The following is a 67,293-nucleotide window of genomic DNA, read 5'->3' on the forward strand; positions in this document are numbered from 1 at the left end:
TTTTAATGCTTTCCTCGTCGGACCAACTGGATTGATTTATGACTGACAATTAGGATTGACCTCCATTGTTAGGGTTTTTATACCATTATATTATAGTAGATATCACCTAGGACTAGGGATACCCTATAGTAACCGTATTGTTCTTGATTATAATAATACTTGATTTGATCACTAATTTCGAAGGACTTTGGATTTAGGATTTCAATGTTCAAAGGTTTGCCCACTAAGGACTTAGGAGCAAATACCCTTAAGAACCGGTAATTGATAAGTTGAACTTTGTTAATGAAATAAGGGTTCAGAATTGTTACATGTTAATGCACACACCTACCCTGGCATGTTACTCATATTTGGCCAAATCAACCTTTTTAAGTTTATTTGCAATTTAATTCGTAATCATAAAAACCAAAACCCCAAGGCTTTTTGTTTAATTGAAGTGCTACTAACTCTATAATATCACGCAGTCCTTGAGATCGATATTCGGGGAATTTTCCCTTTATTACTACAGAGGCAAAATAGTACACTTGCTATTTTACCGATCAAGTTTTTGGCGCCGTTGCCAGGGACTGCCGAAAATTATAGAGTTTTTAGATTTATTTCAATTAGAATTTTGTTGCTCGGCGACTAAAATTTTATTTTCTGAAAAAAAAAATTATTTTATTTTATTTTTGTTTTTGTTCCTCATTCTAATAATTGTCTAATCTGTTTATGCGAGGTAAGGCCTCAGCAGAATTTCTTTTTGACGCAGAAATTGAAAGGACTTTTCACGCAAGGCGCAGACAAGCTCGTCAAGCTAGACTGGAATCTGAGGAAGAAGTAATTACAGTTCATTCTGGTTCAGACACCGAAAGTGAAGAAGAGATAATGGGTGAGGTAACACCACCAGAAAGACTTCTCGGAGACTATGGTGCTAGAAACACACCAGGAGGAAGACTAACTATTCTCAACCAACCGGTGAATGTTCCTAATTTTCAATTGCATCCAAGCACCATCACTCAGCTCGAAAGAAAGCCTTTCACCGGAAAGGTTAATGAAGATGCAGACAAGCACCTACAGAGGTTTCTGACCATGAGTACAACTTTAAAAATCGAAGGTCATACAGAAGAGGCCAAGAAGCTGAGAATGTTCCTATTCACCTTGGCAGAAGAAGCAGAAGAGTGGTTTTATTCCCTTCCAGCTGGCAGCATTACATCATGGGAAGAGATGGAAAAAGCTTTCTTAAATGAGTATTTTCCCGCCTCGGTATTTATAAGGAAGAGGTATGACATTCTGAATTTCAAGCAGAAGGAGGGCGAGCCCTTAGGAGATGCCTACAAAAGATTCAAAAGAATTTTAGTGGCATGTCCCACTCACAATATGGACAAGACTGAACAGATGCAAGTATTTGTCAATGGGCTCAGAATGAAAACAAAGCAGTTAATTGATACAGCAGCTGGAGGCTCGACAAATTTCACAACAGCCTCAGGCATCATCAAAATCATTGAAGCAATAGCTGCAAATGAGCATTTGGAATTGTATGACAGGTGTGCTAGCAAACCGGAAGGAATCATTGATCTCAAGCTGGAGACTTCTAAAACTCGGGTTGAAGATGCGATAGCCGCAGAAGTTGAAAAGAAATTGAAGTCTATGAATATAGGTAAACAACAGGTGGCTCAAGTTCAACAAGCTCAACCTGTCAGCTGTGAAATATGTAATGGCCCACACCAAACGGTGTACTGTTTTGCTACTCCCAAGCAGATTGAAGAAATCAAATTCCTAAGGCAAAACAACCCGTATTCTAACACCTATAATCCAGGGTGGAAGAATCATCCAAATTTTTCTTGGAAAGATCAACAACATCAAGGTAGCCAGAAGGCAGAGTGGGAAGTGGCAATTGAAAGATTAGCTGGGCAGTGTTCTCAGTTCCAAGAAGAAACAAGAAACAACCACAGAAACACTTCGGCCTCAATTAAAAATCTGGAAGTTCAAGTGGGGCAGATGGCACAACATCTCACTCTACAGGCACAAGGTACCCTTCCGAGCTCAACTGTGAAAAATCCGAAAGACCAAGAGAAGATTAATGTTGTTACTACAAGAAGTAGGAGAGTAGCAGAGTCTGAAAAAGAAAAGGAGGAAATAGATGACCCCATGGTAATAGAGGTGGATCTGGAAATAAGAGAGAATCCAAAAGAGCCAGAAGTTGTGGTGCCACCGGTTAAACCAATTGAAGAAAAAATTAAGAAAGACGCGGAACCGGTGATAAAACTACCCTTCCCCTCCAGAGTGACAAAGAAGGATTCAAGAGAGAAAGACTTTGAGAAGTTTACTAAGTTGTTCAAAAAGTTAGAGGTAAATCTACCATTCTTTGAAGCCCTTGAGCACATGCCTTTGTATAAGAAATTTATGAAGGAGGTGTTGGCGAAAAAGAGATCACTAGGAGGAGAACCAAAAATTGCAACGGAGAAGTGTGGTATAGTCTCAACAGCAAGAAAGATCCCAATAAAGAGGAAAGACCCTGGGGCAGTGGCGATACCATGCACTATCAAGAATATAGCATTTAAAAAGGTACTCCTCGATTCCGGGTCTAGTGTGAGTTTAATGCCTTTGCCATTTTCAAAAAGCTTGAATTAGAAAAGATTAGTGAAAGTAAGACACAGTTAAGGTTCGCTGATCACACCGTCAAGAAATCCTATGTAGTAGCTGAAGATGTACTAGTGGAAGTTGATAAGTTTGTATTCCCTGTTGACTTCCACATCATGGATATTCCGGAAGACGAAGAAACTCCTATCCTTCTTGGGAGACCATTTTTGTCGACAGACCGCTGCAACCTCGACATTGAAAAAGGAACACTAACGCTAAAATCATTTGATGAAGAAGTAACCTTGAAGATGTTAGGAGTTAAGAAAAATAGGGCAGGCGTGAATGAGAAAACTTCAGCTGGTATGACAGAAGGTGAAAAAGAAGACAAAAATCCTAAAAATCTCCAAGAGAAAGTTTCAAGCATAGCCTCTCGGTTGGAACCAACTTATGCAGCTGTCAAAAGTCCTAAGGAAGCTAAGGAAGTCAAGAAGAATGGGGGAAGTAAACTGAAGAGGATGGTTATCCATGCTTTTCATCTTCATGAGTTCTCGGTTGCGGAAGTGACAAGCAACAAGGTGTGGAAAAGGAAATACCCTCCATAATAAAGGGTGATGGACCGTCGAGCCATGCGACGTTAAACGAAGCGCTTTGTGGGAGGCAACCCACGGTTTTAATAATTAATTTCTCTGTTTGTTTATTTTATTTTCAGGAAATAAAAGAGGACGTCTCTGGTGAAAGCTTGGAAGTGATCATTAGAGTGCATTACCCTCTGTGAGTCACCTCTCTCAGGCTCGTTCTGAAACATTGAGGCCAATATTTAGTTCAAGTTTGGGGGAGGCTCTTCTCTTTGCATTTTATTTTTATGTTATTGGTATGATGTGAAACCATAAAGTGAATTCTGCCCAAATTTTGACCGAAATTTTAATTTTTGTTGAAGAAGTTTTGATCCTAAAGAGCGATCGGGAATAGTATATAGAGATGAAGCGAGGATTGTTTGAGGACAGGAAGTGCGGAATAATGTGACAAGAGGTTTGTTTAAGCACCCTTGGGTCCCTGAAAGAGATACGAGTCTAACGTGTAGATTTGCACCATAGTACTTGTCTCCTGAGAAGTACTTATCGAGTAGTTTATTGATACAGTCTGGCATAATTCAGATTCACTTGCATGAAGACTGGTTGAGAAAAAAAAGAGAGATATAAAGTAGGCACCAAATGATGAAAAGGCGGTAAAAGGCAATCGGCTCGCTAAGTTGGGTAACCCTCACCCGGTTATTCAGCCCAAAGGAGATTGAACCCCAAACGTCGTCCAAAAGGACAATATATAACTGCAAAGTTTGAAAATTTCATCGGTAATAAAAAGTAGCCAATGCTGCTAGTTTGGTGCCAGGAAAAGAAAATAAGAAGCCTCGACTCGTCTCATGCAGGTGATGATTATTATAAGAAATGCAATGCCTTAATATGATTGTCCGAATGAAAGAGGAGGAAAATCGGAAAGAGACTTAAGTGCAAAGCATAGTTGGAGAGGTATCCGAAACGGGAGCTTGAGGTTTAATGTGGTAACAAAACTCGTCGCGTCATGTGAATGCCGAACCAACTGTTTCTTGATCAATACAGACGGGTATCTCACGTATGAACACCGTGTGCTTTGAGGGTCATTAACTTTTGTAGTTGTCGCTTGAGGTCAAGCAACAGTTTATGTTTGGGGGAGTTTGATCAGTGGTTTTCACACATATATTTACCGTTGTTTTTAAGTATGTTTAAGTTATGTTATTGAGTGTTTTATTTCTTTATTCGTCATTTTATGCTTTGGTTGTATGTTTTAATGTTTTCAGGTTCATATGGAGAAATCGGAGCAAAACAGTGCAAAACTCGGAGTTTCGAAGGAATTTCAAAAACATGCTACAGGAGGCCTGACACGGGTGGCCGTGTTGCTCAACACGGGCCGTGTCAGAAAGAGAGCTGGGAGCGAAGTTTGAGAGAAAGGAAAAACAGGGGTGCAACACGGGTGCCCGTGTTGCTCAACACGGCCCGTGTTGCTAAGTCTGGGACCAACCAAGAAAAATAAATATGACAGGGGACCAACACGGGTGCCCGTGTTGCACAACACGGCCCGTGTTGGGTGATGACGCTGATTTCAGTGATTTTTATTATTTAGTTCAGTGGTTGTCCTGCAGGGGTGTTTTTGGGATTTCCAACCAACTTAAGTGAGTCTGCACTATTTAGGAGGGTTTTGAAGATGAATTAGGGATCTTTTTGCCACACGAAGAATTGGAGGATAGAGAAAAGGAAGCCTATGCAATTGGAGAAGAAGAGAGAACTCTCATGAGCGGAAGCCATTGAAGATCAAAGTTCATCATCTCTATTGTAATGTCTTTATTTGATATCTTTGTAATTTCTTTGGATGATATGAGTAGCTAAACCCCCCAATGCTAGGGGGTGTCCCTGATTAACATTTGTGATGATTTTGAATTCCGAATTTCAATAACATATTTCTCTTTTACAGTCAATTTAATGGTATAAGGTTTTTAATGCTTTCCTCGTCGGACCAACTGGATTGATTTATGACTGACAATTAGGATTGACCTCCATTGTTAGGGTTTTTATACCATTATATTATAGTAGATATCACCTAGGACTAGGGATACCCTATAGTAACCGTATTGTTCTTGATTATAATAATACTTGATTTGATCACTAATTTCGAAGGACTTTGGATTTAGGATTTCAATGTTCAAAGGTTTGCCCACTAAGGACTTAGGAGCAAATACCCTTAAGAACCGGTAATTGATAAGTTGAACTTTGTTAATGAAATAAGGGTTCAGAATTGTTACATGTTAATGCACACACCTACCCTGGCATGTTACTCATATTTGGCCAAATCAACCTTTTTAAGTTTATTTGCAATTTAATTCGTAATCATAAAAACCAAAACCCCAAGGCTTTTTGTTTAATTGAAGTGCTACTAACTCTATAATATCACGCAGTCCTTGAGATCGATATTCGGGGAATTTTCCCTTTATTACTACAGAGGCAAAATAGTACACTTGCTATTTTACCGATCAATAAACAACAATTGCATCATTTGCATACATACATCCAGGTTACCCATGAAACTTATCCTTGTCTGTCTCCATCCTCAGAGTTATCTGTCTACCATCGAGCTGATTCTTCCACCTCGGAATCCTCTTCCAGAAGGTTTTAGGTCTGATTTTCATTGTCCTTTCCATCAAGGGGCAACGGGCCATGATTTAGAAAGATGTTTCCCTACTGTTTGCATTTCCTCAATTATATTGTTTGCTTTTAAACTTTGTTTATTCCTGAATGTTAATTTTAATGAAATGAACATCGTATGTTTGAATTCATTTTCATCTACTATGTCTATGTTCATGCTTCTTTTACAAAACTTTTCTCCTATTTTGCTTTCTCTATCAAACTTGTGTTTTATGCAAAGATTAGAGGGAGGATGATGACAACGAAATACCCAGGTTGTTGAACTGTATGCTTTCAAATAAAACTTTGCTGACGATGTACATGCATTGTTTCAATTCCCAAACACTAGAGAAATAAGGAAGTTAATCCCTCGTCAACCCCTTTGAGCCTAGAAGTTGGTGTTTCTTTCTGTACGAAATAACCCACATTTTAACCCGAGGCAGGGTAGTTCCCAGTTAATTTGGTTGTGCATTCTATTTTAAGAGAATCATTCAATGCACCTTTTAACAAGTATTTTATTCACAAGCTTTCCTCCGCTTACATCAAAGAAATGTTGGAGACGCCAAGAAAAAGTCGATGATGGTTCATTATAATCATTAAGCAAGGTAGTCACTATCTTTCAAAAAAAAAGTATAAAAAAAAAAAGAAAATCAAAGAAAAGCCTGCTAAGTCAAACTCAAAAAATGACTTAGGCAAAAATTAAGGCATCCCGCTGACTGTAAGTTCAAAATAAAAGTTCAGGCAAAAGTTAGGGATATCAAAAGAAGAAAAAAGAAGAGATAAGTCAATAAATTCTTGAACCACAAAATGTTGTGACTATCAAAAGGAAGAGGTGACTGGCATCACTAAGTTTTCTTGGCTTGTGAACTATCATCATTACAACAGATAAAATTGCAGAAGTCTCTTAGAACCTGAATGCATATTTTGAATTAACTGAGTTTAGGACTGAAGATCATCATGAAGATGGGGTGGGTTACAAAAATTTGAGCCTTATACCTTTTGTTTTTTTAAACCGTGAACCTGACCACGTTACAACCTTCAAAAGCCCTAATTGAAGCAAGGTTTATTTTGAAAGCATACTACAACAAGGTTGCGTAAGCTGACTCCCAAGAGATTTACCAATCATTTATGTTGATACCATATCTTTGCTTTATCTTTCACGTTGATTGTCTTAACCTTTATGTTTTGAACAGTGATTCCATTTTCTTTGCAAAGTGACTTTGATTTCAAAAATATGTTTTGAGCATTGCATTAAAATTACTATTCTTGAATGAACATTTTATTTGCAAGTAAGCACTCATCTTCTAGGAAGTTCAAACAGTCGAGAAACTTGGTCAGTGATCCTATCAGGGGCACGTTACTTCAAGATCCTGTTGTTCATATGTTTAATCAAGATTTGTTGATCAGAATATCCTCTTCAAGATGTATACTATGGCAAGTCTTCCCAACATTCATTTCAAGAGTTGAATCTGTGATCAGTTCATCCCCAACATAGTTCAACTGAAGCCATGATCAGTTAGCTTGCAACAATTATTCAATCAGGGGCAATCTTCTTCAGCAATCCCCAAGCATAGTTTATCATTCCTTCTCAAAGGATCATTTGTTTAATACAGTTATCAGTGTGACAAGAAGTTTGTTCAAGCATCTTCCGAAGCAGAGTTGGTAGAATTTCCGTGTTGAGGAATCAAAGCTCCAATCTTGCCTCACAAAAGAGTCAATCCCAGTTGTCATAAATAACTACATTTCATTGAGCATTCATCATGCATAGAAAAATTTAACATCATGCATAAAAACAAATTCATGCTCATTTATATTTTTCCAAGTCTTGTTGTTATCAACATCTTACCTTGAGATCGAAGTCCAACTCACTTGGCATTGACCTTTAATATTATTCAATCACGCTTTACTCTTGATTGATCTTTATTTATATTCAATCATGTTTTACTCTTGATGTTGTTTGATCGTGCTTTACTCTCGGTTGGTGTCTCAATCATGTTTTACTCTTGATTGTCTTTGATGTTGTTCAATCATGTTTTACTCTTGATGGCCTTTGATATTGTCCAATCATGTTTTACTCTTGATTGTCTTTGATGATGTTCAATCATGTTTTAGTCTTGATTGCCTATGATGTTATCCAATCATGGTTTACTCTTGATTGCTTTTGATACTATTCAATCATGTTTTAGTCTTGATTGCCTATGATGTTATCCAATCATGGTTTACTCTTGATTGTTTTTGATACTATTCAATCATGGTTTAGTCTTGATTTCCTATGATGATGTTCAATCATGTTTTACTCTTGAATGCCTCTGTCAATTTATATTCCTTTCCAAATTCATTCATGTTTTACTCTTGAATTATTTCTGATGTGGGTTCCAGAGATTTTTCTTTCGGAACGTCTCTATTGATTTCCTGTCCAGAGTTCCTTTCACGTTTTATTCCTGAAAGCTTCTGTCGACTGTTTCTTTCTTTTGTGAAGTCCGATTCTATTCCTGGATGACTTATACCTTTTCCCCAACGGAGTCTGTTTACTTCTCCCCTGTGGTGTCCTGTTTCCATCTCGTGGAAATCATATGCATTCATAATCATAAGCATTACATTGCATCTCAGGTTCAAAAATTGTGTTTTTATATATATTTAAGTCTCTTCAATCACGTCGAAACAAAGATTTACAATCATCGTGTCTCCGGATAGAAGAAACTTAAATAGGGGCATCTGTTGCACCCCAATTTTTGACCTCTGAGATCCCATCATTTTCTAAGTGTTATGATCATTATTGTTATACCCCAAAATTCGCCCGTGTTCTTTTTTTTCAAAAAAAAAAAGAAGTCAACAAACTTCTGTCTAAAAATTTGGAGTTTTATACAATCTTGGATTTTTATTTCATAAATATCCTGATTTTATGAATACTCAATTTTTAGAATTTTTTATACAGTATTTTGGTTCGCTGTTAAATTTATTCTTACATAAACGCCAAATACTGTTTATCACTCCATACACTGTTTATTTCAGATTTATTTTCAGATAAATAATGCTGACGCAGTTGGTACAGAATTAAAATATGCAGGCGCGGAGTCCGGGTTTCAGATTATACTGCTAGTTACCAGTCAAACCCGCTATCAACGCAATTTTTCGTGTTTGTACCATCAGTCAAATCAATTTTTCGCACTTCAAATTTCCAAGATTTTGTTCTAGAAGTCTTCTGATAATCACGTGATCAACAGAGACTCAACACTGCATAAAAATCAGGTACGCCTAACTGTCTCCTACACAAACAGTCCCTAACTAGGGTTTTTGTTTTTTTCAGGAGAACGAGTTTTTGAGACCTCAAATGGATTTCATGGATCTCCATATATCTCAAAGTACCACCAGGAAAATTTTCAAACTTCGATTCGCTCGGACGCACAATCAACAGCTCAAACAGTCAACAGACGACCAGTTTGACCAAAAAGTCAACGGACAGTCAAAAATGCAATTTTTTGTCAACATCCATATTTTGTCAAAAGATTCATCATGTGATCAATGGTTGATCATAATTCATCAAGAAAAGTTCAGAAATCGACAAAACTCAAAATTGCAAAATTAGAGTTTTTTACCTAAAAGTCAACTGAACTTTGACCGACCATAACTCTCTCATAATTTATCAGAAAAATTCCAACCAAAGCTCATTCTCAAGGAAATTCAATTCTCTACAACTTTGATGTTGGGACCAAGGTCAAGAAATGCTTCCGCCTAAGAGATATAAGCCAAAACATTACAGGTCATTTTCAAAGTCAACAAAAAGCAGTTTTTTGTCAAAGCCCATATCATCAAGTTAACTTCTCCAAATGCAAAAACACTTCCAAAGTGGCTTGTATAGGACATCTTGGGCTTTCCAAAAAGTACAAGAACACTTTCATAGGATCAAAATTGAGGGATATATGCCTTGATGAAGTTGACCTTTTTTGGGAAAATGCATAAAACAAGTAATGACCAAAACTTGATTCTTTTTCAAAATGGCCAATTCTTTTGTGATTCAATCTTGATTCCCATATGTCTAAAGGGCATCCACGACCTATCCATGATTCATGACACTTTTATTTCATTTTAATTAAATTTTATTCATTTAAAGTTTAATTAAAGTGAGATAATTCAAAGATATTATCCAAGATGCTCATGTGGTGCAAGCAATGACCATTCAAGATGCTTAAATATATTATTGCAAGATTGAAGAGAATAATACTTGAGTGTTTTAACCATGGTTAAGAAATGCACTCATTGAAAATATTCCATTATCATATTTTTTCCACAAAATCAATCATGAAAATTCCAACTTGCAAGGGTTCAAGATCAAGTCATTTGCCTATAAATAGAGCTTCATTTTCTTCATTCAAGAGGAGGAAAAAAAGGGAGAGGAAAAAAAGGGGGAGGAACACAAAGAACAACAAAAATCACCACAAAGTCATAGCTTAAGTTTATATTTTTTGCAAAAGTTTCAAGAAACTTGTAAAAATCAAGGCTCATTCAAATAGCCACTTTCAATCAATTTCAATCACTCTATTCCACTCTTGGGACATCATAGAGTAAGTACAATGTAATTTTTAATATGTAGTAGTGTTAGGAGTTCATGAATTAAAAACTCCATATTTATGCATATTTTCAATTTCTCAAAAAAAAAAATGTTTTAATTTTAGTTTTAAGTTGATAAAATGTTTATTTAATTTTTAACATAAAAATATTTTATTTCTTTTCATAATTAATTTATTTCGCTTAATTAATTAGTAATTATGTAAATATTGCTTTTTTAAATTATTTTCAACCAATCAAAAAACTCCAAAAATATTTTCCTTTTAGATTTAGGTTTATATTTTTTATAATCTAATTTTTGACATATAAAATAATATTTTTCTTGTTAAGTTTAATTATTTGTATAATTATTTGTTTAATTAGCTTGTTAATTAACTTAAAATCAATTCCAAAAAAATCACAAAAAAGAATGAATTAAGTTTAATTTGTTTTATATTTATTTTTGTATATCATTTGATATTATTTCTTATCTTTTTCCTTTGTCCCGAATCAGAATAAAAGATCAAATATGGCAGAGATTGTATGCAGTTGATTTAAGACTTTTGAAATTTATCGTGTAGTCGCTATGATTCTATCAAGCTTCTGATAAATTTTCATTAACTTTAAATCCGAGATCATCGTTCACTCACCATCGATCTTCACTAACATCGTGAATATACTTGACTAGCTTCAAGATGATTCGCGTGCTAACATACTAACAATTGATTTTAATTTCCGCATTTTATTATATTGTTCTTTATATTTCTTGCTTTATGCTTTATTTTATTATTTATTATTTATGTTTCTGTTATTTTTTCTTTGTCCATTTGGACATATTATTTATATTTCTGTTATTTTTTCTTTGTCCACTTGGACATATTATTTACATTTCTGTTATTTTTTCTTTGTCCATTTGGACATATTATTTATATTTCTGTTATTTTTTCTTTGTCCATTTGGACATATTATTTATGTTTCTGTTATTTTTTCTTTGTCCACTTGGACATATTATTTATATTTCTGTTATTTTTTCTTTGTCCATTTGGACATATTATTTATATTTCTGCTATTTTTTCTCTGTCCATGTGGACATATTATTTATATTTCTGCTATTTTTTCTTTGTCCATTTGGACATATTATTTATATTTCCGCTATTTTCTCTTTGTCCATTTGGACATATTATTTATGTTTCCGCTATTTTTCTTTGTCCATTTGGACATATTATTTATGTTTCCGCTATTTTCTCTTTGTTCATTTGGACATATTATTTATGCTTCCGCTATTTTTTCTTTGTCCATTTGGACGCATTGTTTATGTTTCCGTCATCTTCCTTTTGTCCACTTGGACCATATTTTTACCTTTGAGCTAAAACATTAATAATCAAGATAAAACTTAAAAAAAAAGCACTTTGCACACTTGCACCTCTATGGTTTTCCCTCTTATTACTTTTTTTTAATCATACCATCATTTAAGAAAAGTATTAAATGCATAGGAAAGATCTTATAAATTGAGAGTAGATAATTCCTAATTGCTTGCTCAAACACTTTCATTTTCAAACAACGTATTTTCAAAACTTCTCATCTATTTTCAAAACTTTCATCTGGTATTTGAAGGGCATTATTCCCAGTGAAACTCTTCAGAGACCTATGTGACCTATTGTCCATCTTCACTTCTTCTATTTTCAAATCAACAAAGCATTTAAAAAAGTGAGCTAAGCAATTAAGAGCCCGTGGATAACCATGGATACAAAGGGTGCTTAAAACCTTCCCTTTGTATAACCAACCCCCCGAACCCAAAATCTGTCAAAAGGTCTTTCCTGTTCTTTTATGCCTTTCCTAAATGTTGGATAAAATAAAAGTCGGTGGCGACTCTTGCAAAAAATAAAAAAAAATATCAAAGAAAAAAGAGCAAGGAGTCAGTCCTCAAAAAACCGAGTTACAAATAGATTTCTCTCATCTTTTTCTCTCTTTTGAATCTTTATTTTCTCTCTATCTCTCTTAATCTAAATTGACACTCTCCACTTAAATAAGTGAAATAAATGACCTATTCATATTTTGGTCTTTCTCCATATAGGAAGAGATCTCAAACCCAACACATCTTTAATGAAATATGTCTTAATTTTTTCCCTCTTCATAGGATTCTAGAGAGATTTCCTATGGGGAAGTAGGGATGGCAAGCAGATCCAAACCCGCGGGGACCGCCCGTACCTGAACCCGAGTCAACGGGTGAAAATCTGAGTTGGCTGAGTTCGGGTGCCACCCGATATTTCCGGTGCGGGTTTAGGAGTGTGAAACCCGCACTCGAAACCCGAAATCACACCCACTTATATATATATATATATATATATATATATATATATATATATATATATATATATATATATATATATATTGTGGAAAGTTATAGAAAAATTGTAGAAAAAATGTATTTTAAGTATTTTGTTACGGATTTGGGTTTGGGTGAAAAAATCCGAAACCAACGGGTGTGGGTGGGTGTGTTATTTTGTCACCCGAACAACTTTTTTATTTGAGTTTGGGTGGCGATTTTGGATGCAGTTAATGTGAAACCCACGCCCGACCCGATCTGTTGTCATCCTTATCGGGAAGGGTCATTTCAGGACAAACAGATCATTACCATCATTTGACATAATATATAAAATTTGTTACATAAACTCATCAAATCAAATAACCATACATTATCATAAAAAATTACAAAATAAATTACATGTGTTACTTTAAGGGTGCGTTTGATTTGTTAAAAAATAGAGACTGGACAGAACAAAATTATTTGTCCACCGTTTGATTTAAAAAATAAATAAAGGACAGCACAAATAAAGGAATGAGGGACTGGACAACTATCTATTTTTTGTCACTCACTTAAGTGCCGGACAAAATGTTGTTCCACGTACAAATAAATAAAAATACTAAATTAACCTTCAGATCCTTATATTCGGCAAAACAATGTTGCTCTTAAAACCTAACGCCTCTTCTCATAAACTGCAGAAGACGACGTCACAAACTCCATAAGCAAGTGGTCACCTCTTTAATTTATTGTCCAGGTACTTTACTTTGTTAATTAATAGCTCTAGTTTCCCTTATTATCTATTAACTTTTCTCTAAATATTGTTGGTATAACATAACAAATAGTGGCTGTGATTTGTATTTATTATACAATCTTTCCGTTCCATGAGTTTTCTAATTTTTTTGTCCTTTTCCATGATGTGTTCATTCACTCATATCTATCATATAAGAAAATAAGATGTTCTTTAAAAGCCTAAAACACCCTTCTTGCTCAATATTGTGCCACGTGGATGCCTTAAGAATCAAGCTCTATGTTTTCTACCAATCAAACAAATCTTTCTATTTATTTCCCAAATATTTTATTTTTCTAATTTTTTTATTTCTTTTTTCTCACGAACAAAAATGGTTTCCACGATGATTCATCCTCCGTATTCCACAATTGAAAACGGTTTCAACCTCCATTAATATTTGAACCTCTTCTTCCTTCTACCTCTAATCTTCTTTCTTCTTCTTTTTCTTCTTCGCTCTACCTCTTCTTCTTCTTCCTCTTTTTCTTCTTCGCTCTACCTCTTTTTCTTCTTCCATCTTCCTCTGTTTCTTATTAAAACCAAATCGAAACAAGCGATAATATGCTACATCGATTTATGATTTCAAAAACAAATCCATCTTTAAAAATCATATAGACTTTGTTCCGTTGTATGATAATTTGTTAACATTATCTAAATAGGGTTTCTTTTTTTTTGCATTAGGGTTTATGGTTTTCATTTCATTACTAATAATTTTTCTATTTCTGTAGATTTTGTCATGAAGATCGGAGAAATAGTTGATGCAGACAACATGACGTTGGAAGCCGAGAAATCTAGCGGCAGTGGACTCTTCATTCCCGCAAAGCGCGGAGGGTCTCAAAGTGATGCTACTGCTACTGAACCATCAATTGCAGGTTAGTTTCCTTTTGCTTTTATGCTTGCATATCCTGAATTTTAAATTCAAACCCTAGAGATAGGTATAATTTTTTCCAAATTTTTTATTTCGGCGGTATTTCTTCGTTGTGTGTTCATTGTTATACTTACCTTTATAGGGTGGTTCATGGTGGAGGTTTAAAACTATATGTTCATGATACTGAGGGTGTGTTTGTTTCATGGATTAATATTATATTCCTTGGAATACTATTCCTAGGATTATTATTCCCGGGAATATTATTCCAACCTATGTGTTTGGTAGAAATTTAGATTCCTAGGCATAATAATAAAATTTGTTTAATTTTAAATTATAAAAAAATAAAAATAAAAATAATTATGAGTAATAGTTGGAAGTTAGAGTTAGTTTAACTTATTCCCATGGGAATATTTTATTCCCACCCTTTATGCCTTGGAATAAGAATTCAAAAACTATGTGTAAATAATATTCCTTGGAATAAAAAATTCCTTGGAACAACTTTTTAAAACTTGAATCAAACATGGGAATATTGCATTTCCATGCTCATATTCCCAGGAATAATTTTGGTAACCTTGAAACAAACACACCCTGAGAAATAAATAAAACAATGATGTATAAGATGCTTGATTGTATTAAATTTAAATTTAAATATATTAAATTACATGTAATTTTCAATTATTTCATTTGGGGTAACTTTCATTTTAATATAATTGTCATTTATTGTGTTAATATGCTCTGCTGGTTTATCATTTTGAGCAGGCGGTGTTAGAGACGCTGAAGATCAATTCGAGATATGGTGACATATGAATAAAGCGCGTGAGCTGTTTGAAGAAATGCCACAGAGAGATAGTGTTTCATTATCTTCTGTGATTTCGGGTTATCTTTTGTGTTTCATTATGTAATTATGTGTTTTTACTTTCTATGAATCTTGTATTTTAGACACATATCCCTGGTTTGCGGCGGGACTAAGAGCATTGGAACTGCTACTTAAGTGGATGGCTTCTAATCTAGCCTTGCAAGTATTTATTTACTATGGAGATTTTTCAAAGGAAGATATGTACAAGGTTGGTACTAGATATTTATTTATTTCAGTGTTGTCAAATAGAAACTATAGCGTATAGCATAATTTGAACAAATCACAATTATTCCGCGATACGTTATTTGATATAAAGTACTGTCAAATAGTAGCTATAGTGATACTATAGCACTTTATCATAGCAGAATTCGACGAGACTTTTATGTTTTGCGATCCACAATTGGTCATTGATTTATTTATGCATTGTTCATTTTCCCCCTTCTCCCATTGGAACTTGATAATTTAATCGTCTTTCTATATCTTTGCAGATATGTCAAGGTGGTACTGAAGAGTGGGTGGAAGATCCAACAAATCAAAACATGTTGTTCACCCGCAATAGAATACGAATGGCACTGAATCATTTGTCATCTTGTAAGTTGTGTTGATGAGTATTATGATTCCGTTAATAGTATTTTAAATAATCGTTTAGTTCTTCCGGCCAACATTGTTTTCCGAGTTGTTCAAATGATGGTTTCTTACATTTTCAGTAGCATTCAAGCATAACTCCAAAGAGTGATTTCTGCATGTCAAAAAACACGTGCATGTGTCGATCAAGTTTCCCGGAGCTTGATACATCATGTTGTGATTATCAATGATGTGAGTATCACTTAACTACTTATTCTATACATTGCCAATTTTTATGTCATTTTATTCTATGGAATTTACTCTCATTCTGGGATTGTGATTAAATTTGCAGCATGGATACGTCGCTATTGATTTACAGATTCTTTGTCCTTCAAAAATTGAGGACATATGCTTATGAAATTTCTTTCCTCGGTCTTGCAGTACCCTTCTGATCTTACATATGAATATTTGCATGTGCATATTCTTCTAATCATAATAATGCTTTGCTGTTAGTTTTGATGCAGTTTTGGTTTAAGTGCAGGTTGATTTATTTGCACGGTTCGGTTTGACTCGATGTATGAACCGGTTTGTATTGATGAGTTGCCTGGTTTGGTTTTGGTAAGGAACCGGTTTGTATTGATATGTTGATGATTTAATTTTATCATTTTCCCCTTTCTGAATCACATCTTGTCAGTTAATTGTAGCTAAGATCGGTAAGGTGATTCAATATATATGTAATGTTTATGTGTGTATTTGTATATGTATTCCAAGTGTTTGACAATATGTTCGACCCATGAGAATTTCTAGGAGTTGGGTGTGTTTGAATACGAATGGCTTCGTTGAGTTTGCATTGCCATATCGTTTTAATAATAGTTGTTGACTTTTTTGGTTGAAATGATTAAAAAGTTGTTGGAATGATTGGAAAAGACGCAAAGGCGGGAGGGAAGGGTAATGGAAAGCAGGCTGAAAGTGGAAGTGATGAGAATGCTTCTGAGGGTAAAGGAAAAGGATGTTTATGTTAATCTAATGAATTACAATTAGCCTACGCTATCTAAGATGAGAAAGCTTGGTTGTTGTTGGATTTTGAAAAGAAAAAACTAGCTTTCATAATGTAATTAGCTATTACAATAAAGATTAGTATTGTTAACTTTGTTGCACTATCTAAGCACCCTATTCTTGTATGTCAAACAATATATGTTCAATCATGGATGCAAGAAGGTAACTCTGTGTTCCTTCTTTTGCCCGTGTAACAAAATTGATTTTTGTTGCAACTATAACTATGTATTTTAGTAGAAAAAGTTATATTGCTCATCTTAGTCATTAACGGGAAGAGTAGTCTTAGACTAATAGACCCAGGTATTGGGTGCATTTCTTTAATATTTTTGGTTCCTAGAATAATTTTTGAGTGTTGATGGATCTTGTGGGCAGCACATAGAATCCTCAAAAAACAGGTCAATTATCAGGTGCTTTGCTCTTCTCATCGATAATATTTTCCTTCTTATGTTTTCTAGCCGCAACTGATATTAGCACCATTTGATAGTGTAATTTAGATTCATATATTTCAGTTTCCTATTTATTTTGTTTAACAATTTTGCATTATGCTAACTGTTTTTTTCTCACTAAATAGGAAAAACCTTTGCCTCCTTAGCTGAGAGATATGCAGTTGTGACAGATGAAGTTGTAAGTATCTCTTTTTAGCACTATTTCTTAATGGAAGAGTTAATATAACAGTGATTGAAAAGATGTTGGTAGAAATTTATTTGCTCATAGTTTAAGAATAACAGAAAGAAAAGGATAACATCGACTCGTGAGAACTATCTGTATGAAAGATGCACATTTCATGCTAAGATTATAAAAGTCATATATTAAGTGACTGACTTGTATGATTTGGCAGGCGTCACTGCAATATGTAGATAGGCTTGATTTTAGTGTCTCAGAGAGTGATGTCAAACCGATCAGAGTTTGATTTACTAACGAGTAAAGGTCTCTCCTTTTGACGAGAATGATGCATCTAATCAATGTCTCTGCCTCAGCAGTCCATAGGGATCAACTTCCACTTCTCTATCATTTTGGCTATTAACATGATTGTTGTAAAGTAATATATATCCATTATTATGAAAATATTGCATGTGATATGACTCTAATATATATATATATATATATATATATATATATATATATATATATATATATATATATATATATATATATATATATATATATATATATATATATATATATATATATATATATATATATATATATATATATATATAATGTCCTGGTATAAATTTTTGTTCCAAGTTGTATTATGATGATGACGCCTTATTCTAAGAAAGAAAGGGAAGATAATCTTATGAATACAATACCTAAATAAATTGTTGGATTTAGATTGGTCACAAATTCAGAATGAGTACATCAATAATTGTTGGATTGAGATCAGACATTGTTGAAAGCATATAATTTTTGTTTTTAATTTTAAGAATTTTGAAATACCAAGCTTGAAATATGGACTGTCCAATCTCGAACCAACTGCTACTGATGTGTTGATTGCGAGAATGCTTTGAATTTATAACTGCAGCAAATCGAAATCAAAAGTTGTGGACTGTACCCGAAGGAAAAGTGCTTGAATAGTTAAGTATTGGCAAGATCTTGGACTCGGAATTGATATATGAATTAGTTTATCTAGTTGGTGCATCAGGTTATATATGTCTCCATAATGTTGAGATTTTAACATGAAAAAAAGTCTTTATGCAAAGGAAACAGTTACAAACATAGTATTGTATAACTGCCAATTAAAAAAGAAATGTTTGACACACATTTAGGAATTATAGTGTTAAGTCTCTCTCTTATAAAGTGATTTTAGAAAGTTGTTGAACAATTAATAGAATCTTTTAAAAATATAAGAATTTAACTACAAGTTTAACAAAGAAATAAAGAGTCCTAAAATAATAAACAGCATGAAATTATTGAAAATTAAAAGTAATTGAATTGAATTCAATATCAAATAACTTATTATCTTTTAAAAAATTAATAGACTTTAAATGACATATCTTTATCACGAAAATATCTTTATCAATTTTCAAATCTAGAAATTATTACATTAAAATAAGTAAATGATTTATTTATTAAATTTATGTTTATATTAAATTAGTGTTTATTAAATGATTTATTTATTAAATTTATGTTTATATTTATAAAAAATGTTAGAAATAATTTCTAATATTCGTGCTTATATTAAATTTATATATATATTTTTTTACATTTGTCAATATGCAGCAAGGCAAGGGTGGACAAAATCGATTAAACATGTAGTAAAAAAAAGGTAAACGGGTGGGTTAAAACGGGTTGTTTGGTTTTCGGATAAACATTGTTGGATATATATGAACAAAGATGGTCGAGTTCAGATGAATAAACTAAATTCGTGACAAACTTAAACCTATTATATTTTCTTTGTAGAATGGATTGGACCACTTTAATAAGATTTCTTATTAATACTACTAAATTATTTAATATAATAAAATATGACAGTTATATATATATATATATATATATATATATATATATATATATATATATATATATATATATATATATATATATATATATAGATATAAATTAATGATATTTTTTAAAGATTATTAAATAAAATAAATCTATTAAATCTATTGACCGTTTTTCCTTAAAAAATATTTATAAATAACTATGGATGTTAATAATAAGAGGAAGTGCACATATTTTATATAATATTAAAATTTTTAATTATATATTTAATAAAATATTAAATATTGACATGAAAAAGTGAATTACTAATACAAATATGAAAAAAATATATATCTTAACAGGGGTCACACAAAAAATAGAACATGGTAGATATTGTGTATGGCACGGGTCAAAAATATTGATCTGCCTCACAAATAAAATGAGGTTGGGGTGGGGAGGCCCACGACCACTTCACTTTTAAAATTAAAAAATAATAAAAATTTATATTAAATAATAATAATAAAAATATGAAATTATTAATCAAAATATTAAATAATAACGGGAACATGAACTTATTAATCATAATATTAAATGATAACGGGAACACGAAGTTATTGATGAAAATATTGAATAATAACAGAAATACGAAGTTACGATCAAAATATTAAATAAGCTTAAAAACAAATTTACTATTGATTCAAATATTTTTATAAATGATGACCGAACATAAATGATGATGTTGATTCAAATATTTTTATATATAAAAATTATAGACACCGATTTATTATTTTTTTTAAAAATAATAAACTTTGTTTGTAAATTTTTTTGTCTTTCTATTATTTTATTTTTACTACATTTTAAAAATAAATGTGTGTATCATACCAGTACTCGTGTGTACGCACGAGTAACACAGCAATACCGTGTGAAAGCACGGGTAATTAGACCAAAATTCATCTGAACACATGGATAACACATAGGGATGGCAATGGGCAGGGTTTGGGCAGGGTAATATAGTACCCGTCCCCATACCCGCAGTTTAAAAAAATCCCCGTACCCGAGCCCAAACCCGTGTGGGTATCAATATTAATGCCCGTACCCGTACCCATACCCTATGGGTACCTCAATGCCCATACCCGTACCTGTTTACCTGCATCTATAGTAAAACTAAATCGTTTAATTACAAAATATCATATAATTTAAGTCTTTTTAACAATATTAAAAAAATTATGTATGTTATTGTTGAGTTAAGAAACAAATAAACACTTTTATTAAAATGTGTAATGATTTAATAGCGATATATTTTTAAAAAAATTTAGAATCATGCATTTTTATATAACAATATAAATGATGACATTATAGAAATATGTAGTGTGGGTATGGGGCGGGTTGGGTAGTAAGGTACCCGTGCCCGCACCCATACCCGCATATTTTAATGGGTAATTACCCGTGCCCATACCCATTTTTATGGGTATTTACCCTACCCGATATGGGGTTTTTTGTGGGTACCCATTGGGGATGGGCCAAATTGCCATCCCTATTAACACAGCAGTACCGTGTGAACGCACGGATAAACAATCCAAAATCCATGTGTAATAAAAAGCAATAATCTGGGATGAATTATGATAGTGATGGTAATTGGATACCAACTTGTATGATAAGTATACTTAGAAATTAATTATTAATAATTATTTGTAATATATATATATATATATATATATATATATATATATATAATGCACACTTCATAGATATTTAAACGTGTTTATAAAAATATATGTCATTTTTCTATATATATTCAATTATTATTTTTTCACGGGTACTAGATTTTTTACTTACATTCAATTATTAATTTTTTACGGATATCAAACATTTTTCTGTTAAAAAATATATATCTGAAAAAAATGCGCGTCACGTACCAGAACCCGTGCGAACGCACGGGTTTGTTACTAGTTGTTATAGTAAACAAAACAAAAATATTAGCACATACGAAACAAAAACGTTACCACCGCTAGCACATATGAAGAAGAATTTCATTTCATGTTTTTCTTTATTCAATATTTTAATATAAGAAAACATTAGCATTCTTCATACATGTACATAATAACTAATAAATATTTTGAATTTAGTTAATTTTTTATATTTTTATTCATCATTAATTTTTTAATTATTTTTTTTATATGTAGTCGAAATGGATGATAACCAAAATTTTCATTATCTTCTTATTTGGAGGGTGTATATTCAGATTCTGGCCATGCACGTTGTTGGTTTTTTTTTCTTGAATTTTGTTTTAAGTGATAATTATGAGAGAAGATCTTTGAATGAAAGAGTTTTAGCAAGGTACGAGTCACGTAGGGATGTTTTGGAATCAATTACTAGTACGAGTGATTCTCATTGCATATGGGAATTAAGAATGTGTAGAAACACATTTGCACATCTTTGTGAGGTTTTAAGGGTACGGGGAGGATTAGTGCAACTTTGGACAAGTAAGTGTTGAAGAACAAGTTGTAGTTTTTTTAAATATACTCGCACATCACACAAAAAATAGAAGTATTCAAGTTAGATTGTCTAGATCAGGACAAACAATTAGCAGATATTGTCATAGAGTACTGGCCGCAGTTTTGAGATTACGAAATGATTTACTTGCCAAACCAGAACCTATACCTCAAGATTACTCTGATGAAAGATGGAAATGGTTTAAGGTAATAATTTTTACCTAGTTATCTTAATATATTCTTCTGGTTAAGCAAACTAATCTGGATCATATATTGAAATTTTAGGGTTGCTTAGGAGCTTTAGATGGGACTTACATAGCAGTGACACCGAGTGTTTCTGACAGACCTAGATATCGTACGAGAAAAGGTAGACTTGCAACAAATGTCTTAGGTGTTTGTACTAGGGATATGAGATTTATATATGTATTAGCAGGATGGGAAGGATCGGCTTCAGACTCTAGGGTATTACATGAAGCAATAAATAGACAAAATGGACTAAGGGTTCCAATTGGTATGACAATTTCTTCTCTTTTTTGTTTGTTTGAACATGATTACAAACAATGAGTTGTTGTTAATATTTTAGGTTCATACTATCTTGTTGATGGTGGATACACTAACGGTGAAGGCTTTCTTGCCCCATATAGAGGTAAACGATATCATTTGCAAGAGTGGGGCTCTGGTCGTCGTTCACCTCAAGATCGTGAAGAGTTGTTTAATTATAGGCATGCTCGGGCGAGAAATGTGATAGAGAGATGTTTTGGCCTTTTGAAAAAACGATGGGCTATATTGAGAAGCCCATTGTTTTATCCTATTAGAACACAATGTCGAATGAGCCTTGCTTGTTGTTTATTGCATAACTTCATCTGTTTGAACATGGCAATGGATCCAGAAGAATTTTCTCCATTTGCAGAAGATGGGCTACCTTTAGGGGAAGAAAAAGTCAATATAGTGGAAACTATTGAACCTAGTAATCAATGGACTCAAAGGAGGGATGTGCATGCTCAAGAAATGTTTACAGAATGGAGGAATAGACATGGGCATTAGATAGAACTAGTTTATTAGATATGTATTTTGGGTATGAATGAATTGTGAACTTATTACCATGTGATTGCATAATCTTTTTTTAGATTCTTTTATGTTTAGAATGAAGTTGAACTTATTATCATGTGATTGTCAATATCTTTTTATGATTTTTTATTAGATTTATTTTCTGTTGTTGCACTTGCGAATGATATTGGTTATTACAATTTTCTTGAATTTTTTGGTATTTAGAAATGGAAAATGAAGATGGCATTATAAGTGAGCAATCAATGAGTAACATTAGAGTCCGACGTAATTGGAGTACAATTGAAGAAGGAACTTTACTCACTATATTAGAAGAGATGGTGGTGGCTGGAAACAAAGGAGAGAATGGAACATTCAAGACTGGAACTCATGAAGAAGTTTGCAAGAGAATGAAAAATAAAATTTCAGGAATAGCTATCAATGTGAAACAAATAGTTAACAAGATGAAGAGATGGTCAACAAAGCTGAATGATGTTGTTGACATGATGAACACTAGTGGATTTGGATGGGATGATACAAAAAAAAATGTGTCATTTGCGACAGCAGTAAAGTATTATCTCAATATTTTGAGGTATTTAACATATACTTTATACAATGTTTTGTTTTGCTATGAATAATTTATTCATTTGAAAATATATATTTTTCTTGCAGAAACATCCCAAAGTTGGAAATCATGTCAATAAAGAGTTTAAAGAGTTTGAGAGATTGCAAGGTATATTTTTGGAAAAGATCGTGCAAATGGTCGTAGGGCCGATGATGGAGGTGAAAATGAAACAACTGAGAATCAAGTTGGTGATAATGATGAGTCTGTGCACCAACATGATAATTCACCAACTTCTGATGGAAATATAACTCCAGGACCATCTTTGAAGCGACCTCGACGTGATCAATTAGCCACTAAATTTTTGGAGAGTTTTAATAGCAAAATGGAAGTTGTGACGACTGATTTTGCTAAAGTTGTAGCCAAACTTCCATATCCTTCAAAGCCAGATCCTTCAAAATCTCACTTGGTTGAAGAGGTTAAAATATTGGGATTAACTGATGAAGAGGAAATTGACTTGGTGATTAAATTTTCTCAAAATCAGCAGTATGAAAAATTCTTTGGGAGTTTGAAGGTTCCCAAAGAATGTCTTTTGTGAGGAAGATTATGAGAATGTGATAAAATTTAAAATTTTGATGATGTCATTTGAAGATTATGTTTTAATTAAGATTTCTTTTGAATTCTATCAACATTAGACTTGGTTAATATATTTATTTAGTCTATGTTTTGTATGGTAATTTTATGTATTATTTTAATGATTTGTTTTTAATTTATGATATACGTTGTAATGATTTGGTTTTAATATATTTTGTGTCTTTACATAGTGAAAAATTAAATGTTAAACATTACAAAGGGTATTAGAGTAAATTTTGTATGATTTTGTCCAGAACATTGACATATCAAACAAGAGACAGTACAAAATTGTTTGTCCTGTGCATTAGATATCAAACAGGAGATAGTACAAAAAGTTGTCCTGTGACTTAGTCATATGTCCAGTACTGTTCTGTCCAGTACACATTCTATTACAAATCAAACGCACCCTAAATATTTTAAACCAAACTTCTCTTTCTTGATCATTAATATCATTTTAGCGATGAAAACTACCCCGAAATTGATTTTCTATAAGTGATTGGATAGCAAAGTGATTATTGAAAACAAATAGAATTTATCTATTCTCATATAATAAGCAACAATTAAATTTGAAATTCAGCACAAGCTTTGATACAAATTCTAAAAAGAGATTTATAAGAAAAAAACAAATATGAAAGAAATTACTATGTATACATTCAAAACCAATTTCATAATGCTAACAATGTTTATGTTTTTGACATTTTTGTGAATAAGTGGACGAAGTTCTTGCAACCTTATCATTCTTTGGAGTTGGAGTGAACCTACTTATGTTCCTGACATGAGTGTAGATGTTGCTAATAATGTTAGTAAATGGATTGTTATTGTATACACCCTCTCTCTTGTTGGTGTTATACTAAGTGATTCTTATTGGGTAACATACAAAACATGTGATCAGGGAGAATATGAAAAAGACGGGAGTGGGAGTGGGAGTGGGAGTGGGGGTGGGGTGGGGTGGGGGTCGGGGTGGTTTGAATAGGTCATTCCCCTGAAATTCATTCTCAAATAAATTTTCCTCAAATATTAGAATTTTACTAATAAATCGCTATAAGCAGATAACACCTATCAACATGTAATTTTAAAAGAAAAATGTTAAAATTACACTAAATGCTATAACCACACCATATCAATATACGGTTACACAACATACTTTTGTTTTCTTAAGAATTTTGTTATCTCGCTTTTCTTTTTGTGTCAACATTAAAATGGTTTGCAATTGTTACGGTGTAGAAGAATTAAGTATAAGCATAGCACGTCTCTTTTAAAAAGCAATGAATCATACGTCATGCTTATCTATATAAAAATGTAAAATAATCTATTAAAACGTTATTATAAAATGTATAATTTAAAAATGTATATTTATAAAATGTATAGTTTAAAATTTTTTAATAATTATTTTATATTTATAAAATGCATGGTTAGGTGGTAAGCTGGCCACACTGTTGCCCTTGTGACCTGAGTTTGAATCCCAGGTTTTGCAACTTATTAATTTGCAATTTTTTCAAGCTTTCCAAAGACAAGCACGTCATGCGCAAAGAAATTTTAGTGATGTTTATATAATAATTATATTTTGGAATAAATATATGTTACCCCCTGTCATATATGCGAGATTCGGGTTATCCCCTTTAATTTTTTATTTGGATTATCCCCTATAATTTTAGGGTACCCCTAAACGTGTTAACATCCGAAAAAAATTAGGGGATAAACCGAATCTCGCCTATATGATAGAGGGGTAACATATATTTATCCCTCAGGGGTGGCCCTGAGCACGGGCTCGCGGGGCGGGTGCCCAGGGCCCCATAATTTTAGGGGCACCAATATTTTTTTTATCGCTATATATATTAGAAGAGAATTATCTATTATAAAAATATTTGCTAAATTTTTTTTTTGAAAAATACTGGCTAACAAATATATAGGGACACTACAAAGTTAAAATTAATAAAAGAATATAGAGAATCTGGATTTGTAAATGGTAAGGCTAGTGCTGAAAAGATTGGGAATGAAATGAAGATTGAATGTTTTTATTCAAAATGTTAAATTCGTAGAAAACAACACTATGATGAAAATCCATCTCAACCCACACAACAGAAGATCAAAAAATTGACTCACTTGATAGAAGATTTGAGCAGTATGACACATATGAAAACATTTTTGGATTCTTGTTTAGTATTTCAAAATCATTAATAATTTGTTTAATATTGACTATTCCTATCAGTGTTGCATCTAGTGAGAGAAATTTTTCTAAATTAAAATTATTAAAATCTTATTTGAGATCTACTATGTCACAAGATAAATTAAATAGTCTTGCGTTAGATTTCAAATGAAAACAATTTTTTGAAGAACCTTGATTATGAACAAATTATTAATGATTTTGCAACAAAAAAATGTTAAGAGGATGATATTTAAATAAGAAAGAAGAAGAAGAAGAAGAAGAAGAAGAAGAAGAAGAAGAAGAAGAAGAAGAAGAAGAAGAAGAAGAAGAAGAAGAAGAAGAAGTCTCTAAGTCTCTAAGTCTCTTGTATTTATTTTGCACAAAGTCAAATGAAAATGTGTTTTTTATCCAATTATTTATTTTATCCTTATGTATTTATTGTTAAAAAAAATTATAGGGGCACCACTTTATTTTGCACAATGTCAAATAAAAATATGTTTTTATCCAATTATTTCTTTTATCCTTATGTATTTATTATTAAAAATATTATAGGGGCACCACTCTTTTGATTTGCCCAAGGCACCCAAATTCAAAGGACCGACCATGTTATCGCTTATATTTTCTGGTAGGTAAAAATTATGAAGTACTAGAAAATATACTTTTTTATAAATCTTTTGTTGACTAAGTTGAATTATGTAAGATGGAGAATTAGAATATGAATGTTAAATTTTTTTTTTAATTTCTTTTTATTAGTCAATATTATAATCTTTTATGTTATTCTAATTTTATTTTTTTATTAATTCTTGATTATATTTTTTCGTAGGTATTTTTAATTTATTTTATTTTGTTTTTCATTGTTTATCTAATCATTATAGTTTAGTTTTGAATTTTATTATTTATCTATGTAACATAGTAAGTTGATTTCTAAAAATTGATTAGCATATGAATTTTCCTTTATATACATTATAATTTTTTTAATTTTTTTAAAAATATATCTTTTTTCATTTTATTCAAACTATTACATTGATTATACTTTTTTATAAAATATATACTCAATATGAAATACTTAAAATATATATTTTTTATATTTCTTAATAACAATTAAATAATATTTACCGTGCATCGCACGGTAGACGGCTAGTTTAAATTAGAGTGAAGACCCATTTTGGTCCCTCACAAATATTACACGAGTCAAATTAGTCCCTCACAAAAAAATTGACCCAACTTAATCCCTTACAAAATTTAACCGGGTCATATTAGTCCTTCTGCTAATATTTTTCTCAAATCGGTTTTTTCTACTTCTAAACCGGTTCTTTTCATACTTCTAAACTGTGACTGGACTTACACGTTAGATTTTTTTTAAAATACTAAATTAATTTTTATTTTTAATTTCATTTTTAAACAGTTATCAATGAATAATATCAAAAAAGGCAAAATTATTTCTTATAAAGTAATTTTTAAACAAGTAATTTCCATGATTTCTACTAATATTAACAAATTCTATACATAAATTTTTACCTATGAGGTCTCAAATCCAAGTCTCATTCAAGTTAAATAATTTTCACTTTACAACTAGACAAATCAATTTCTATCGTTAATAAAGTGACTATCATTTACAACTAGAAAAATCAATTTCTATTGTTAGTAAAACAACTATTATTTACAACAAGACAAATCAATTTCTATTGTTAGTAAAGTGATTATCATTTACAACTAGATAAATCAATTTCTATTGTTAATAAAGTGATTATCATTTACAATTAGACAAATCAATTTCTATTGTTAGTAAAGTGACTATCAATAACAACTAGACAAATCAATTTCTATTGTTTGTAAAGTGAAGAGACTTAGGTTCGAGACCATATTGATACAAATTTTGTATTTTTTATTTTAAATTTAGAATTGTTTAAGATTAACCACGTGGGCCTGAGTTCAACTCCTTATAAGAAACAATTTTGGCTTTTTTATATTATTAATTTATAATTGTTTAAAAATGAAATTAAAAATAAAAATCAATTTAGTATTTACAAAATGAAAAATAAATAAAATCCAACGTGGCAGTCCAGTCACGGTTTAAAACTAGAAAAAAAATCGATTTGAGAAAAATATTAGCAGAAGGACTAATATGATCCGGTTAAATTTTGTAAGGGATTAAGTTGGGTCAATTTTTTTGTGAGGGACTAATTTGACTCGTGTAATATTTGTGAGAGACCAAAATGGATCTTCACTCTTTAAATTATAATCCTAGAACTTCTTCCCGCCAAAACTCTTTTATTATAATTAATTAATAAATAATTAATCATACTAAAACTTAATTAATTAATTAAATAATAAAAAATACACCCCACTACTTCATTTCAATTAAAAGTGATTCAAATTAACCAACTACCTTGAAACAATATGGGTCATGAAACCATTTTCCACTTACTCCATTAACTTTCAATACACCTCTCTTAAAAAAAATTAATTTCCATTAACTCTCTTATTTATACCCTATTTTCAATTTTCTGTCTAAATATATCACTTCTTTTTCCTTCTTATTTTTTTTTTCCAATCAAAATTGATTGAACTCCTAATTATTCACTTTTCCTCCATTTTCATGTTCAATTCTATCATATTTGTTTTATTTTTCTACTCAAAAGTCTATATAGATCACTTCTTTCCCCTTCTTCTTTTTTTTTAACAAAATTGATTGAATTTATAATTTCACTTTCCCTCAATTTTTATATTCAATTTTATTATTTTTATGTTTTTCTACTCAATCTTTAGAGAAATAAAGGTTACGAATACAAATCTTATATTTTATCGTAAAGAGGCATTGATTAGATAATTGTAATCTGAAATTTTACAAGATATATTCTGATTAAAATATCGTCAACCCAATGGCTCCTTTAACTCAATTCCATCTAACACATTGTATCAATTAAATAGTACTACCTCCGTTCCTTTTTATAAGAGAAAATTCACTTTTTAGATTCATTGAATAATCAATGTATCTAGTCTATAAAGAGACCAAATACATTAGTTATTCAATGAACCTAAAAAATGACTTGTCTCTTATAAAAAGGAACGGAGGTAGTATAAATATAGTAACCCAATGACTCTTTTAATTCAATTCCATCTAATGTTTTGTATCAATTAAATAGTATAAATATAGTATATAGATAAAATTCAAACACATCAATTTTTATCAAACTATTTAAATCTTTCTACCATTTTTTATAATTATGAAGGATGAAAATACACATCTCATTTATTATATTATTATATTATTATATTATTCAATTTTTTTATTGTTTTATTTATATTTTATTTTATTTTATTATTTCTTCTCTTTTTAGTTTTTTAAGAGATATTAAGATTTCATTGAAAGAGAATTGTTAAATTACACGTTCTTTAATGTGTTGTTGTTGCTGCTACATCATGTATAAGCTTTTTTTGGGTTTTATCTATGTATTAAATTAAAATAAAAGACCATATATTTTTATCGAATCATAGATCAAATATGGATTGAAATAATTTAAAATTATTAAAATTCAAAGTAAAAAAGAATAACAACAAATTGAATTATTAAAATTATGATTTATTATGATAACGCAAATTATTAAAATTATTACAAACTCGTAATTTATTATGATACACTACCTATAATATCTACATTTGTTTTCTTAAATCGTTGGTTGTTAATTAGCATATAGATCTTTTTTTATACTAATAATAACAACGGAAATATTTTAAATATGTTTTACTCTTTTAATTTTACTATATTTAATCTATGATTTATTTTATTTTTTAAATTTTGTTGAAAATATACATTGTTATTTTGTAAAGACAAACAAATTATTAAATTATTGCTAATTCATATCATTGTATTTCAAACTATTAATTTAAACTATAATATTTATTATTTATTTAATAAAACTTATCCGCACATCATGCGGGTAAACGTCTAGTAAATACTTAAACTTATCCACGATTAAGCGGTAGATAATTTTTTTAAAGTTTTTAAAATTTTTAAAGAATTATGATTTTTTGAATTTTTTAATGAATTATGGTGTATAATTTTATCAACAAATAAACTGTAAATAAATTTTCGACAAATTTTTTTGAAAGTAATTCGATGAGCAATTTAAAAATTAAAAAAAAAATTATTTGATAAACAATTTATTTATGAGGTCAAATGGAATAAAATATTTCGATAAATTATACTTAGGTATTTTTGACAAGCTAAAAAATTTGTGGAAAGATAAAAAATATTCAAATTCAAAAAGGGTAAATTTGATATTATGGATAAGGTTATCCTTAGTGTATATTGAAAATAACAAACAAATGTAAATATGTAAAAGTTAAATAATATTATATAATTGATTGAATGTAAACTACCCATATTGTGATGGGTTAGAGAATATGTCCCCTATTTGAAATTTGTAAGAGGGAATGTATGATTGTAGGAGTAAGTTTGAAAATTTTTGTCATGGAAAATTATTATTTAGTTTTCCATCATTTAATAAAACTTCATTAAATAATTTAATATCTTTATTTTAAATATGCATATATTATTTTAATTATATATTCAAAAAGCATTTGAAGTTAACATAACATATATATAGTACACTTTTAATTATAGAATAAAATTCATAGAGATATACACATATTCCCTCCATTTTCACTTTCCATGCAGAATCATAAACACTCAAACACCAATATATCATAGTAGTAGGCTAGTAGCTTACTTCATGTTGTAAAAACCTCCCAAAACAATTCCAACAACAAGAACCACCCAACTTCCACACATATCAATCCTCATACCACCAGATGTCAAAGTAGGAACAACCTGCGACGAAGAATCATCCGAAGAAACCGGTTTCTCCTTCTCCGCTTTCGGCGCCTTAGCTTCATCAATCACAGGCGCCGGTGCCAAAGCCGGCGCCACCACAGCTTTCTTCTTAGGAAAAAACTCAGACGGAATAAGCACTTTCCCAATCCTATAAATAGCAAGATGTTTATCCGTATATATAACTCCACTAACCGTCGTATTAACTTCTCCAGTTGAAATATTCACATTTCCATTATAAGTAATCACGTTGAGTTCAACTTTTCCAGGTTTGTTTCCGGCGAGAGTTCTCACAGGGTTAGTCAAAGTATCGAAGTTAGAGGTGGATACAAAATCAGGAACAACGTGGAACTGAAGTAGTTCGAGTTTTTGGCCATTGGAGAGTGTGTTGAGGAAGCCTGGTTTGAGTTCTGAGAAAGCGGAATCTTCTGGTGCAAGGATTGTTAAGCCGCCGGATTTTATGGTTAGGAGTTGGGAGTTGAGTTGGTTGATTAGCTGGGTTGTTTTCATGAGACGGATGAAGATGTTGAATGAGTTTGCTTGTTTAAGGATTTGGACTATGTCGGTTGTAGATGTTTCAGGGGTGTTATTGTCATTTGGTGGAGGTTGGGGTAATGTGGGGATTAAGGGGTTTGTTGGGGATGAAGTTGGTGTTTGAGTTTGAGTTTGAGATGGTGAGGTGGCAGGAGATAGGGATGATAAAGTGAGGGAAACTAGTAGGGTTAGTGAAATGCATAGGAGATATTGCTTTTGAATCTTCATGATCACTTTAAGGTATGGTTATGAAATTGTAGTAGATATGTATGATTATGGTGTTAAGGGGTTTTATATTGAGTTTTGTGGAAAATGAATGGTGGGTGAGTGGTTTGTTTAATTGTGATTTGTAAACTTAATAATATTGTTATATATGGTTGGGGGAGATTTGGTTGTAGTGTCTAGGAAGAGTGAGGTGAAGAGATGATGTATAAGATGTGAGAAGAATTTGAAGTGTGCAATGTGGTTTTCAAGTGTATATCTCAATGATTATTTGGTATGGATATTAAGGTGGCTCGTCATTGAAGATTGAAACAATGGAGCAATTTTTTAGATTTTATTCTTGCTTGTGAATATAAGGAAAATAGAGTGAGGGGTCAATTTGATGTTGGCTAGAGTTGGATAAATGCATGCATGTGTTGCTTTAGCTAGAATTTTTTAGGCACTATTTATTTGTTTAGGAATTTATAAGTTGTTCTTAAATCAACATTTTCTTAGTTTTGAAATTATTGAAAATGCTTTAATTCCAACAAAATTGAATTTAATAAAATATAATGAATTGATTTCTTACGCGACAAATCAAATTTTAAATTCAAATTAAAAATGTTAGCACATTTATTAGTTGAGAGTGTTTCAAATATACATATATTATTTTTTAATTAAAAAAAACTTCTAAGTTTTAATAGGTTATTTTTGTTATTTTTACACAGACACAACACCTCACACATAACAACTTTACTTTTCAATTGTCTATATTTTAGATCATTGGTTTCTTAGATATGATTGCCAATTTATTAGATTAACCATACATATGAGGTGGATATGTTAGAACCTCAACCTCTATTAAAAAAGATATGGAAGGCGTTCGTCCCAGAGAATTTAAAGTTATTTTCATTGGAGAAGTTTGACGGGTGTAGTGACCCATATAAACATGTTGTCTCCGTCAACACGCAAATGACAATCATTAAAGCTCCTGAGTTCTTGAAATGCAAGTTCCTTTCTCGAACCTTCAGAGACACAACCTTGAGGTGGTATATGGGTATGTCTCAACTGTCCATCACTAGGAGAAGGAATAGGCTAGGCTAGGCTAGACTTTATAAGGCATGAGTCTGATCTACGATAAACTTACATGGTCTGAGTCTGGCCTATGGCCTACTATAGACTCTTTTTTTTTACCCTGGTCTAACCTTTTTAAAAGTATGGTCTGGTCTGAAAGCCTATTTAAAAGCCTTTTTCTCATTAAGGTTTTCAATTAATTCGTATTACTTAAGAAGCCTTATACGTCGACCTATATATGAATATTTAGGTCGGTCTATTTAATATTTTTTCTGATATATATGCATATATAGACCAACCTATTTAGCATTTTTTCCTAATATATATGCATATATAGGCCAACCTATTTAGACTATTTTTAATAAATATGAAAATATAGGCCGACCTATAAGGCTTCGTATGATTTTTTTAATAGCCTAAGTCTGACCTATAAAATTAAATAGGCTTTTAAAAAAGCCTAAGCCTGACTTTTTTATCAAATAGGTCTGGTTTGACCTTAAATAGGCTAGGCTATAGCCTCTTGTAGGCCGACCTGACCTATTCTCATGCCCATCCATGACCAACTATTAAGACTCTGTGGAGAAACTAGTTCACTAGTTTACAACAAGCAAACACAAAAAGATGCACGACACTGGCGTCTTCAACATTCTTCAAGGCCCGTCTGGATCTTTGAGGGAATATCTTACATTTTTTAATGATGTGATCATCAAGGTCATCCACCCCAACAAGGAGATGTCCATGAGAGCATTTCAAAATGGCATAAGGGAGGGGCGTTTTAATGAGTCCTTCACCCATAGGCCTACATCTTCATTAGTTGAGGTGGTCATGTGTGTCGAAGTTATATAAGGTTTGAGGAAAACAATGTTGAAAAAAAAACCAGAGATGCAAAAGAGCACACCTCTAATATTGACAACTCAGAGCAATCTTGAATGAGACATTACACCTCGCTCGTCAAAGACCATCTGACTTTTAAGAAAAGCATAAAACCTATCGAGAATTTCACGCCAATAAACACTCGTCCTTAGCGAATATAGGAAGAAGTCTACCACATGCTGCTATTAACTTAAGATGGAGATATAGTGCCTAAACTAAGAGGAACACCTAAAGAAGTATGTCAAGTAAGATTCCGCTCAAGGGCCAGACATATCTAACTCTTAGGGGTGAAATGTCTCAAGGAGTCCTAGATCCAACAAGGGAAAAGAACCAAACAAGGGAGTCGATGACAGAGTTGTACGCCACACTCTTAATACCATTGCAATAGGATTTTTTGAATATCACGCCTTAGACTACTATAGGATTACTAACTGGCCCCACAAACCAACACAGAACTTTTCAGCATGCTTTGTCCTCACACATATGCTTTCTAAGAAACTTCCCAAAAGGTCACCCATCAAAATACTAGTCTAAGTCAAGCACACTTAACTATGGAGTTCTTATTTTTTCATACTACAAAAAAGAAGGTGCATTTTGTTGGTGTAGGTAGTACCAATGAATCTTTATAAGTCTTCCTTCAACCATGTAGTTCCATACCACCACAGTCTCAGGACCCCTCTTATTTCGATGTGAGTTTGGTTTTTTCCTAAAAGATGTCAGGAGCCGCTCATTGTCATGTCTTGTGCACTGGCGACCACTCCCCGCCCTTGTCGACCTTAGGTATCACATGTCCACCAGCTTTCACTTGGTTTGTCCCTGAACCAAATTGTACTGGGATATTTTAATCCTACATTCATTATTTACTCATTATTTTTGCTATCCATTTTACCTATTTGTTATTTTCTAGGATATTTCACAATGTCTCTTATTGATAACAACTTCAATAGATTTTTTTTCAAATAACTATTTGCATATTTGTTTATCTTACTATTAAATTTCATACTCAATTATTTTATTTCCATGTAAAATATGTCATATGTTATAGAAGGCTTAACGAAGACAAGATATTTGCAGTATAAATAGTATCAGTTCATATTTACTTTAGAATAACCACATGTAAGAGATTTGAAGAAAACCTAGGTCATAGGGGGCAGTAATGTGTTTGAAATATTTAAATTAAAAAATGAGATCTTAGAATTGTGGTCAAATTGTAAGTCACTTAACTTAAATCCTCTAGACTTCAGAATAATGGTCAAATTATAAGGCACTTAACTTAAATTCTCTGGACTTAAGAATAAAGGTCAAACTGTAAGTGACTTAACTTAAATATGGTTTATTCACATTCATACAGTGAATGACATAGATGCGCTGACAAACTGACAAATCAATGACATATCCTACAAAATGTTATCTAATGTAACACACTATCACATTTTATTCCGAAAGACTTCTCAAGAATCATTTTGACCTTCATGATTTAGATTTTTATTTATAAGTTATCTTTTTAGCTTTTATTTGTTTTCTTTTATTTTTGTCATTTATTTTATTTTTTCTTTCATTTGTTAATATAGTGGGATAGGAGTTGCCCTTCCACTATTGTAATTTTTTTTTGTTTTTGTTAATTAAGATTGGATTTATAATAAAAGTATTATTAATTTAAATCTAATTCATGTTGATAAGGTATAAATAAATTTAATGCATAAAAATCGTATTATCATAATAAATTCATAGTTTTGAAGTTATTTAAATTATATTAATTTTAAAGTTTTAATTCATTTTTTAAGTTGATTGTATTGAAGAGAATTATATTAATATTTTTTTTAATATTTTAGATCAAATTAGATGGTTGCCATGTGAAACATGAGTAGTATAAGAAGAATGATATTTTTTATAATGTTCTGTATTACTATAATAAATTTATGACATTGAAGATATTTGTATTCACTTTTTAAATTGATTGTAGTGAATATGATTATATTTTTTTAACTAAATTACATTTTGTGTTTATTTTGTCAAAAGATTAGATTAAAATATATTTTACTATAAAATACTTTATTGTATTGAATTAAAAAAATTATAATGCATTTTTCTGTAATTTAGACAAATTATTGATTTTTCATTCAATAGTAACTAATGTATATATACTTGAATTTCTTTTTTATATAGAATTTGAAGTTTAATCAACAAAAAGATAATTTGAAATTCGAATCTAACAAAATCCCTATGTTAATATACGAAATCGCTATTAAAAAAAAAAAAAACTTAACCACATACGCGCTATGCCTATTTCACTCTTTAGTGATTTTGTTGTTTTTCGACTATGATTTTGACAAATATTAGAAGATGTTCAATACAATCACAATTCATATAATGCTGAAAATATAAAATTTTCTATTTGAATCTTTGTTAACTTGTACAGAGTATCTCCCACTGAATCCTCGGCAAAACAACCATTGGGTAAACAATTTTTTAAAGAAATGTTATAATAAGCAAAGATTAGAATAATCAATCTAAATGATCAGCTCCATAAAAATACCTAGATCAATTTTAAGGATTCAAAAAGAGGGATTTGGGTTGTTGTTGTTATTGTACAGAAATGAAGAATGTTCTGTGGTGAAGAAGCTGTCATGGCAGCAAATCGTTGAGTCATAAGAGATATGAGTGTTGCAAATTTCAGTTTCATTGGAACATCAATATTGCTATCCAATTGACCAAACTACAGTTTAAATACTAACTCATACATGAATAGGTCTAAACTATTACTACCTTCGGTCCTATTTATAAGAAAAGATTCTCTTTTTAGATACATTGAATAAATAATGTATCTGGACAATATATTGTCCAGATACATAATTTATTCAATGTATCTAAATCTTTTCTTATAAATGGGACCAGAGGGAGTATTTAGGAACATGATTTTTTGGCCAAAACAATTCTCTAATAATTCTTTTGGGTATATGATATATCCACTGATATCATGTTTCTTTGTCTAGAATCATCCATTGAGATTCTTTCAAATTAATGGTTATATATAAATCAAATCACATTACTCAAACCAAATATTCAAACAATTTTACACTTAGACAAAAAGGAACAAACACGGTTCACTTCACACCAACAATAGAACAGACCAAAATAAAGTCCAGAGAAAAGAAACGTGGCTAACTGTTTCATAAAAATTCATATTCAGCTGCCAAACATAGCCACTGCAACAAAAGCTACTCCAATAGACACCAACGTTGTTCCTTCGGTTCCAATCAAACTCACTGCTCCAGAACTTTTTTGATCCTGTGTTGTTGTCTCACCCTCATCTTCTGCAGAAGAAGATTTCCCCTTACCAGCTTTAGGTGCTTTTGCAGCAACAGGAGCAGAAGCAGGAGCCTTAGTTCCAAAGAAATCAAGAGGAAGCAATACTTTATCCAAACGATATATAGCAAGCTTGTTATCTTGATAAACCACACCAGTCACAGTAGCATTAACTACACCAGTTGAAATATTAACACTGTTACCCAACGATTCGAAGTTCAATGGACGCTTTAAAGGGTCTTTCCCTGCCACTGTCTCAACAGGGTTACTAAGAGAATCGAAATTATTGCTATCAACAAACTGTGGCAGGATGTGGAACTGTAAGAGTTCGATTTTTTTGTTTTCGTTTAGCGAGTTCAAGAACCCTGCTTTGAGTTGTGAGAAAGCTGAGTCGTCTGGTGCAAGGATCGTTAGTCCGCCGCTTTTTCCTGTTATGAGCTGTGAGTTTATGCTGCTCATGATTTCTGTAGTTTTTAGGAGGCGGGTTAGGATGGTGAATGTTTTAGCCTTTTTGAGAATTTTGGTTATATCGTCTGGGGTGGAATCAGAAGTGTCTGGTGAGTCTGGTAATGTCGGGACTAATGGTTTTGATGATGCTGGTGATGCGGCTTTTGGTGCCAGAGCATGTTTTGGCGATGCTACTGGTTCGGTTGCTGCTGTGTTAGGAGAATACAATGAGGATAACATGAGTAGAAAAAGTGAGAAAGAAAAGAGAGTTTGATTCATGTCTGCTTTGGTGATTGGAGGTTGTGACTAGTGAGTAAGTAAATGGTTTTAATGGTTGTGGAGGAATTATGTAAATGATTGGAATTTATGTTGATGTGTATGTTGGATGAGGAGGAGATGAACATATATATATACAGGCCAAGGAAATGATAGGTAGGTGTAGTGTTAATGTTATAGTTCTATAATTGTGTTTTTGGTGGTATAAATAATCTGTCATGGAGAATGATTGAAGATCTTTTATCTTGTTTTTGTTGGCATGACATCTCTTTTGATTACATGAATTATGGTATGATGTGGTGAGCCGTTAACTCTAAAATGAGATTAGGATTACTGTTTTTGAAATCATATTAAGTTTCGTTAATGTGTAGGGACATCGTAATAGTGCAAGTTTGAACCTGCTATATGCTATTTATTTACTTTTAAGATTTGAAAGTAAAATTGATTAGAACTTAAATTAACGATTTAGAGATTTAACTAGTTAAATTGAAAGTATTATGAATTACATGGATAAAACATAATAAAATACAATTTGATGTAGCTTAATATAAGTGGAAACTAAGTTTTTGATATTCCTTTAACTCACCTACTTGAACACGAGATGACTTGCATACTATCATCATTTGCAATTTTGCATTCTAAAAAAAGTTTGTGATATTTAATGGTAACTGGGCATTTTAAAAGAATTAAATATCTAGGAAGTTTACATAGTCAATACCTTATTTCGATTTGTAGTGCTTACTATTACATTAGGAGTTACGACATTAATCGTCGGAGACTTCGACACTGCAGAGATTGGTCATTTACAGCGAATTATGAATCCCATCCTTCTTACACGGCGTATCAATATCCACTTATATTTCTATATGGCGAAGGTTGTTACCGTACGCATATTCCTCATAGATTTAAAAGTAACTCAAAATCCTAACAAAAGAAACAAGCTTATTATTAAGGAATGGTTATGCTTTCGAATTCAAACAAGGATGACTGAGGGAACAACATTTATTTCTTCAAGATGACTTTATCATGATGGAGTCTCAAAGGCTAACATGGTTGAGGAAAAACCATTCAAAACTTCATGCTGGAAAATACCAAAATTTGCATGATACAAATTCAACTCAACCTACCTCAAGTTCCAAAAAGGGTAATAGAGTTGTTCTTCCATCTTCATTTGTATTCATGGACGCTCTTTATTTCGATGGAATGGCAATTTCTGCAGCAGTGGGATTCCCAAACATTTTTCTTACTTTCATCACTAACCCAAATTGGCCTGAAATTCAAAGGTATTTAAAGAAGCACAACTTAAAAGCACAAGACCGCCCTGACGTTGTTGTCCGAGTTTGAAAAACATTATGATTAATATTTGCCATTTTATAAGCTATCTTTGCCTGAACTTAACATATTTCTACCAATATTTAACAAAGCCCTCACATCCTTCTTTCCATTGTTTCAGTGTTTATTCCAACTTCAAAATCTGATGCAACATTGAGGCAACAATTATCACTATATCATTCGGAAGAATAATATATCTTCCTTAACTAAATCAACGTCTTTTTTTACTACATTTTAGTCATACGAATGTTTGTTTAGCCTATCTTTACATCAAAATGTGTTTTGATTTTACATTAAGCTTATTACACTTTCATTTCTTAACATATTGGAAAATAAAAGATGCGAGTTTTCACAAATTCATTACAAATAGCATAAATGAAAAGTATCAGTAGCAACTTATACAAAACCCAAAACCTTAAACAAACAAAAAAATAAGAGTCTGTTACCTTTAGGAGGAAAGCCCATTCATAAACAAGAAAAGAAAGAGAATCTTCAAAATTTAATACAGTTTTCAGCACAAACTGACTTGATTTTTAGGAAATAGAGAAAGAAATAAAAATGAAAGAACAGACAGAAACAAAGCCAAAGAAAAGGTAAAATAAAAGAAACACTGATTCTTCAGATCACTTAAATGCAGTTTCCAAACATTGTCACTGCAACAAAAGCTACAACAATAGTCATCATCAACGTTGTTTCATGAACTCCAATTAAACTCATTGCTCCAGAGCTTTTCTGCTCCTGTGTTGTTGTCTCATCCTCATCTTCTGCAGAAGATGATTTCCCCTTACCAGCTTTAGGTGCTTTTGCAGCAACTGGAGCAGATGCAGGAGCCTTGGTTCCAAAGAAATCAAGCGGAAGCAAAACCTTATCCAAACGATATATTGCAAGCTTGTTATCTTGATACACAACACCAGTAACTGTAGCATTAACCACACCAGTTGAAATATTAACACTGTTACCCAACGATTCGAAATTCAATGGACGCTTTAAAGGGTCTTTCCCTGCCACTGTCTCAACAGGGTTACTAAGAGAATCAAAATTATTGCTATCAACGAACTGTGGAAGGATGTGGAATTGTAAGAGTTCGATCTTTTTGTTTTCGTTTAGCGAGTTCAAGAACCCAGCTTTGAGTTGTGAGAAAGCTGAGTCGTCTGGTGCGAGGATTGTTAGTCCGCCGCTTTTTCTTGTTATGAGCTGCGAGTTTATGCTGCTCATGATTTCCGTAGTTTTTAGGAGGCGGGTTAGGATGGTGAAGGTTTTGGCCTTTTTGAGGATTTTGGTTATGTCGTCCGGGGTGGAATCAGAAGTGTCAGGCGAATCTGGTAATGTCGGGACTAATGGTTTTGATGATGCAGGTGATGCGGCTTTTGGTGCTGGGGCATGTTTTGGTGATGCTGCGGGTGCAGTTGCTGCTATGTTAGGAGAATACAATGAGAATAACATGAGTATAAAAAGTGAGAAGGAAAAGAGAATTTGTTTCATGTCTGTTTTGGTGATTGGAGGTTGTAAGTAAATAAATAGATTTAAGAGGAATTATGTAAACGATTGGAATTTATGTTGATTTGTATGTTGGATGAGGAGGAGATGAACATATATATACAGGCCAAGGAAATGATAGGTAGGTGTAGTGTTAATGTTATAGTTCTATAATTATGTTTATGGTGGTATAAATAATCTGTCATGGAGAATGATTGAAGATCTTTTATCTTATTTTTGTTGGCATGACATCTCTTTTGATTAGAAGAATTATGGTATGATGTTTTGATGTGGTGAGCAGTTAACTCTAAAATTAGATTAGGAGTACTGTTTTTGGAATCATAGTGCAACAAATATTGATTAGAGCTTGAAATTAACAATTTAGAGGTTTCATGAAATGTATAACTGACTTGTATATTATCATCACTTGCATTTGCAATTTTGCATTCTAGAAAGAGTGTGTGATATTTAATGATAAGTGGACAGTTATGGTCGACAAAATTGAAAGTGTATCAAACAGATTAAAGAGTAGTACTTCTTTGCATTTTAAAGTTTGGATGTAGGTTGACCATAGCCTGTCTCAAATGTGAAGCCTTTGTGGACAAATGAGGCATTTGGATGCATATATGATATATGAGACGTTTCAGAAGTTGTGACATGTTTAAGATCTGTTTCTCCCATTTTGTTGTTGAGGAAAACACTCTTAACACTTTGAGACCGAGTGGTTTTTTTTTTGACCGAGTGGTTTATGTATTAAGAAAAGAGGGATTGAATTACAGATTGAATAGAAAATAGGAGATATTCTTTTGAATTTGAAGATATATTTTCTAGCTATTTATTTTAATCTCTTATTAAATATTATAGATTTGGTAGTAGATCAGAGAACTATTTTCTCTCCTCCAAAATAGATCATTTTAAATCAAACTCTAACTATGTTTTCCACTGAGCTTGACTTTAACTGACTTATCATCCCGAATGATTTGAACACCATGGCAGTTCATATCTTTATACAAATTTATGCTAACTAAGTATCGGTTTTTGTTGAGAGGTGACATAGAAAAATAATTCATTTTACCATTCATTTGGTAAAATGACTATCACTTTGAGTGATGTTGTTGTGCCTCGCGGTCATACCAGTATGAGATCAATTGTTTATGGACCTAAATATTAATGTCTGATTTGGTGGTTTTTATATTTGTTGGGTATCTTGTTTGTTATCTTGTTAAAGATGTAGGCTCGTATACATATCCAAGTATCTAGAGGTGTTTGTTATTGCATTGATTGGCTGAGAAGTTTGTTTGTGGAACATCATGAAGTTGAGATGTACATAAGTTATCTGGGAAGGCATGCCTACTTAACCTAGTAGGATGCACAATTTTGAAAAGTAAGAGTTACATGATGATTTGTGTCGTGTATTTTCCGGTTAATGTAAAAAACATGGTGCGATATTTGTTCCAACAAAACTACAATACTACAATGTGGTGAGTAAATTATCGTATTCACGAAGATTATGTTAACTTCGTATAAAACTAAGGAGAACGTATTTGTTATTGGAACACGAGAATAATAATTGTAATAGGGTGCACAAAACACTATTAATCATTGTTTATACAAAGATAAGAAACTAATTAACTACACTCAAAATAAAGAAATAATAAGCTCAAGGAAATTAAATCCCCCATTCAAACAATGGTCAAACATTTATTATGCGATATTTATAGCAATCACCACAGCCATAGAATATTAGTTTATTCAGAAGTGCAAATCTATTGTTGGTTCTTAATTATTGTTCCGTTCAGGAAACATAAATGGAGATTCTTGTTCTTGAAGGAACCAGAAATTATGAGAGATGAAAGGTTGTTGATTGTAGACGGTGGCTCCAATCTCGTTCACGGTGTCATAGGGTGGACATGCATGGTTAGCACTTCAACACCCAAGACAGTTCAAGATTCAGAATGTGTAAAGTAAAATGGGAGATCAGAGATTGTGTACCTTTTCATAGTATATGAACTATTTTATATGTTAGGTCGAGTAGAGTGGGTTTGAGAAGGTTTGTGTCATAGTCATTTGGGCCTTTAGCCGGTCCAAATCAGTTGCCCCTAAGGATTGGTTGGACACTAAGAGAGTCGGGCTAAGTCATAAGTATCATTGATCGGCATCCGTATATTAGTCAGACATGATGTAAAACTGAATCGCTTGGGATCAATTTAAAAAGTGATGGGGAACAAGCACATTTAATCAATTTTATCATTGAGACGCATCATCGGTCATTCCTGACACGTTCGTAAGTAGAAATCTAGTCATTGATCTAGTAATCCCTGTTCATAGTCGATCTTTATCCTTAAGATATCTTTGCTTATAAATAAAGGGTTAGTTTAAAATTTGGAATTTTTCGCAATTGTTTATCTTATAAGGCTTTCATTCACTTCTCTAGAGAAACACTTTCATTCCTTTTGTAGATGTTGTTGATTGGTTGTAATTTTTGGTAAAACTCATTGTGATATTATCATGTCAAAACTGATGTCATGACATGCATTCTACTGTAGTGAAGTCTTTATTTGTGCAGGCCTTTACCTGATGTCAAGGCCGATGTCATGACATCCGTAGCTGTTACACCTTATTCTGTTACTAATTCTGTTTGTGTGATCTGTTAAGATCCTATGCGCCTTACTTGGAAATATTGGATTGCGCCTTACTTGGAAATATTAGATTATGATCTGTTTGATCTTTTCAAGGACGTCTTTAATTGCTCTTATTTTGGTTCCTTGATTTGTGGAAATTAGTTTAATTAGGTTAAAGACTAATTTGGATCCAAGGCCCAGCTGCTGCGTTTTGAAGGCTATATATATTATGAAGAAGCTGCAGCCCGTGGAGAGGTTTTCTAAGAGAAGTTTTAAGAGGTTTTCGTTATTAGGGTTTTTAAGTTCTAGCTTTCTTGTGAGCCAAACAATCATCATGATGATTGTCTTGGTCTAGGTGTTTTTGTTTGAGTTGTAAGAGGTACTTGAAGCTTTTAAGCAAGAGTATCATTGTACTTGATTGAAGCTTTTAAGCAAGATCAAGTTGTGTCCTTGAAGTGTGTCTTCTATTCATATTCGTTGAGTGTTATTCATCACTGCTGTGATTGAGGGGGAGTGAGTGGAATCTCTGATCTAAGTAGTATTAGGTTGAAGTTGCATTGGGTAGATATTAAGTGAAAGGTGTAATCTTGAACTGTATTACTCTAAATTGATACTACTTATAGTGGACTTCCTCCCTGGCTTGGTAGCCCCCAGATGTAGGTGTGTTTGCACCGAACTGGGTTAACAACTCTCTTGTGTTGTTTGTTATTTGTTTGTTTCTTTCTTGTTCATTGGTTTAAAATTATTCAGATAGTAGTGTCGTGACATCCTATTCGACATCACGTATCTGACTCCAGAATTTCAATTGGCATCAGAGCAGGCACCCTGCCTGTTTTTCTTACTGGGTGAGATCTTGGGACAGCACTTTCTGGTACTATGGACAAGGAAGGTGGTGGATTTGTGAACAGACCACCCATTCTGGATGGATCTAATTATGATTATTGGAAACCTCGTATGGTGGCTTTTCTGAAATCCTTGGATAGTAAAGCATGGAGAGCTGCAAATAAAGGATGGGAACATCCTGTCACTACTGGAAAAGATGGCAAGTCATCCCTCAAACCTGAGGAAGAATGGAGCAAAGATGAGGAGGAGCTGGCTCTTGGCAACTCTAAAGCTTTAAATGCTCTATTCAATGGAATTGATAAGAATATATTCAGACTAGTACACCATTGTGAACTAGCCAAAGATGTTTGGGATACCCTCAGAACTACTCATGAAGGCACCTCCAAAGTTAAGATGTCAAGACTTCAGTTGCTAACTACAAAGTTTGAGAATCTAAGGATGAAAGATGATGAAAGTATTCATGAGTTTCACATGAATATACTTGAAATTGCTAATACCTCAGGAGCTTTAGGAGAAAAAATGTCTGATGAAAAGCTAGTGAGAAAGATCCTTAGATCCTTGCCGAAGAGATTTGATATGAAAGTCACAGCTATAGAAGAGGCACAGGATATCAGCAATATGAAGGTAGAAGAATTAATTGGATCTCTTCAAACCTTTGAGATGGGGATCAGTGACAACACTGAAAAGAAGAATAAAAGTCTAGCTTTTGTGTCCAACTCTCAAGAAGAAGTAGAGGAAGGTAGAGAAGAAAATCTATCTGAATCTATAGCCATGCTTGGAAGACAATTTAACAAGATTATGAGAAGAATGGTGATCAGTGCATTTTGATGCACATTCCTCTACGGTTGTACTTATACATTTCCATGGTTTGCTTGTCTTATTTTTGTATTTTATAATGTTTTTATATTTTAATTTATTTTTATTGTTATTTGATTTTCGTATTTAATTTTCAGCTTTAACAGTCTGCGCGGAAACGATCATATCTGGAGTTCCAGGAGTCCGATTGAGGCGTTCTAATAATCGCCGGAAAGCTAAGAAAGAGAGATACGACTTTTGTGTTGAAGTCAAAGTCAGACTCGGAGCCTATATTTCCCAGATTTTCGTTTTAAGTTGCAGCCTTAGTTTGTTTTAGTTTTGGTCAATTGTGGGCCGGGTTCTGGATGTTTTTGACCCAGTTGGGTTATTATGACCCGAATTTCCTTTTGTCTTCTCTTTAGTCTAGGTCTGGCCGTACATCTACTTTTTCACTTTACACTATTCACGAAAAAAATACTCTGAGTTCTGTACGATTTCATGGAGAACTAATTCGTCTGAGTCGATCTACCGTGTTCAGGTTCTAATACTATGAGATTACTATAATTTTACAATTTAATTTCTATTCCTTTCAATGATATTTTGTATTCTTGTATGCTTAATTCAATTGTATGAAATATATTGATTCAATTTGGTTGATTGTATGATCCTAACATAGACGCGTTATGTTTGCTTAATTCATACCGTGTCTGATCGATCGTGTTTGCTTAATTCATGATAATTTATCCCGTTCGCTTAATTCGGACATTAGGATTGCACATCTCGCAAACCTCACCGCGCATGTCATTGAGTTTGCATCCAAATAGGATTAGAATTCGCTTAGGATAGTGAAGTTATAATAATCGATGATTGGTAGGAACTGAATCAGTAGATTGGCTTATTTTATAATCACTTTTTCAAAACAACTTATTTCAATAATTGCTTTTGATAATCACTTTTACGATCACCAAACAACCCCCCCCCCCATTTTGATTTCGGTTAGTAAATTCAAGAATCCTTGTGAGACGATATTCGAGTTACCGTTATCGTCGTTACTACAGTTTTGCAAATTAACTCGTTTTTGACCCGCGTGCGACAGCGGATCAAATTGGCGCCGTTGCCGGGGATTCTTGTAAATATTAACTGATATTAGAGTCTTAGGTGTAGTGTTTGTGTGTTTTGGCCATAGTTTCCTCACGGTTTTGGCCAATCCGCGTTAAGAGTCGAAAAAATCAGTTTTTGCAAAAATTGTATTCGATTGAAAAAAGTTTTTTCTTACTGGAAGTAAAAAAATCGTACGATTAATACTCCTTTACTCTAGAAGAGTAAGGGAATTCGAGCCAAAATTGCCAAATTCATCGTTTTTCTATTTTTAATGAATTTTTTACTATTTTCATAGAGTCAAAAAAATCCAAAAAAATTCCTAAAATTCTTATTTGTCTTAATTAGATTAAATTTCGTGTTTTTATATTTTTCTGAATTTAGTTAATCGTTTTTATTCTTTCTATTCTTTTATGCATGTATGGGACATAATCGGTATTTCGGTGTATGTTGAACCCATGGCTGAACAAAGAACACTAACGCAGTTGGCTGTCCCTAATGTGAACTATAATGGTTTATGTATTGACTATCCTGCGGGTGATGCACCTTTTGAATTGGAATATGGTTTAACACATTTGTTGCCTAGGTTTAATGGTTTTGCAGGTGAGGATCCGCATAAGCATCTGAAGGAATTTCAGGTTGTGTGCTCTGCACCTTCCGAACCTTCACTAGAGGATATTGTCAAACAAATGGCTGCAAATAATCTTCAGTATCAACAGCAAGTAGATTCTACTCTCCAGACTTTGCAAACACAGATTGGACAGCTTGCCACTTTGATGAATGCCATGCAGCAAGCTCAAGGATCAAACCAACAACGCTTGGAAGAGCACTCTGTTTTTCAAATAGAGTTTCTTTCTGAAAATGTTGTTGATACTTGCACTGATTTGTTTGCAGATGATTTTCCATCATTGTCTGGTTTTGATGATGTTTACTCTTGTGATGTTTGTACTGACACTAAAATTTGCTCTGTTTGTACTGAAATTGAGGTTGCCTTGCAAGTTGATATTCTTACTACAGATGAGGTTGCAAATGAAGTTGTTCATGTAGATGAAGCTCTCGACACCCTGGCTGCCCGGATCAAACCATCCATTGAACAACCACCTTACCGGGAGCTGAAACCAATTCCTCAAAATCTTAAATATGCTTATTTAGAGATGAATGAAAAACTTCCGGTTATAATTTCTTCTAAACTTTATTTTGATCAAGAAAGTAAGTTTTTGTAGGTTTTGAAGAAGCATAAGAAAGGAATTGGATGGACCTTGGATGACATTTATGATATTAGTTCGTCCATGTGTGTGCATAGGATCTCACTTGAAGATGCAACAAAAGTAGTGAGGCAGCCCCATAACCTTTGGTTCCGTGATGTTGTGAAAGATGAGAGCACCTTCACGTGCCCATTTGACACTTTTACTTTTAGAAGAACATTCTTTGATCCTGGAATAAAAGGCGAAGGAGCTAAACCACTTTTTAAGGACGATGAGCATTACCGAAAGCTACTCCATGAGAGCTCCACTTTGGAAGAAGAGAATATAGAAGACCTCTCTTTGGGAAAGGCAGCTTATGTGATCACTTATCCTCCTTGACTACTCGGGTGTGTTCTTTCCTTTCTCTCACTCTTATTTTATATTAATGTTATTTCATTGAGGACAATGTATGTCTTAAGTGTGGGGGAGAGAATCATTTATTTGTTTTGTTTTCTTTCAATTTTTTTTGTTTTTGTTTTAATTTCAACCAATAAAAAATGCATCTTCTTGAAAGTTTTAGGCTATAGACTGATTTAAGTCGAGTTTGCGGAGACGTGGGAAAAATTCACAAGATCGGTATCGTTCTAACACCGTAAGTCTCCTGCATATGGAAATCGATTTGAATTTTTTTATTATGTTTTAGCCTTAAATTCTCATTCTCTGACAGCTCTTGAGTAGTTTATTTCAGCAGTCGGCACCATCTCTCACACACTTTACGCAGGAAGCCGATGAATATAAGTGAATGTTCCGAAAAGAAAAGAAAAAAAAGAGAAAAGAAAAAGGTAATACACCTTCTAAGTTTGGTGATCCTCACCCGGTCACTTAACCCAACGGTTGTGTAATCTTCAAAAAAAAAAGTTTTCAAAACTCTTTGTTAGTTGGTTCAGCGGTTTCTGGTGCTGAACTTGGTAGGGAGGATTACGGTCCGATCCCCCGCAACTACATCTGAGTAAGCAAAGGGTTATGCCACGTAAGTACCGGAACCCCGTGCAAAAGAGGATCAGAGTCACTAACCGGTCGTCCTGCTATAAGTGTGTGGAGATAACGGGCTTAATGTGATTGCGCCTGAATGAAAAAGAGCAAAAAGGATGAGTAAGTTAGGCTATGGTATAATAATATGATTTGAATTAGTTTGTGTATTTAGGAGGCTTATGTCTGCATATCTGTGTATAGTGTTCTTACGATGTCCTTAGTGTGCAAGATTAGTACCTGTCGATGTAAACTTACCCGAAGAAGATTTGTAGCCTAGGATGAGTAACTGTTGATGTATTTGTGCTTTCTTTGTTTTGTTTTTCATTTTGCTCGGAGTGCAAAAGTTCAAGTGTGGGGGAATTTGATCAGTGCATTTTGATGCACATTCCTCTACGGTTGTACTTATACATTTCCATGGTTTGCTTGTCTTATTTTTGTATTTTATAATGTTTTTATATTTTAATTTATTTTTATTGTTATTTGATTTTCGTATTTAATTTTCAGCTTTAACAGTCTGCACGGAAACGATCATATCTGGAGTTCCAGGAGTCCGATTGAGGCGTTCTAATAATCGCCGAAAAGCTAAGAAAGAGAGATACGACTTTTGTGTTGGAGTCAAAGTCAGATTCGGAGCCTATATTTCCCAGATTTTCGTTTTAAGTTGCAGTCTTAGTTTGTTTTAGTTTTGGTCAATTGTGGGCCGGGTTCTGGATGTTTTTGACCCAGTTGGGTTATTATGACCCGAATTTCCTTTTGTCTTCTCTTTAGTCTAGGTCTGGCCGTACATCTACTTTTTCACTTTACACTATTCACGAAAAAAATACTCTGAGTTCTGTACGATTTCATGGAGAACTAATTCGTCTGAGTCGATCTACCGTGTTCAGGTTCTAATACTATGAGATTACTATAATTTTACAATTTAATTTCTATTCCTTTCAATGATATTTTGTATTCTTGTATGCTTAATTCAATTGTATGAAATATATTGATTCAATTTGGTTGATTGTATGATCCTAACATAGACGCGTTATGTTTGCTTAATTCATACCGTGTCTGATCGATCGTGTTTGCTTAATTCATGATAATTTATCCCGTTCGCTTAATTCGGACATTAGGATTGCACATCTCGCAAACCTCACCGCGCTTGTCATTGAGTTTGCATCCAAATAGGATTAGAATTCGCTTAGGATAGTGAAGTTATAATAATCGATGATTGGTAGGAACTGAATCGGTAGATTGGCTTATTTTATAATCACTTTTTCAAAATAACTTATTTCAATAATTGCTTTTGATAATCACTTTTACGATCACCAAACAACCCCCCCCATTTTGATTTCGGTTAGTAAATTCAAGAATCCTTGTGAGACGATATTCGAGTTACCGTTACCGTCGTTACTACAGTTTTGCAAATTAACTCGTTTTTGACCCGCGTGCGACAGCGGATCAAATGGATCAGAAGTCAAGACCAAATGTCAAGAACATCTCATCTGACACTAACAGATCCTATGACTCTAGCAGAAAGGTAAAACCTGAAGAAAAGTACAACCAAAGCAAAGGAATTCAGTGTCATGGATGTGAAGGATATGGACATATTAGAGCTGAATGTCCCACTTATCTCAAGAAACAAAAGAAAGGACTGTCAGTCTCCTGGTCTGATGAAGATTCTGAGAGTGATTTTGAAGAAGAATCTGCCAAACATGTCACAACCCTTACTGGTGTTTGTGTCTCTGATGAAGATTCTAGTGAAGATGAGCTAACCTTTGAAGAATTGGCAGCATCTTACAGGAAGCTATGTATCAGAAGTGCTGAAGTCTGTCAACAAGGTGAAAAGCAGAAGAAATACATAGTCCAGTTGGAGGCTGATAACACAGGGCTTCGTGAAACTATATCTGGTCTAAACAGTGAAGTTACCATGCTAACATCCAAACTTGATCAGATGTCAAAATCTGTCAAAATGTTAAACAGTGGTTCTGATATGTTGGAAGAGATTTTACAGATTGGAAAGGGTTCAGGAGATATGTCTGGTATAGGATTTGTTGGTGCAAAGAAACATCCTCAAGCTAGTAGTAATGCTAAACCAGAATCTAAGATGTTGAACCCGATGTCAAAACATGTGACTCAACATCATGAAAAAAGTAAAATGAAGAGGAAATTTCAAAGATGGAGATGCCATTACTGTGGTAGATTTGGACACATTAAGCCCTACTGTTTCAGATTATATGGATACCCAGACCAAGCTCCATACTACAGACCCAAGCAGCTCGTGCCCATCAAGAAGCAACAGTGGACACCTAAAAATATGGCTTTAATAGCTCATACATCTCTCAGAGTATCAACCAAAGAAGATTGGTATTTTGACAGTGGATGTTCCAGACACATGACTGGAATCAAGAATCTATTAGTAGATATCAAAAACCATTCTACTAGCTATGTAACTTTTGGTGATGGAGCTAAAGGAGAAATCAAAGGGGTTGGAAAACTAGACTGCTCAGGAGTTCCAAATCTGGAAGGTGTCTTGTTGGTCAAAGGCTTGACTGCTAATCTCATAAGCATTAGTCAACTTTGTGACCAAGGATACCAAGTTAACTTCACTAAAGCTGAGTGTGTGGTTACTAATGAAGGAAAGGAAGTAGTAATGAGGGGAGTCAGGTCCAAAGATAACTGTTACTTGTGGGTTTCTCATGAATCTAGCTACTCAACTGTATGTTCTAAAGAAGAAGAAGCAAAGTTGTGGCATCAAAGACTTGGTCACCTTCATCTAAGAGGTATGAAAAGGATTATTTCTATGGAAGCTGTGAGAGGAATTCCCAAGTTACAAATTGATGAAGGAAGAATATGTGGTGAATGTCAGGTAGGAAAACAAACCAGGATGTCACATCCAAAGGTTAGACATCTGACTACTTCCAGGGTTCTAGAACTGCTTCATATGGACTTGATGGGACCTATGCAAATGGAAAGTCTTGGTGGAAAGAAATATGCTTATGTGGTTGTGGACGACTACTCCAGATACACTTGGATAAACTTCATCAGAGAGAAGTCAGATGTGTTTGATGTATTCAAAGACCTGTGTCAAAGAATTCAAAGGGAAAAGGAAAATGATGTTGTGAGAATCAGAAGTGATCATGGAAAGGAATTTGAGAATCAAAAGTTTGCTGATTTCTGCTCCTCTGAAGGAAAACACCATGAATTTTCATCTCCTATTACTCCACAGAAAAATGGGGTTGTTGAAAGGAAAAATAGAACCATTCAAGAATCAGCCAGAGCTATGATTCATGCTAAGAAACTCCCTATTTATTTCTGGGCTGAAGCCATGAATACTGCCTGTTATGTTCATAATAGAGTTACCTTAAGGAAGGGAACCTCTACCACTTTGTATGAGATCTGGAAGGGAAGAAAACCCACTGTCAAATAGTTCCATGTGTTTGGTAGTAAGTGTTACATTCTTGCTGATAGAGATCACAGAAGGAAGATGGATTCCAAGAGTGATGAAGGGATTTTTCTGGGCTACTCTACAAACAGCAGAGCCTATAGAGTTTTCAACTCAAGAACCAGAATAATCATGGAATCCATAAATGTAGTGGTTGATGATGTTCACAAACAAGCAGATGTCACAGATGATGTTGGAACATTCTGGGAACCCGCAGCTGAAGGATCTAAGAAAGAAGATGATTGCAGTCCTACTGTTACAGAAGCTGAAGCTGAACCCTCTAACAAAGGACCCTCTATAAGAGTTCAAAAAGATCATCCTAGTGAACTTATTATAGGAGATCCCAACAGTGGAGTTGTTACAAGGTCAAGAGAACAGGTCTCAAACTCCTGTTTTGTATCAAAAATTGAACCCAAGAATGTTAAGGAAGCATTGACAGATGAGTTTTGGATTAATGCTATGCAAGAAGAACTAGGCCAGTTTGAAAGGAATGAAGTATGGGAGCTGGTTCCAAGACCTAAAGGTACAAATGTCATTGGAACAAAATGGGTTTACAAGAATAAGTCAGATGAACTGGGAACTATTATCAGAAACAAAGCAAGGCTAGTTGCTCAAGGATACACTCAAGTTGAAGGAATTGACTTTGATGAAACTTTTGCTCCTGTTGCTAGACTTGAGTCAATTAGATTGTTGTTAGGAGTTGCTTGTATTCTAAAATTCAAACTATACCAGATGGATGTGAAGAGTGCTTTCTTAAATGGATACTTGAGTGAGGAAGTTTATATGGAACAACCTAAAGGCTTTGCTGATCCAAACCATCCTGATCATGTGTACAAACTAAGAAAAGCTCTTTATGGCCTGAAACAAGCTCCTAGAGCTTGGTATGAGAGACTAACTGAGTTTCTTACTAGTAATGGTTACAGGAAAGGAGGGATAGATAAAACTCTTTTTGTTAAAGATGAAGGAGGAAAGATCCTGATTGCTCAAATCTATGTGGATGATATTGTGTTTGGTGGGATGTCAGACAAGATGATTAGACATTTTGTTGATCAGATGCAATCAGAATTCGAAATGAGTCTAGTTGGAGAATTAACTTACTTTCTTGGGCTGCAAGTTAAACAGATGGAAGACTCAATTTTTCTCTCTCAGAGCAAGTATACCAAAAACATTGTCAAAAAATTTGGGATGGAAAATGCTAGTCACAAAAGAACACCTGCACCTACTCATTTAAAATTGTCCAAAGATGAAAAGGGCACTAATGTTGATCAAAGTTTGTATAGAAGCATGATAGGAAGTCTGCTGTATCTCACAGCTAGTAGGCCTGATATTGCTTTTGCTGTTGGGGTGTGTGCTAGATATCAAGCAGAACCCAAGATCAGTCACATAAATCAAGTCAAGAGGATTCTGAAATATGTGAATGGTACTTGTGAGTATGGTATGCTCTACTCTCATGGGTGTGAACCAATTCTCACTGGATATTGTGATGCAGATTGGGATGGAAGTGCTGATGACAGAAAAAGTACGTCAGGAGGATGTTTCTTCTTGGGGAATAACCTTATCTCATGGTTCAGCAAGAAACAAAATTGTGTATCCCTATCCACTGCAGAGGCAGGATACATTGCAGCAGGAAGTAGTTGTTCTCAGCTTGTTTGGATGAAACAAATGTTAACAGAATATAATGTCACACAAGATGTCATGACATTATATTGTGACAACCTAAGTGCCATTAATATTTCAAAGAATCATATCCAGCATAGTAGGACCAAGCACATTGATATTAGGCATCACTTCATAAGAGATATTGTTGAAGATAAAGTAATTGCCTTGGAACATGTTGCTACTAACCTTCAACTGGCTGATATTTTCACAAAAGCTTTGGATGCTAATCAATTTGAAAATTTGAGAAGTAAGCTAGGTATTTGTCTTTGTGAGGAATTATAGCAATTAACCGTTTGTGGGGCCAATAGTATTCTATTCTCCAAATATTTGTTATCATTGCATATTAAAGTGTATTTTCCCCCTCACTTTCACTCCTTCCAAACGGTCCCTATTCCCACAAATCCTATTTTCTGCATTCACTCTACCTCACCGATTTTCTGCATTCACAAACCCTTCCCCATCATTTCATTCCTTCTCAGCATGTCTCAGATTTCTCCTTCAAAGAAGACGACTTCCCGCTCTGAAACAGTATCCGATTCTAGGGCACCAAATATGGTGAGTGATCGGGATGTTGTGATGGATGTTGTGCCCTTGAACACGGTTCCGGCTACTGATCCTGTTAGTAGTATACCAAGAAAGATGCATGCACGAAAATCGACTGGTGGGTCCGTTCCAGAAACTTTTTCTGCTAGGGATAAAGAGGGTTCTGCATATGTCCACAATGCGATCGCAGGTCTTGTCACGAGAATCTTGAATGAAGGTCACAAGGTAGAAGGAATATCTGTTCCTTTAGCCCAAGCTTCTGCTCCTGAGAACAGCAAAGACGATCAAGTTGATGCTAGCAAAGATCATGTTGATGTTGAGACATCTGAAGCTAACAATGTTGAGACTTCTGATGCTAAAGATGTTGAAACATCTGGAGCTAAAGATGCTGAGATTCTTGAAACAGAGAAAGCTGAAGAGGTCACTGCTATTTCTCCTAAAGAGAAGCTTACTCGCCCTATTGACAGTGTAAATGATGTGGTGGATCTGGATAATCTAGATGATCCTATTGACATTGCTGATGATGACCTCATCTCTAGCATTTCTAACATAGTCAAGGCTCGAAGGGGACAACAGGTTGATGATCAACATCTTCCCAAGACTAAAGTTGCTCCTCTAAGGAATGCCACCAAAGAAAAGATCAAGAAGGTCCCTGCTGAATCTTCAAGAACTGGGAGCAAGGTTGCTGTGAAGAAGAGGAAAGAAAGAAGTGTTTCTGACTCAGAGGACAATGTCCTAAGTGATGTCCCTGACATCCCTTCAAAGAAGAAGATTGATGTCACCAAATCCTCCACAAAGGTTCGTGATGTTCCCTTGGACAACATTTATTTGCACTATGCTTCAAATGCTATCCAGTGGAAGTTTGTTTATCAGAGAAGACTGGCTTTGGAAAGAGAGCTTGCAAATGATGCTCTGGAATGTCAAGAGGTCATGAAGCTCATCAAATCTGCAGGTTTGCTTAAAACTGTTACTCATCTTTCTAAATGCTATGAAATGCTCGTGAAGGAGTTTATAGTAAATTTGTCTCAAGATTGTGCTGATGGGAAAGCTGAGGATTTTCATAAGGTGTATGTTAGAAGAAAATGTATAGATTTCTCCCCAACTGTTGTCAACCTCTATCTAGGTAGGGATGATGAAGCTCAACCTGAGCTTGAAGTGACTGACAATGAGGTGTGCAAAGTTATCACTGGTGGTAAGGTTAAGAAATGGCCCATAAAGAGTAAATTGTCTGCTAGTCTTCTTAATGTCAGGTATGCTTTGCTGCACAAAATTGGTGCTGCTAACTGGGTGCCTACCAATCACACTTCTACCATTGCTGTTGGCCTAGGTAGATTCATATATGCTGTGGGAACCAAGACAAAGTTTGATTATGGAACTTACATATTTGATCAAACTATGAGGCATGTTGGTACCTCTGCTACCAAGCTACCCATTGCTTTTCCATCCCTGATATGTGGGATAATCCTCAAGCAATACCCTGGAATTCTGAAAGCTAAAGACTCTGTGTGTAAGAGGGAGAGTGCTTTGTCCTTCCACTATAAGCTGCTCCAAAGGTCAGATGACATAACATCTGCTGGGACATCACAAACCAGCAAATCTGTGACCAAATCCTCTCTTATTGCTGAGCTGAAAGAGACTTGTAAAGAGTTGGACAATAGGAAGATGAAGCTTGAAAAGCTCATTCAAAGACTTGAGCAGTCTGCAGATGATGATCATGCTGGTGGAAGTGATGGTGAAACTAATGATGAAGAAAATGGTGCTGATAGTGGTGATGATGAAGAGGCTGAGGATAGTGAGGGTGCTGAAGAGACTGGGAGTAGTGATGCTGGTGAAGAGACTGGTGGCTCTAGTGATGAAGAGACTGGTGGATCTGACAATTAGCCCTACTTCATTTATGCTGTTTTCTCTTTTGACTGACTTGGTGTTTCTCTTTTTGTACTTTTGTTTTGGTTTGGCTTCCTTTTGTGGCTAAAAAGGGGGAGTAATGGATATTTTCTGGTTTCTGGTCTCTTTGACAATGGATATTGGTATTTTGTAACAGATGTTTAAATAGCTGTTTTCTGGTTTTTCTGGTGATTAAACAAGCTGGTTGTTGTTTCCCTTTTTGCTACAGAATTTATTTTTCTGTATTCTTGGTGTTGTGATCTGCTGCTTGTGCTCTGATATTATATGGTTACATCTATTCTTGTTTTAGCCAAAAATTTGCCAAAGGGGGAGTTTGTAGATGTTGTTGATTGGCTGTAATTTTTGGTAAAACTCATTGTGATATTATCATGTCAAAACTGATGTCATGACATGCATTCTACTGTAGTGAAGTCTTTATTTGTGCAGGCCTTTACCTGATGTCAAGGCCGATGTCATGACATCCGTAGCTGTTACATCTTATTCTGTTACTAATTCTGTTTGTGTGATCTGTTAAGATCCTATGCGCCTTACTTGGAAATATTGGACTGCGCCTTACTTGGAAATATTAGATTATGATCTGTTTGATCTTTTCAAGGACGTCTTTAATTGCTCTTATTTTGGTTCCTTGATTTGTGGAAATTAGTTTAATTAGGTTAAAGACTAATTTGGATCCAAGGCCCAGCTGCTGTGTTTTGAAGGCTATATATATTATGAAGAAGCTGCAGCCCGTGGAGAGGTTTTCTAAGAGAAGTTTTAAGAGGTTTTCGTTATTAGGGTTTTTAAGTTCTAGCTTTCTTGTGAGCCAAACAATCATCATGATGATTGTCTTGGTCTAGGTGTTTTTGTTTGAGTTGTAAGAGGTACTTGAAGCTTTTAAGCAAGAGTATCATTGTACTTGATTGAAGCTTTTAAGCAAGATCAAGTTGTGTCCTTGAAGTGTGTCTTCTATTCATATTCGTTGAGTGTTATTCATCACTGCTGTGATTGAGGGGGAGTGAGTGGAATCTCTGATCTAAGTAGTATTAGGTTGAAGTTGCATTGGGTAGATATTAAGTGAAAGGTGTAATCTTGAAGTGTATTACTCTAAATTGATACTACTTATAGTGGACTTCCTCCCTGGCTTGGTAGCCCCCAGATGTAGGTGTGTTTGCACCGAACTGGGTTAACAACTCTCTTGTGTTGTTTGTTATTTGTTTGTTTCTTTCTTGTTCATTGGTTTAAAATTATTCAGATAGTAGTGTCGTGACATCCTATTCGACATCACGTATCTGACTCCAGAATTTCACCTTTTTACTAAGAACATCACTATAAGTGATTCATAATTTCGCTTAAAACTTTTTTCCTTTTTTCTTTCCTCTCACTTCAACGATCTCTTTAACCATATACTCCTCTACTTCAAGCTATATTTTAAGCATTTACTACTTTTAGTTAGGATGAGTAATAACATCGTCGATTTAGTGACTGACTATGATGTGAAAACTTCATTTGGGTCATCCCATGATTCTCATCATCTTTCTCATAACAGTGATCACGTAAGGCCATAAGTTATATTTATATTTAACGATTGTGGGTCAGAAAGGATGATTGAAGATTCCTTGGAGAAATAAATTTCTTCTACTAGGTACGTCCTTATAACAAATGTAGGTAGAGGAGTAAACCGCCCTGAGGTCCTTATTCTCTCATCAATATTGTTAGAATATGAGGTATGGGCTATTTGCATAGAAGGTAACTTTTCAAAGATTTCATCCAGGTTTTCCCGAGTACTAAAGGTCATGATCCTAGCGTCGCTGAGGTGCTAGAGCGATTGACTCTTCGACATCGTTCGAGCATGCTGAAGTTTGATTGGGTGAATGCAATACTAGCCAGTGCCTCTTCGATTTTGAGCATTAAGGCCACCCTCTATGATGATGACATTACGGTCGACGACCCTTTGGAGCGATCGATCTATCTAATTCTAGAAAAGAAGAGAATATACATCTCTTTCGATGACTGCATGATTCCGCTATATAAGTGCCTATTTATTATAATAGAACTTTGGCTTCCCTTTTTTGAAATTGAACTTGGCGTCTTAAAACATTTGGAAATCGCCCCTTTCCAACTTTGTTTGGGATCATGGACATATATGAGGGTTTGCTACGTACTGAGTACAAGTCTTGGTGGCCTTCTATTGGCATATTCTTTGATCTCTTTCATCTGAGGCGTATTTCCTAAGAAAAGTTCGTAACCAGAGGCTTCTTCAGCTTCACTCGGTTGTCTCTTGGTTCAACACATTTGTTCTGGATGAGGGTGATTTTATGAGACATTTTCTTTGGTGAAGTCCCTCACTTTCTATAACTCATTTTACTTGTTATATTCTCTTGGTTCAACACATTTATTCTGGATGAGGGTGATTTTACTTGTCACATCGTATTATATCTATTCAGGTCCGACCATGGTGATGTTCCCCCTACCGGAGTAAGGAAGGATCGAATTGACACTAATACTATCTATAGTATAGTTATCTTTGGTAAGAACGGAATCTTCTTTTTTTTTTTACATTTATAATTGCATTTAAAAATAAAATTTTGCAAAAATTTAAAAAAGTTAAAAAAGTAAAAACAAAAAAAAAATGAGAGAAGTAGTTTTAATATTATTAAAATATGTTGGTGTGTCACGTTAGTGCCGGTAGATTTTTCTCAATCTCATTAAAACCTAAAATTATTGTCATATCACTAATTTCACTATTTTATTTGATGAGACTTATAATAAATTTCTAAAAGTAAATCTTTCCAATAAGAAAAATGTGGATTCATTGTTTTAAAACAAACTAAAACCGGTACAAAGTATACAAGTAGTTGATGACTACAACTTTATATCAAGGATTGTTTGGCAGACATAAACAAGATGTTGTAATATATTGATGTTACTAATGCATAAAAACATTGAAGTGCACTACGTAATATATGGAATTCACCTTTACATTAAAACATTAAAGTGATTTCAGAACCAATAATGTTAGTTTCATTTCAGAGTTAACGGTTCACCACATCAAAATTTCATACCATAAACCATGATCACCAAAAGAGATGTAACACCAATAAAAATAAGATAAAAGATCCTTAATCATTCTCTATGACAGATTAATTATATCACCAAAAAACACAACTAGAGAACTATAACATTACACCTACAAATCATTATCTTGGCCTTCTATATAAATTCACCTCTCTTTACCCTCCAAATCACACATCCAACATACAAATCAACAAAAATTCCAATCATTTTTATTTCAATTCCTCCACCAAGCCAAACATGAAACAAATTATCTTTTCCTTCTCACTATTTCTACTCATGTTATCCTCATTATATTCTCCTAACACAGCAGCAACCGGACCGGTAGCATCGCCAAAACACGCCCCGGCACCAAAAGCAACATCACCAGCATCGTCAAAACCATTAGTCCCCACATTACCAGATTCACCAGACACTTCTGATTCCACCCCGGACGACATAACCAAAATCCTCAAAAAGGCCAAAACATTCAACATCCTAACCCGCCTACTAAAAACTACAGAAATCATGAGCAGCATAAACTCACAGCTCATAACAGGAAAAAGCGGAGGACTAACGATCCTCGCACCAGACGACTCAGCTTTCTCACAACTCAAAGCAGGGTTCTTGAACTCGCTAAACGAGAACAAAAAAATCGAACTCTTGCAGTTCCACATCCTGCCACAGTTTGTCGATAGCAATAATTTTGATTCTCTTAGTAACCCTGTTGAGACAGTGGCAGGGAAAGACCCTTTAAAGCGTCCATTGAACTTCGAATCGTTGGGAAACAGTGTTAATATTTCAACTGGTGTGGTTAATGCTACTGTGACTGGTGTTGTGTATCAAGATAACAAACTTGCTATATATCGTTTGGATAAGGTTTTGCTTCCGCTTGATTTCTTTGGGACTAAGGCTCCTGCTTCTGCTCCAGTTGCTGCAAAAGCACCTAAAGCTGGTAAGGGGAAATCATCTTCTGCAGAAGATGAAGATGAGACAACAACACAGGACCAGAAAAGTTCTGGAGCAGTGAGTTTAATCGGAATTGAAGGAACAATGTTGAAGGCTATTGGAGCAGCTTTTGTTGCAGTGGCAATGTTTGGCAACTGCATTTGAATGATCTGAAACAGCATTGCTATTTTTGATGAACTTGTTTGAAACCTTCAACTCGATCCATTTGTGTACCAAGGGCTACTGATACCTTTCACTTGTGCTATTTGTTATGAATTTGTGCAAATTCATCTTTAATTTTCCAACGTGTTGTGATTTGCCATATTGTACATGGTTTGCTTAGTCTTTGTTTTGTTGTGATTATTTCTTAAGCTTTTTTTAATTTTTTATTTATGTCACATGTCAACTGAGTAGTTTTTATTTTTATGCAATTATATCATCGTGATTTGAATCTTAGCAACCTCACCACTGTGCTTCTCGGCATTAAGCTTCCAACTAGTTTTTAGTGTTCTCTACATTAAGCTTCCAACCTTAGTTTTTTTACAAAATGATGGTGTGACTCATTTTCGCGTGATTTTTGAGTATTTTGGTGCGTTCGAAAATATATATCTGAAAACGGGAAACATTTTTGTATTATCGCGTAGTGCGCTAGAAATAAATGAATTGCATTAAGAAATTCTCAAATGTTATTCTTGAGGAAGGCCCAAGAGAGAAAGAAGGCCTAATACTTGGGAAGAGAGAGTCCAAGAAACCTCTTGAGATGCAAGACTATGAGTGTGAAACAAAGAGAAATCCTAAAAAGAATCACTACATGATTAAGAAATTTATTTTCTCATTTTATTCCATTTCCAATTTTTACGCAAGTTTGTTATAATCTGCATTTTAATAAATAATGTGATAAAGAAAGTTCTATTTTCCCTCAAAACCTTTGTTTCTAAATCTCTAGGAGCTCTCTCTACTTACATACAATCTGAAATTATCAATTATCTCCATGTTAAAAACCTCATTTTGCCTTTAAAAAATTGCACATTCGCGCACATACAAAATTAATGTATGTTAGTTACTCCTTACTAATATACAAAAGTTACCCAATTTTCTTATATTTTGGGTCTATTTGGTAAAAATGGCAGTTGATTGATGGATACGTAAGTTGATAGCTTATAGTTTATGGTTGATGGTTAATAATTGATAACTTATAATTAACTGATGATTGACACTGATAGCTGATAAACTAATTGAAGTGTTTGATAAAATTAACGGTTTAACTAACTTATAAATAAAAACATAAAAGATATTTAATACATAATTATTTTATTTTAAATTAAAATAAAGGGTTAATGAACTTTTTCGTCCCTTTAAATATTGCAGATTTTGTTTTTAGTCCCTCCAAAATTTTCCTTTAAGAAATCGTCCCTTCAAAATTTTTCTTCCGAACTATTGGTCCCTAACGTCAAATTTCGTAGCTAATCGGAGGCTAAAGTCGTAGCTAATTTCTAGCAAATTTGACGTTAGGGACCAATAGTTTAGATGAAAATTTTTGAAGGGGCGATTTCTTAAAGGAAAATTTTGGAGGGACTAAAAACAAAATCTGCAATATTTAGAGGGACCAAAAAGTTCATTAACCCTAAAATAAATTATAAAAGATAAAAGTGGGTTTTTGTTAAAATAATAAGAATAAAAAAGGAAGAAAAAATGATAAGCTATAAGCTAAAATGCTATTTAAAATAATGTCTAAAAAATAAGTTATAAACTAACAAAATGAAAAGACCTTTACCAAACTTGTCTAAATTATCATATGAGTTTGTAGGCTATAAACTGCAAGCCATATGCTCAAAATTACAAGCCATATGCTCAAAATTATATGTTGCAAAGAGAGCCTTTATTACTTTTATATTATTTTTCTGTCGCTTATTCATCAATTACAAAATATTAGAATACACAAAACTTCTCATTATAACACAAGATATGACCTTTATACTTTTTCAATGAATAATAACAACTAACAAAGAAAGAAGCAGAGAAATAATTCAAACCCTTCAAAACTGAATACAATTGTCACCACAAACTTACTTCAATCTTAAGAAAAAGAAAAAAGAAAGAGCAATTGACAATCATTATAAGCTGCTACAAAAATTTCCAACCAATCCAACACATGAAAACAAGATCCATGAAGCAAACAATAATATAGTTTCCTGCATTCTGAAAATTTTGTAACTTTGTTCAAACCTCTCATAACAGTCACAATGAAAACACAGTTGCTACAGCAACCGAAGCAACTGCAACAACGAACATGATTCCAGTTTTGTCCTTCAAACTCATAGCAGAAGATTTAGTATCATCATCAGCAGAAGCAGGACCCTCTGCAGATTTTTTCTTAGAGTCCTTAGCTTTTTCCGGTGCAGGAGCAGGTGGAGGTGACTTGGGAACAAAGAAATCTCTAGGAAGAAGAACCTTATCAACTTGATATATAGCAAGCTGATGATCAGAGAAAACACTTCCACCAACAGTAGCATTCACAACACCGGTTGTCAAATTCACTTGACTCCCTGAACTTGTTATGTTCAATGCTAACCTTGTAGGATCATCACCGGCTTGTGTTCTAACCGGGTTGCTTAAAGTATCGAAATTCGAGAGAGAAACAAAAGAGGGTAGTTCATGGAATTGGATAAGCTCATTCTTTTGTTGATCGTTAAGGGAGTTGAGGAAACCGGGTTTGAGAGACGAGAAGGAGTTATCGTTGGGTGCGAAGAGTGTTAGGCCGTTGTTTGAGTTGAGAAGCTGAGCATTGATTTGTGTGGATGTTTGTGTTGTTTGGAGGAGGCGGATTAAGGTGGTGAAACCGCCGGCTTTTTTGAGGATTCTGATGATGTCTGTTGGGGCTGAGGATGGGGATGGGGCTGGTGAGTCGGTTGCTGCTGAAGTTGGGGTGGTGGAATGGAGGAGGGTTGTTAGAAGAAGTGAGAGTGTGAAGAGAGGATAGTTGAACTTCATCATCATGATCTTTGAGAGGGGAATGAGAAAATGTGAGAATGGAGAAGTGGTCTTTGAAGTGGAAGTGAGGGAAGGAGTGGTCTTATTTATTGAGGATTCAAATGGGTTAATCTTGAAATTTGGTGGATGGAATGTTTAATTAGCAAAATTTAGATGGTACTACTTATTATCAAATACAGGACTCATTTTATTGAATCATAAAATTGATAATGAATTGACATAATATTGTTTAGCATTTCACTCATTAAGATCTCGTGTTTACAAAGTTGAAGAATTGTATAAAGGCAAAACTAAGAACTAAATCCTAATTATAAATGATTCTCATAGTAAATCCAGATCGCAATTCGTTTCTATACGTGATACGAATTTAAGTATACGATTTACAACTATAAAAACATTAAATATGTGAGGGATATATATAATCGGTATGTTATTTGAGTTCGTCGTAAGTTCAAATATGATAATCAATATATTATTATTAAAAAAATTGTTTAATTATAACAAAAATTGGTCGGGAGAAAGACTTCATAGTCTCACGTCGACTATTTTATTAACATTGCTTTGAAAAATCAGTTAGAAATAGTTAGTGTATACTTATCACTTTTATATCGTCTCACCAAATTTTTAGTTTTAATTAGTATGGTCATTAATATTCATAGTACATACAAGTGTGACTCTCTTACCAAATTTGGTGATAAGATATACATATATAATTAATATAGTTGAAAATTTAAAGAATAAAAAACCATATGAAAAGTGACACAATTTTTTTCTTCAAAAAGGTCGATGTTGTATGGTTTAGATACTCTTTATTTCATATAATAATTGTCACATTAAATAATCGTATTTAAAAGAGGGTCACTTTTAATTTCCATTATAATAATAAAAATATGTAAATGATTAATAAGGATAGTTTAACTTCTTATAATAATAATTGTCGCATTAAATAAATTGTATTTAAAAGAGGGTCACTTTTAATTTCCATAATGATAATAAAAATGTCTCAATGATTAATAAAGATAGTTTAACAAGAATCTTTTTTTTAAATTTTGTTATCTATGAAACTATCAATACAATAAGTATTGAAAATTGAGATATTAATTGGCATAGAAATGTGATGGACATTATATGAAAGGTGGTGTGTCAAATGAGAGATGAGACATTACTGCTGTAGCCACTTGGTTTTTGCTTAGGAAGGTAGCAAACACATGGGATCTCAACTCAAGTGGTTGTGTGGACAAAAAAAGATGATAATGATTACTTTGCATTAACTTGTAAGTTGAGATTGTTCTGAAAAAAGGTGTGAGAATAAATATTTGCTGCTATCTTAAGGAACTAGTCCCATATTTATTTTAATTTATTTTTGCCAGTTTTAGGAACTTTGATGATGATATGATACTTTGACAATTGGCTGAGTTGGTTTTTCTGATCTAGTTTTTTCAACCCCTTTTGATCAAGTTACTACTATTTTATTGCATCCTATGTGATTATGATTAAGTATAGATGTTTTGGCACATTTGAGGTTTAATATTACAAAGCTCATATTAAAATTTGGAAATCAAAGACCAACCAACGGAAGTTGGATATTTTTTCTGAGGTGGAACGTGAATTGGATAATAAGTAATGTGTGAGTTTTTTGAATGAGTGATAAGAATCTCTAGTATAGTGGTAGAGTCTCTGGTGCAGTGGAGTAAGAGTGAGAGTGAGATAATACATATTATGGCGCGTGGCTGAGCTTAAATATAGCAAGCGGTTAAAGTTGTCTTCGTCTAACCCAACGTGGCATGTGGTGGGTCGTCTGATCGGATCTAAAGATAACCAATGTATGAGTAGTTTGGATCAGTTGTCTGACCCTTTGATGAGTTTCCACCTGCTTACTTGTCTTTTGTGATAACGCTCTAGATTGAGCCCTTGTGATTGAGTCTCCTACTTTAGGCCTTTGTCCGGTCTAGAACAGTTTTTTCCAAGTCTTTGTTATCACTTAGTGAAGCAAAAACTATACTAGCGGATATGAAATCGGTCCCTGGCACGTTCTCCTCTATTGCTTTGAGCTTTCTCCGTAGATTTTTGGCTTAATAAAGGGAAGTGGAAATACTTGTTGAGTGGAAGTTGTAACACCCCGATAATTAGATTTAATTATTTAAATTAATTATTTGATGTTTTTATGTGATTATATGAATCACAGTGGTTATATCGATGAGATTATGTGATGTGTGATGCTTATGTTGATATATGTATGGGATAGTGGAATTGAGGTACTAGTTAGAATAATAATGTAAAATTAGTTCAAATTAGCATTATTAATAAAATAAAATAAATTAAGGAGATGTTGTAAGGTGGTGTTAGTAAGGACAAATTAGGAAGTTCATAATAAGGGTCATAAGGCTAACTAAGTAAAAAAATGAAATAGGAGGGAGTATTCATTCAACATAGAATTTTGGAGAAAGCATGAAAGAAGAGAGAGTTAGGGTAAGAAGGGGAGAAGAAGAAGATCAACCATAGGAATTCGAAAAGGGAATCAGTTCGGCTAATAATCTAAGGTAAGGGGGTTATCATGAGTACTATGTTTGATTTAAGGGGTTGATAATTGTATGTTGGGGTTTGTGCTTTCCTTGATGAAATTGATGATCTATGATGATAGTTTGTTTGATTGTATGATTAACTTGTTGTTTGATGATGACGATTGTTGTATTAGTGATTAATAACATGATTTAGATTCAAATTAAGGATTTGAAGGTTTAGGTTTTGATGAATATCATTAGAGGTATGATGAATGTTTGTAAATTGGTGTTTAAGATAATTAATCCATGTTAGAACTAGGTTAATAGACCTTAAATCACAGGAAATCATGATTAAAATCAATTTTTAGATAAAAGTTTGGGTCTGGTATGATGCAAGACGCGCAGAAATTTTTTGCAGAATTGCAAAGCCCATTTAGCGTGCTCTTGAAAATAAAAAGATGGTCAAGTCAGTAGGTATCGCGCTTAGTGCGGTACATGGGGCGCTTAGCGCGGATTCCTGAATCGAAAATTAATATTTTTGAAAAATAATTTTAGAATATGGAAACTTATATTTTATTATAATTTCTGAGAATTTTCTGGAATTCACTGTGCACGTTTGGGTAGGTTTAGAAGGCATTTTGTATGTAACTTGGTTTTGTGAATTCTTGTGCTTCATTACTTGATTTTGGTGAATGTTGTTGTGTTGATTGATAACATGATTACTTGATGGTTGTGTGTTGAGTTGACCAAGATGCTTGCGATGTTGTATGTTTGAATGATGACATGACCTTGATGAATACATGGATGATAATGCCATTTTGACTAGTCGTGGTCGTTAATTTTGTGAAGTTAAGCATCATGCATTCATAGCATATCAGTAGGACGATTGTCCAGTGATGTTACATGACCATTGGTCCAGTGACGGTCCTTAATCCCATTTGACAGATTAAGTGCAATATTGTGATGAGTTCCAATTCCAAGCAGGAATCGATCCTATGGTGGGGATTTTTGGAAAATGATGACTGAGTCATAATGAAATATTGGTACCACATGCATGAGTCCATTGTTGTTGCATCGCATTGTTGTGATATTGTGTGAATTGATGATACTTGCTTGTTTGTGATGTGAATAAGTAAGTGATAATTGTAATTGAACCATAAGTAAATGTTGTATATAAGTGATGATGTGCAAGTGTGAGTAAGTATGTGTATATGATGGATATGTCGTATCGGCATGTACGTGATTGAGTATTGGTATACAACTACTATGTCTATTCCTTATGTCTTACATAATGATTATGAAATACTCACCCTTTTGTTTGAATGTTGCCTCCACGTGGGTAACGCGCGGGTAATTAGGAGTATTTTGTGGAAGTTAGAGGATAGCTTCATGGCGTCCTTTTAATGTAGTTTAGATTGAAGAGAGTCTTGCTCTGATACGTAACATCGGGGTCAGGGTCGTTATGTTTTGGAACTATCATGTTCACTTTGGCAATTTGAATTTTGAATTGCATTTTGATGAGTAACCTTTCAAAGGATTTGGACGTTGATGTTTTTAGTTACAACTCATGAACATAAGTATTAATCGATGTTTTAAGAAGATTATTAAGATGTTCTAAATTGTGAATTCCGCTGTGAGATAATCTATTTTATTTTGAGATATTAAATGAAAAATAGTTTGAATAAATGTTAAGAACCCGTGTTACAGAGCATGACGGTTAATGTGACATTTTCATGACGATGTGACACCCTTGTTGGTGATTTTTATTTGATTTAATTCGTATGATATTGCGAATATTCCTTGTGGGTTAGAAGGGTGTTACACAAGTAGCTGATATCGAGAACATACACATTAAATGTTTGTATTGTAATTGAAATATTTCATTGAGCGAACATTACACATGACCCTGGGTCTAAATGAAGAAGTGAACTTTTTAAAGTACCCGAGTATCATAGGGAATCGAGGTTCAATCAGGGTCGTAGATGGTGCAGACGTGTTTCTCTAGATCTACTATCATTAATCGTGGGGTAAATACCCAAGTGATATATGATGGTATCACCACTTGGGAAGCTTCGGGAGCAGCTTCTTACTTTCTTTCATTTTCAACTCCATTCACCACTATAGCTCCTCGATGATTAATGTTCAAACATTCTTGTGGTACTCAACCACAACCTAATTTATATGCATCTCGGGGAGCGTTCTTCTTTTAAGGTAACAAATAATATCTTTTTCCTTCCTACATTCGCTTATCATTTTCCAGGTCCCTCTGAATCTAGCTATGGAAGAATTAAAAAGGGATGTCAATATCGAGGATCG

The 67,293-nt window shown here is 33.5% G+C and overlaps 5 protein-coding genes and 1 pseudogene across 5 annotated transcripts; 2 read left to right on the forward strand and 4 right to left on the reverse strand.

Moving 5' to 3' along the window:
- Positions 1-21,358: 21,358 nt before the first annotated feature.
- On the forward strand, positions 21,359-22,706 carry LOC131651287 (uncharacterized; annotated as a pseudogene).
- Positions 22,707-30,638: 7,932 nt separating this feature from the next.
- On the reverse strand, positions 30,639-31,734 carry LOC131648205 (fasciclin-like arabinogalactan protein 12). The gene has a single exon (XM_058917982.1). The coding sequence runs from the start codon at positions 31,641-31,643 to the stop codon at positions 30,777-30,779; it is 867 nt and encodes a 288-aa protein (XP_058773965.1). The 5' UTR covers positions 31,644-31,734; the 3' UTR covers positions 30,639-30,776.
- Positions 31,735-36,623: 4,889 nt separating this feature from the next.
- On the reverse strand, positions 36,624-37,679 carry LOC131648206 (fasciclin-like arabinogalactan protein 11). Its single transcript, XM_058917983.1, has one exon. It carries the CDS (start codon positions 37,593-37,595, stop codon positions 36,750-36,752), a length of 846 nt encoding a protein of 281 aa, XP_058773966.1. The 5' UTR covers positions 37,596-37,679; the 3' UTR covers positions 36,624-36,749.
- A 1,834-nt stretch (positions 37,680-39,513) lies between these two features.
- On the reverse strand, positions 39,514-40,449 carry LOC131648207 (fasciclin-like arabinogalactan protein 11). The gene has a single exon (XM_058917984.1). It carries the CDS (start codon positions 40,404-40,406, stop codon positions 39,552-39,554), a length of 855 nt encoding a protein of 284 aa, XP_058773967.1. The 5' UTR covers positions 40,407-40,449; the 3' UTR covers positions 39,514-39,551.
- An 18,272-nt stretch (positions 40,450-58,721) lies between these two features.
- Positions 58,722-59,878, forward strand: LOC131648208 (fasciclin-like arabinogalactan protein 11). Its single transcript, XM_058917988.1, has one exon. It carries the CDS (start codon positions 58,799-58,801, stop codon positions 59,648-59,650), a length of 852 nt encoding a protein of 283 aa, XP_058773971.1. The 5' UTR covers positions 58,722-58,798; the 3' UTR covers positions 59,651-59,878.
- A 1,558-nt stretch (positions 59,879-61,436) lies between these two features.
- LOC131648209 (fasciclin-like arabinogalactan protein 12) lies at positions 61,437-62,562 on the reverse strand. Its single transcript, XM_058917989.1, has one exon. It carries the CDS (start codon positions 62,480-62,482, stop codon positions 61,724-61,726), a length of 759 nt encoding a protein of 252 aa, XP_058773972.1. The 5' UTR covers positions 62,483-62,562; the 3' UTR covers positions 61,437-61,723.
- Between the last annotated feature and the right edge of the window lie 4,731 nt (positions 62,563-67,293).

This window comes from Vicia villosa, linkage group LG2 (assembly GCF_029867415.1).
Source record: "Vicia villosa cultivar HV-30 ecotype Madison, WI linkage group LG2, Vvil1.0, whole genome shotgun sequence".
NCBI classification, from domain to species: Eukaryota; Viridiplantae; Streptophyta; class Magnoliopsida; order Fabales; family Fabaceae; genus Vicia; species Vicia villosa.

Bases quoted from the DNA above. Each gene is read 5' to 3' on its own strand.
- LOC131648205 (XM_058917982.1), bottom strand. From the start codon at position 31,643: ATGAAGATTCAAAAGCAATATCTCCTATGCATTTCACTAACCCTACTA.
- LOC131648206 (XM_058917983.1), bottom strand. From the start codon at position 37,595: ATGAATCAAACTCTCTTTTCTTTCTCACTTTTTCTACTCATGTTATCC.
- LOC131648207 (XM_058917984.1), bottom strand. From the start codon at position 40,406: ATGAAACAAATTCTCTTTTCCTTCTCACTTTTTATACTCATGTTATTC.
- LOC131648208 (XM_058917988.1), top strand. From the start codon at position 58,799: ATGAAACAAATTATCTTTTCCTTCTCACTATTTCTACTCATGTTATCC.
- LOC131648209 (XM_058917989.1), bottom strand. From the start codon at position 62,482: ATGATGATGAAGTTCAACTATCCTCTCTTCACACTCTCACTTCTTCTA.